This window comes from Herpailurus yagouaroundi, unplaced genomic scaffold (genome assembly GCF_014898765.1).
Source record: "Herpailurus yagouaroundi ecotype Mexico unplaced genomic scaffold, PumYag 209, whole genome shotgun sequence".
Lineage (NCBI taxonomy): Eukaryota > Metazoa > Chordata > Mammalia > Carnivora > Felidae > Herpailurus > Herpailurus yagouaroundi.
In genome coordinates this window covers 6,082,579-6,154,667 of record NW_024412440.1, presented here as the reverse complement: position 1 = coordinate 6,154,667, position 72,089 = coordinate 6,082,579, and the positions used below count along the sequence as shown (strand labels likewise).

At 34.4% G+C, this 72,089-nt stretch overlaps 1 long non-coding RNA gene across 1 annotated transcript; it reads left to right on the top strand.

The window, feature by feature from the left end:
* Window positions 1-13,319: 13,319 nt before the first annotated feature.
* On the top strand, window positions 13,320-64,948 carry LOC121016145 (uncharacterized). Its single transcript, XR_005784131.1, has 4 exons — window positions 13,320-13,595; window positions 15,584-15,710; window positions 53,333-53,417; window positions 63,809-64,948. It is a non-coding gene; the product is annotated as an uncharacterized LOC121016145 (long non-coding RNA).
* Window positions 64,949-72,089: the final 7,141 nt, after the last annotated feature.

Below are 72,089 nucleotides of genomic sequence, written 5' to 3'. Positions count from 1 at the left end.
ATTGAAGAAAGCTTAATATGCTTAAAAATGCAACTAAAGGAAAAAAAATTAACCATAAAGCTACTGGGCTCATATTTTAAAGATGTGATAAAAACAGCAGAAGTTTAGAATGAGAGATCTAAACACTGATAAATTTCAAAACAGCTTTTTGGTTGGTTGGTTTGTTACTTATGAATGATCATTTAAGCATACAACCATCTGATTTTGCTATGTAAGTTATTTCTGGGATTCTGCAATGTAATCAATACTTATTAAGATAAATTTGCAATTCTATTGAATTTTATTTTATTTATTTCATTTTATTTTATTTTATTTTTATATGTTTTATGTACATCATCCAAAGTGTTCAAATGAAGTAAATGAAGGCAAAAAAGTGATCATAGATCTTTATTAGGTAAAAAACAAAACAAAACAAAACAAAAAAAACCCCAAAAAAACTGAGAACAAAAATAACAAAACATAGAGATCATCCTATAAATGCAACCTAATCAATTTTTGAAATATCCTATACCTAAGTTTGTATTCTTTATTACAAATAAGTGTCTTTAAATTTGAAACCAGTTCATAGCAGTAGCCAGAGATCAGTTCTTAACATTGTGTGAGATTTTTACCTGAAAAAATCAAGGACAGGAATAAATTTTCACCATGCATGACGATAATGCCCGATAGCACACAGAAGACAAAATAATTTTATTAGTCAACATTTTTAATACTTTTTACTTTGGAAGTTTTTTAGTATTTATGTAGAGAATGTAATTACAAATTACTAAAATGTAATTACAAATTACTGATAATACTACCTTTGATGAAAACTCTTCATAATTTATAAAAGCTGTTCTGTCAAAATGGTAAATATCATATCCTCTAAATAATTACTCTCAGACACTAATATGCATAAAATATGTCATCAATGTTATGAACAGAGGCATTTAACAAATTAAAAACTTGAGAGAGTACAATTTGGTATTTTACTTTTAATTTCTTTATACTTATTTGGTACCTAATCATGCTCTCATTTCTTTTGAAGTTGATAATATGTATCTTATTTCTCTGGATTCCTTACAAAATTTGTAGGAGCTTGCATGAGGTGTCAGTCTTAGAAAAAGACAAAAATTAACTTAAAAAATTCCAGCATAAAAATTTAAAGGGCATGTTCTTTACGTCTAGGGAGCCCAAATGATAGAATCAAGCAACTTATATTTTACTTGAAAAATTTCTTATTTGCTTGAAATTTAATACATGTTATTTTACCCAATCTTTCAAAAGTATATCAGAGTCTAGATCCTGATAGGAGAACATGAGGTTTTGACTTGTTAACAAAAATTCAAGGTGCTATGTGTTTCTTTGCTTAAGATCTATAAATATTCATAAGCTATTGGACATAGATCCTTTAAACAAGAATGTTCACATTTGACTAGACTAGGAGAAGCTTGTTTCTTTGTACTCAAAATGTGAATGATCTTTTACACAAAGTAATTTTACATTAATAATATTAGAAAAAAGTGCTGGTCTCCAGGGTAAATTCTATTCTTTTATTTCAATTAAAATTTTGACTTGAGGAAAGGTTGCTTAACTCAGAGAAAATATTTTATAGTTTTGTGTACTTTAACAAATTATATTTATTCTAACTATACTACAGAGTTCATTTTCTTTTTTCTTTTTCTTTTTCTTCTTATTGGAGGGGAAAGAAATAAGCATTAAGAAGAAAATTCCTGGGGTACCTGGGTGGTTTAGTTGGTTAAGTGTCTGATTCTTGATTTCAGCTCAGGTCATGATCTCACGGTTTGTGAGTTCATGCCCCATGTTGGGCTCTGTGCTGACAGTAGGAAGCCTGCTTGGGATTCTCTCTCTCTGCCCCTCCCCTGTTTGTGATCTCTCTCAAAAATAAAGAAATAAACATTTAGACAAAATAAGAAGAAATTTCCCTCATGAAATTTCCTTCATGAAGAAGAATTTCCTTCATGAATTTCCTTCATGTATGACAAAAGTCATACAACTATAAATTTTCGCTCTTCTTTTTTAATAACATATTGTTTTGCTATAATATGCATTATTTAAAAATATGAGCAACTAAGATTTAATTTAATTTAAATTGTAGGAAAGATTTTAATTCACAGGACAGAACTGGTCTCTCATAACGTTATGGTGGTAAGTATATCCATGTCGCCATGGTCAGATTCCAGTAAATTTATAAAGAATGCACTAGAATGAAAGTTTTGACACATAAATTATAGGGGGAAAATACAAAATGTGACATAATACAACCTATTTTTATACAGAAATGAAATTATTACAATGTGTTTTATAATGTCTCACAGTAATATTTTCCTTCATGGAATATACTTATAACCTGCTCACAAAAAGTTTAGACTCAAATTACAGTGCACATTCTGGAATTCAGTTACTAGTAGAAATTCTGGAATTCAGATGTTGACAGAAAAGTTGTGTTTCTCATTTAAAAAAACATTTTACCTGGATATTTACTGTTGCACACAGATAGTACAACAGCATCATTACTTCCTATTGATCCAATTACCTGTAAGCCTCCATTTCCCAGACACAAATCTGTATGCATCATAAACAGTGGACTATTATATGAATGGATAGACACAGATTGATTTCTCAGAATGGATTTGGGTGTAATAAGTAAAGTTAACAAAATTTAAGTTAAACAAGTATTGCTTTTAAAGAAATGGTGATTGTAGTTACATTTTATTGTTAAGGCACTGTATTTTTGAGACTTATTTTTCTATAGAAATATTGATAGTTATATGTTTCCCATATAAACATAGTTATATGTTTATTCTCATTATTCATTCCCATATTCTTTACCAGAATCTCAGTGTTAGGAACTGCCTACGTGGGTATACAACCTAAAACTAGGGACTTGTTCAAACTAAAAAAGGTATTTCATGTTATCTTTCTCACACGTTGAAAAGACAAAATATAATTGTTACATTTGGCAATACAAGTTCTGCCATCTTAGCAGTATCTGAAGATAGTTTTGGAAACATTCCAACTTCATGTGCAGTGATTGAACAGCAATTTTGATGACCTTCATCAGACTTGATCTGGGATTCCCAGCCTTTGGTAGGTCACTGATGCCATTGACATAAGGACGTAAGGAATCTGGTTAGAAATTCAAGCAAAATATAAAGAAATTATATTGAAGCTAGCTATGAAATATCCTAGTAACTCACATCAATAAATGCAGGATGTTGTTGGAAGTTCTATTTCTCCCCAAGGACTGCTCAATTAGACTTTTTGCTCTTAAATGGTGACCTTAATAATTACTTAATATTTATTTAATAATTACTTAATTACTTAATAATTATTAGTTGCTTAATAATTGCTAGTTGCTATTTCCATGTAATTTAGTTCATAAATGACTTATTACATCGACTCTGTGACAGCTATCATTCATTGGCAGTATGTTATAGTCTAGTTTGTTCATTTTATATCTCTCCGACTAGAATATACCCCTCCCCAAGGCAATGATAATCACTAAGGTGATTATCCTTAGTGAATACAACATTGCCTGACATGTAATAGGTTTTCAGTATTGTAAGTCAGATAAATGAGTACATGAATGAATGAAGTAATGTGTAACACAAACCATGTCTCCCTTACTGTGATTTTCACAACCCCATATCTCTATCCTATACATAAAGAGTTAATTTTGGGGGCCCCTGGGTGGCTCAGTTGGTTAAGCATCCAACTTTGGCTTAGGTCATGATCTCGCTGTGTGTGGGTTCAAACCCCACATCAGGCTCTCTGACGACAGCTCAGGGCCTGCACCTTCCTGCTTATGCTCTGTCTCTCCCTCAAAAATAAACATTAAAAAAATAGCTAAATTCGATATTGCATTAATAAGGAATCCATGAGTATATGATGCATTTCTAAAAATATCTCCTGATAATAAACAGTAGTAGTAGCAGCAGTATTGTGCTAGTATTAATTTTAGAAGTATGACTGAAGGTGCGACAAATAAATGCTGACATTCTTATTAGTTGTTAGTGTTTCAGATAAAAAGTTATAGTGAAGTTACTTCCCAGTGCTCCTATGTGTTCCGATGCTACCAAAACCTAATTTATTGAGCTTTTTTTTTTTTTTGTAATGAGAATCTTCCAAACATACAAATTAAAATATAATTTTTAGCAGCCTTACAACTTTACCCAGGAGCCCCTCCCATTCAACAAGATAAGGACACCAAGGGGAATAAGAAATTAGGAGTCACAACAAGCCAAAAGTTCCACGTGTGTAATTTATCATTATTATTTTTTAACCGCTTTATTGAGGTTTAATTATATACTGAAAAATTACACATTTTTAATGTACGATTTTGTGATTTTGTGATTTGGGACACCTGCTTACACCCATGGTAACATCACCATAATCAAAGTAATAGAAATATTTACCACCTCCAAAAGTTTCCTTATGCCTCCCTTTTTTTGTGGTAAGAACACTTAATATGAGATCTACCCTCTTAACAAATGCAGGTTTTTTCCTATTTTTTATTATTTATTTATTTGTTTGGTATTTATTTTGGATCTTCTGTCCCCCTCTCTCTCTACCCCTTCCCTGCTTGTGCTCTCTCTCAAACACAAATAAATATATTTTCTTAAAATGGTAGAATATCTATACCTGTTTTAACAAATGTTTTTAAGTTCACGGTATAGTATTGTTAACTATAGGCACAATGTAATGCAGAAAACGTCTAGAATTTATTCATCTTGCATAACTAAAATTTCATGGATTAGAAGACTTGATATTGTTAAAATGTCCATACTACCCAGAGTGATTTATAGTTTCAAGGCAGTCCTTATCAAAATACTAGTGACACTTTTCAAAAAAGTTTCAAAAATCTTAAAATTCATATGGGACCAAGTATTTAAAATTGGTAATAAATACTAAAGATACTTTTAAGAAGTCCCAAAAGAGTCTACAGTTAAAACCATGTCAGCACAGAAAGAGAAGGTGCTAGGGGCACCTGGGTGGCTCAATTGGTTAAGTATCTGACTTCGGCTGAGGTCATGATCTCACGGTTTGTGAGTTCATGCCCCGTGTGGGCTCTGCGCTGACAGGTCAGAGCCTGGAGCCTGCTTCGGATTCTGCATTTTCCTCCTTCTCTGTCCCTCTCCCACTTGCACTATGTCTCTCATAAATGAATAAATAAATAAATAAATAAATAGATAGATAGATAAATAAATAAATAAATAAATAAATACTTAAAAATTTTTTTGAAAGAAAGAAAAGGTGCTATTTATGGCTCTTAGTTTCTAAGCAATGTTTTTTAATGATAGCATTGGAGTAAAAGAAATTTCCTAACTAATTTATTAACTAATTAGGTCCAAACAGTTTTATACATATTTATGTCCTAGGGGCACCTGAATGGCTCATCAAACTCTTGATTTCAGCTCAGGTCATGATCTCACTGTTCAAAAGATCGAGCCCAGCATTGGGCACTGCACTGACAGCACGGAGCCTGGTTGGAATTCTCTCTCTCCCTCTCTCTCTATCCCCCTCCCCTGCTTGGTTGTGCTCTCTCTCACTTGTACACACTCTCTCTCTCCCTCTCTCTCAAAATAAATAAATAAATATTTAAATATTTATGTCCTAATGATGTGGTATCTGTTTGAACATAGACTTAAAGACTTGAATTGAAATTAAAAGTAATTCCTAAATTACCAAAATTACTTACTACTTGGAAGTGTACATTGTTGAATATATCACAAACCTTAGAATCACACGGGACATGATTACCATCTTTTTTCATTCACAGTGATTTTTGCACAATTATTTTATTTTGTCACAGCAACTTCCAAAAACTCAACTTTTCGTTGGTATGAAATGATTGAAAATCATGGCTTAATCTCATAACGAAATTGTAAACTCTCTCAAGCTAGTACTTTGCATTGTGTCTGACAGATATCAAGTATCACTGTATTTATCTCAAATAGTTAAAATATCCCATAGCACCCTTTAATTTTCTGTGGCTTTGCCAGACACCTAAGCATAGAATTTTGAACCCACAGTATGGAAAAGTAAACACTGTGTAAGAGTAAGTCATCATATTGGTGAAATTTGAATTCAGGCTTTAAGGAGAATAGTTCAGGGAATCATGGAAAAAGGCATTCTAGGGAAAGAACCTGGTAACATGAGAAAAGACACAGAGCAGATACTTCCAGTAGTTATTAGTGGCTAGTCTTATGTGACTGGAGGTCTAGCCCAGTCTTCCGGTCTTGACCCACATAGTGTTTCTTTCAATCTTTGAATTAATTGCTAACATGAAGAGCTAGTAGATTTCACAGTATAATGGATTTCTGATTTCTCTTGAAAACGAAAATCTGGAAAGCCTTGATTCCCTATTGTACATGACAAATATCTGTGTGCGGAGCAACAGCCCCCGATATTGTTTGTTTCACTCCAACCAGTTACCCGCTTGGTCTCTGTAGGGACTCGCACCATCCTTAGACAGCAGTGTAAGTTAAGTGTAGAAGAATAGTAAACAAACGCAGAAAGGAATATTATGGTCTAATTTGATTTGAAGAGTTTTGTGTTTGGTTGGGTTTTTTTTGTTTTTTTTTTTTTGTTTTTTGGTTTTTTTTTTGCTTCATTGTGTTTTTCTTTTGCAATCCGGCCACAGGACTTATAAGTGTTTTGAAATGACAAGTGGCACAAAGTGATGCTTTGAAATGAAGATAAGGAGTATGTCCTTTAGAGAGAGTAGTGACAGAGCAAGGGACACATGGAAAGTCATAAGCTTTGGGTTTTGTCCTGCACAAGGGCACTTGGCCGAGAGGATAAGGGGGGCTTTTGCCAAGCTGAGGACTTTGGCAGGGCTGTGACCACACAAGTGGGATTCCTTTTCTAATTCACACAAAGTACTATGTGGACTGAGGCATCTCTAGGTATAGCAGACTAAGTAAGAGGAAAAATAGCTTTGAATTGAATGAGGGTTATAAAGTGAAGTGGATAAGATACATATCATGGTGCTCAACTAACAATGCTATGCAAAATATTTTATGTAAGAAGATAGTGGTAGGCGAATTAATTATGAGACAGGTTCCCCCCCCAAAAAAGCTAATATGCCTCTAAGGTAAATACAAAAGGTAGGAGCACAAGACATTGGCAGAAAGTGAGGCAGTAAGTTAGCTACAGGCTTTGAATTTCATCTATCGAACGCTTATTTTGAAGAAAGAATAAAGAAAATAAAGATTTTTTGACAAGAGTTAGTGTTCATGAGGAAAGAAGTAACACAATTTTATATGGTTTTTATGAGGTAATGGATCAGCAACGTATTTTAATTTAACAAAATAATTTTTTCTTAGAATTAATGCATATTATGTAATGCATCACAGAGAAATGAAGAAAAATAATTATTTTTTCTGCTAAATTAAATGTAAACCATTAGATCTTATTTAGATTTCTTTTCACCAAAAACTAGCATTTTTCATTAATCTTAAGGATTTTTGGCATCACAGTATCATTAATTTCTTTTAGTTTACCGACATACAGCTGACATTTTCATCACGAATTGAAATATTTTACTCTAAAATAAAGACAAATTGTTTGTCAATCATCTTAAATTTCTAAGCTTCATAGCATTCTCTGTAAAGGTATTTTTCAGAACATTCTTTAATTTTTGATTTTAGGTATTTGCTAGTCATATTTAGTATCTTTGAACATATGAATTAATATGTCTTCCTTATCCATCATATTTATCCTCTCCAAATGTAAGTACCTTTTATTAGATTATTGTTTACTTATATACTTTTTCTTATAATTAAATTCCTAAGGATTCCATAATCAATTTTTCTTCTCTGCTACTCTTCTAATCAAAAACTGAAAATAAATTTATATGAAAGACAGAATATGCATAACTTGATTCTCCAAGACTATTTAAATACTGTATGTTAAAGTTTTATTGAGAATTACTCAGAAATGTGTCTGGCTCCAATTATGAAATATATAATGATTTAGTTGGCAAAAAAATCACAGAGTTGTTCATTAATTCAGCAGTATACATGCATACGGACAAATTTTGTCAGAAAACATGGTTATTTCCAAAAACCAAATTTTTGAGTATATATTATTATTTTATTAAAAGATCATTCATCATATTTGTTTGATACAATGAAAGCTTTTTAATACATCCTATAAAGCAGGGAAGTTGTCAGAAAACACAAGGAAAAAGCAGTAAAACACTCAACTCTCCCAAATGGATTTTGCAGATAAACTTCTTCATTCTACAATTTATATTATCTCATGGAAAAAATTGTGAAAAGTTAATCATGTATTAAGGCAAAAAAATTCCTTTGTTAAAGAGGAAATGTGAAGACCTTAATAAACATATTGAAATGAAGCAAGATTTGGATAGCAAAAATATTAATAACCACACAAACAATAAAAATTCATCTGTGTGAAAATTATAATATGTATTCTTCTAAAGAACTTAAACCAAAGAGTAATCACATCTAAAATGATAAATTCATACTTGCTGAACATTCATACTGTGTGGGATCATCCCTGACTCCCAATATAAATATGCTGATTAATATCACACATTTATGTTCATATATATGTTTTTATATCTAAATACGTATTCAAAGATAAAGTTTAACACAGATGGAATGAATATATATATCCTCATACATACACAGCAGTGGGAATGTGAAATAGCATAACCAGTTTTTTGGTTTTTTTTTTTCAACGTTTTTTATTTATTTTTGGGACAGAGAGAGACAGAGCATGAACGGGGGAGGGGCAGAGAGAGAGGGAGACACAGAATCGGAAACAGGCTCCAGGCTCTGAGCCATCAGCCCAGACCCCGACGCGGGGCTCGAACTCCCGGACCGCGAGATCGTGACTTGGCTGAAGTCGGACGCTTAACCGACTGCGCCACCCAGGCGCCCCTAGCATAACCAGTTTTGAAAGCAGGTGATTTCCTAAAAATGTCAATATCTGTACCCCAAGTCACTCAGACAATCTACTCCGAGGCATTTATCCCACAGAAGTGAATGTATATTTCTATACAAATGCTTATACATGAAAGGTTCCTAGAAGTTTTATTTGCGATAGTCAAAAACTAGAAATAGCTCAATCATCGACAGATGCGTAGATAAACAAAATGTAGTATATTCACGCCATTGATTATTCCTGAGCAACAAAAAGCATTGAACTATTGATGTACACAACAACATGGGTGAATCTCAAAATAATTGTAGTTAGGAAAAGAAGTCAGAAGAAATGCAATGCATTCTATGCATATTCTATATGGTCACATATACATAGGACATAAAAATTTTTACAGAAAATACAAACTATTAATAAGAGGAAACAGGTAAACTTGGCTTGAAGCTACAGAAGTGATTGGGAAACAAAGGGCACTAGAAAACTTTTGGGGTGATTTGCACTGACTTAGTGCTATTACAGGGGCTTATACATATTTTACTTTTGATTAAATTATGCATTCTAAATACATGCAGGTATTATATGTCACTTATATATCAATAACAGTTTAAAAAGTAGTATATATTTTTAAGAAAATACACATGTCAACAACAAAATTTTATGTATAAATAACACTTTATGGACACCAATACTGAATTACCCATTCTAGTTTGTAATAATGAGTGGTGTTATATGTGCATAATTAAGTATAGAACATAATGCTGAAAGAGATGCTCTTCTGATTTTTGGTTTATTTTTGCTATATACTATGTCTCTCATATTTAAAAGAGAATTAGACATTATTGAAAACATTCAACTTCAGTAATATTTAGCTATTTATTTTAATAGTGTGGCAGTTTTTAAAAAGGCTCCCCATTTTTTTTAATCCTACATTTAAGAGGTGAGGGTCCACATCCCCTACTCTTGGGTCTGAGTGGACTTCTACATATTTCAACCATTAGTGTATGATGAACTGACACTGAGTGACTTCTGAATTTTGGTCATAAAAAGCAACGCAGTTTCTGTCTTATTCACAGAAATACTTGGACCCGAAGCCCTGAGACACCGTGCATGAATTTTGACCAGCTGAGTCTGCCATGCTGTGAGGGAGCCACGCCATTCACAGGGGCCAGTGTAGGTATTTCTGTTGGCAATCTTAACTGTCCAATCATTCAACCCAGGAGCTTGCTCTGCAAGTGAAGGAGCCAACCAATGATTCCAAACCCAGTTCTTAAGTCACTGACCACCTTCTCATTTTCTAAGTTGAGTTTCTGGACATCATGGTGCATAGAACAATCATTGCTATGTCTTGTCAGAATTCCTGATCCACAAAATTTGTGAGTGTAACAAAATGTTTTAAGTTGAGTTTTTTGGTAGCTTGCATTCAGTAACAGTAACTGGTTTCTAATGTAATGGCCATTTTAATAGCAACATTTCAAACGGGTTTTCTTTTCAAGATCTACAGTATTAAAAAAAAAAAGTCAATGGGGCTCCTGGGTGGTTCGGTCGGTTAAGGGTCCGACTTCAGCTCAGGTCATGGTCTTGTGGTTCATGGGTTCGAGCCTCGCTTCAGGCTCTGTGCTGACAGCTCAGAGCCTACAGTCTGCTTCCTGGCTTCTGTCTCCCTCTCTCTCTGCCCCTCCCCTGGCTCATACTGTGTCTGTCTCTCTCTCAAAGATAAATAAAACATTTTTAAAACTTTAAAAAATAGTCAACATTTAGATTTAACTATAGGCAGAAACCTTTGGATTCCCAGATGTTTGCAGCTCTCTAAGCATGTGGATAAGCCTGAATTAGAAATGGTAGGAATTATTTTTATAAAGTCTGGCAACAGTTTCACTATATGAGAACAGCTGCTGGCTCTAAAGAGTAAGGGTTGCCATATTTAATAGCAAAACTAATATTGGTTTATTAAAAGTGCATTACTGATTTGTTCATTCTGTCAAATGACAGGTGCAAAACACATATGTCTCTATTTAAAATTCAGAGAAAAAAGATATTGAACATACTGTCTTGAGCTGTTTTAGACAACTGTGCTACACATTCATGCACAACAAATAACAAAATAAAAATAGAAACTTCAAGGATGTATACAGGGCAAGATGCAATCCCACAAAATAGTTTTCTTTTTGTCTTCCTGTAGTCAAGAATGTACTTCAGGACATTTACTCCCAGAAGCTGAGGCAAAGCATCCTTGGCAGGCTATGTTCCTGGTTCCCATCAGTTATGGTGGCATAATGGTGGCTTCGTTAATGATTGATTATATTGCAAAATTGAATACATTTGGTACAATACGAATCCATTGGGTAGCATCTGCCATGCACTTTCATCAATAATCTTATAGGACATGGATAGATCAGACGATTCTTGGAACTAATAAAAACATGGCTCATAACTAATTCCTTTAATTCTGCTGGAGACCAAAATATGGAATTGCCTTCAGCTTCTGTTTACACAGCCACGAGAAAACATCTTTCTCTCCTTGTGCTATCATGTTTCATTTCTACTGAGGCTTGATTACTTATTTTGTTCATCAGAATTTTCCCCAAATATTTTTGACTCTTTACCAGAATTAGAATTCAATTTCAGCAGATAAGGCTTAAAAAAAAAACACTGACAACTATTGAACATAATTTTAAAACCATTTTATTTTTTAAATTTTAAATTTATCTTTAGCATTCACATGAACATTTACATAAGGAAATCTCAAAGAAACAATTTTGAAGAGGAAGAGTTACTGTACTTTATTTATTTTTTAAGAGTTACTGTACTTTTAAATAAAAGCAGTTATAATTTACACTAAAACCTTGTTCATAGTTTCTGTGTCCCAGTTTACATTTCTATATTGCAAACATTGAAAAAACTGAGGTAATGATCAAATGATGGTGACCTTTGCAATTTTCTTTGCTTTACCTTGATTTCAACAAAGATCAATGAGCTAAATCGCATCAAATATGGCACATGGCTCAGCCTTCCAGGAAGAGAATTAGGATTAATATATAGGACTATGCATGTGGGCAGAGGAGATGGCCCCTGCATCACTGCTGATAACTATAACAATCTCATCAATATCATTAGGTCGACAGCTATTTATCTTACCCAGGGCTCTCTACTGTACTAAGAGACATATAGTTTGCAATATTAGTAGGTGTCCAGAGAGGGAAGTTCATAAAGTCGTTTTTAAAATTTATGAGATTTTGATAGTAGAGTTGTTTTTTGAAGGCTTATCTTTTGAATTAAATGCAAAGAATATAAAAGAAGAGTTTGGCATCATTATGGCCATATTAATTGTATTTTTTATTTATATTTCTTTTTAGTACAAATCACAAAGGAATTTTCTAAAAGGAGTTTTTTTTTTCTTGCTATTACGTTTCAGAAAGCAATACAGACGGAGAAGGCAAATAATACCTTCAAACTGAGGTTTATTTGATGTTTCAATCCCTGAAACACCTTTAGAATTATACCTATAATAGTGGCTTGGTATTTAATGTTATTCTACTTCTCCTTTCTTTTCTCATCTGTTTTTATGTAGTTTGATAGACTAGAATTCAAAGCCAATTGAACAGGGAGATTAAAGCTTATAGAGATAGAGAAAGAAAGAAAAGCTTTGTTGATAGAAGTTATAGAAAAGAATAGATTGAAAGTAGTCAAACAGGACTAAAGGAAGGAGAAACAACTAATAGTTGAAGGGAAAGATAGCAATCTTGAGAAAATACTGGTACCACTATAAGGGCTCAAATTTTTTTTTTTTTTTTTACTGGAAAGTGTTTAAAATGAATTTAATATTGGCATGTTAGGAAGTTTTAGGACAGGAGAAAGAGGGTTTTTAAAAAATTGTTTTTGATAATATAGTGTATTCTCAAATATTCAGAGGGACAGGGCTCTCTCCTCTTTGCTCCTGCTGTTTGCCTTCAGGCTATTTCACTGCTCATTAGCACCTTCACCAGAGAGTGGGCAGGAGGGAAAAAGAGCTGAAACATGAGTCACTCAATTACAGTTCTCATTAGGGGCTCTGGCAAAAAATGTATGGGTGGGCGGAGTCTGAAACTGACAGCTAAAGAGAGATGTGGAATTATCCATGGTATTCTCTTGTCCAAATCATTCTGCTCCCTGAATATCAGAGATAATTGCATGTTGACTGTATTATAATACATTTCCATAGCAATTACTGACATGTTTGCAGAAGGGAAACAAAGCAAAAGGGTGAAGTAATTATCTAGGTCAGTGGTTCTCAAATTTGAGCTTGCATTAGAATTACCTGCAGTGCTTTTTTAAAAAAAGGCAGATTGTGGGGCTCTACCCGTAGAATTTCTGATTGAATAGATGTGTGGTAGTGCCCCAAAATATGAATTTCCAGCAAGTTCCTAAGTGATGCTGTTATTGCTGGTCCACAGATTATACTTCAAAGATCATTGACCTAGATAATTCAGAAAACATTGCATAGTTGCTAACAAGAAATATAATTGACAGATTTTAATTTTTCTCTTTTATAGGGCTTATGAATCATTATATGATTTCTTATAAGAATTCTGGCAGCCATGCCATCCTTTTTGGTCTTATCCTAATTTGATATACAAAAAAAAAAAAGAAGAAGAAGAAAAAAAAGAACACTGAGTTGCTATTCATCTTCTTCAATAACATCTGTAAGTATAATGGCAAAAATGTATTATTCAGATATTTTCTTTCAAGTTCATTTTTATTTCATTGACTTACAGTTTGTCCATCTCAAACTATTAATTTACCAATCAAATGTCTTGAAACTATAGTTTTTCTTTTTCTGTTTTTTTTTTTAAATTTTTTAACATTTATTCATTTTTGAGAGATAGAGAGAGACAGAGTATGAGCAGGGAAGGGGCAGAGAGAGGGAGACACAGAATCCGAAGCAGGCTCCAGGCTCCGAGCCGTCAGCACAGAGCACGAAGTGGGGCTCGAACGCACGAACTGTGAGATCATGACAGGAGCTAAAGTTGGACGCTCAACCAACTGAGCCACCCAGGCGCCCCTTTCTTTTTCTGTTTTAAACTGTGAAAGCAGCATGTGATCTTTGAAAAAGAAATGTAAGGAAGTCTGAAGTAAAAATGCAGAAATCTTCACTTTCTACTTCCACTCAACCCATAATCTAAGGGTAGAGACATGTGGATATGTACAGCTACCCATATGGATACACAAAAACTACAAACGTAATAGCATTTATCAATATTTTTAATATATCTTACATGATTATAAGATACGACCATTGTATATATAAAGGTGTAAAGATATATTACGTAAAGATATATATAAAAGTCGTAGAGAAGAACAGTTTGTTTATATATAGTTGTACTACTAGATACAATTGTTATATATTTCTCCTGTAACTTGTCTTACATTTTTTAAATTGAAAATCTATTGTGGACATAGCAGAAACTGTTCATTACTTCTTCTATTCAGTCTCCCTTTTTTCTATATTAATATAACTGTAAGACTTTGGCTTTTCTTATGGACACCTAGATTAGATTTTATTTGATACATCCTGATTTGCAGTTTGTTGTGATCAAATTGAATGACTAGAAAGTGGCATAAATGTTGTATAAAACTTCCCCGAATATCTTTAAAACATTGGAAAATAAGCTGTATCAGAATCACCTGGAAGCCTTGTTAAAATACTGGGTCCCAACCCTAGTTGCAGACACAATAAATCTGAGATTAGGCCTGAAAATTTGCATTTCAGATAAATATCTAGGTGATGCTGATGCTGCTGGTTCAAAGACCACACTTTGAGAACCAGTACCTTTGTATACTTCTCTTTCCCTTATTCTTCCTGCTGGCTTAATGTGAACAGATGTTCCTGCTCAATCACAGACAGCCGTTTTGACATTATGGTAAAAACCACACGTAAGATGGCAGAACAGTAAGATTAAAACTACAAGGACCTCTGATGATTTATGAGACTTCACTGCCATCTCTGTACTCCCTACCTTTAGGTGAGAGAAGTACATTTCTGCTTTTTTATTTTTTATGTTATTTGTTTTTAAATTTTGACTTTTTTAGACTATTTTTTGTGTTCTCTCTCATTTGCAGTCAAATTGACATGGATTTCATAGGCATATTTTCATGTAAAATACATATAAATTCAATGTAATGGTTTTAACTGCTGCATAATATATTGTTTTATAGATAAATGAGTTTTCTTTTGTTACAATTAAATACAAAATGAAGACCAGATTTGAGAATTCCCTGAGCAGACAAAACTATTTAAACCACATAAGCAAAACTAACTCCATCTTATTTCATGAGCATAAGGAAATTTCTTAGGTTATTTCTTGTAAATGCTTCTGACAACCACAAAAGAAACTTGTCATCTTCCTAAAACTGGCATGTGATGACCACTTTTAGCCAATCCTCTGCCATCTAGAAGCCCTCATTGTAATAACTAACAGTTGAAAAGGGTAAACACCTTCCTCATTTTTTTACTTTGTGAGCCATCCTCTAACTTCATGCTACGGTGCTTCCTATCAGTCTTTGAATTTGAAGGCTTCCAGCTTGTGAAATGTTCTTATAAATACTCTTTCTAATACTTTCTAAATACTCTTTCTAAATACTATTTATTGATTTGGTAGTTTTAATTGTGCTATTTCTGGATGTTTGACAGTTTCTGAAATAAGAAGTGAGAAGCAAAGAAGACCCCTCAATGATGCTGCAGCTGATCAGCAAGCCGGTGCTGGACCCACAGACCCATTAGGGTCTTTCTGCTTTCTCGCCCACCCTGGAATTTGGAGGTGAGTCTGTCCTGGAGCCAAGCTCTGCTATCATTGTGTTTTAAACTCTCCAACCTGATTGTACATATCTATGTTTGAGTTTGAAGCTTCTTGTTAAGTTACCCTATGTTGTTCAAAGTGGGTGGTGCATGTAATGCCTTGTGTTACAAACAGGGCCCCTCATTGTTAAGAGGCCTTCAAAAATCTACAGAAGTCTATAGGTTGAAAACTCTTTCCCCACCTCTCTTATAAACTTTTGCTTCCTGGGGCACCTGGGTGGCTCAGTTGGTTAAGCATCTGACTTCAGTTCAGGTCATGATCTTATGGTTGGTGAGTTCAAGCCCTGCAGGGTGCTCTGTGCTGACAGCTCGAGCCTGGAGCCTACTTTTGATTCTGTGTCTCCCTCTCTCTCTGCCTCTCCCATGTTTGTGCTCTCTCTCTCTTTCTCTCTGGAAAGTAAATAAACATTAAAAAACAAACAAAACTACTGCTTCCTAAATGTGTACCCTCTATGGAACAGGATCTTATATCTGCTTGGAAAATGAGCAAATTTTGGATAATTTGGAATTGTCATCGCCGCTTTGGGGGACCTTTAACTTAGAGAATATAATCCATTTTAGGGGGCATGATTGAAAGAAGAGGATCCCAAACTCCTCAGAAAAAAATGCAGTGCATTCTTTAGTATGCAGAAGCTTCTAAAAGCCAACATAACTCCAAAAACAGCTTCCCGAAAGAATGCTTATAGTATATAAATAATCTTTTATAATATCCTTCAGCCAACTGAGCAGGTAACTTAGTCCATCTGCCACAAACACAATTCGGATTGGGCTGTTCTTTTGAATTTTGTATTATTGTACCTGAGACATGGCTAAAATTTAAAAATGAAAGCTATAAGATTTCTGTGTGTGCATATGTATACACACACAGATATATACACATAATATGTATTTATGTATATTTATGTATGCATATATGTATACTATATGTAAGTAATAGTTTCAAAAGGGTTTTCCTATTTAATTGGCTTAAAGAAAAATGAGCACTTAAATAAATTAGGTATTCCTAAAACTCTCAAAATACAGAAACTAATTCAAATGATTTTCAAATTCACATGATCTAGAATTATCTCTGATATATAAAAGCTACTTTAAGTTTGTTGGTTTAATAAAGCAGACATGTCTTCAGAGTTGTTAATATTAAAAACAATGCAAACATACAACTTTTTCTACCTTGGTTTACTAGTCAAATAAGCTCATGCTATATCTATGTTACCAAATTTGTCAACAACACAAGAATAAAATGATGGTTAGCTGTTTGATATCTAATCTGAACATAATTGGTTAAAATAAGTAATTTAAGCAGATATAAATAAGCTAAACTAAATAATAGATATTTGTTGAACTATTTAAATTTATCTATATAATGAACTATTTAAACTATCTATAAAATGAGCTATTTAAAATTATCTATATAATTTCCAAATAAGATAATACACTGAGGTATTAATTCTTAAACATTCATTTATTTACTATTGGCTTTTTAATTTTTACAGAGAAAAAATATATTGGGGTTTATTAATAAAATATGACTTTTGTCACATTACAATATACTATTTAAAACATCTCTGAAAATTATAAATTTCATAATTATGTATTTAAAGATTGATTAACCTACTACAGAATGCTGTTGTATGATAGTTCACAAATGCCTGCTTCATGGTTTTCACTGGCTTCAGAAAATAATTTTTGAGCATTATTGAAAAAGTACATTGATATGGGGAATGAGTCTTACTCAGATATAAATCTGGAACTGCTCAGATTTAAATCTAGAAAATCATGGTGACTACATAAATGGTATCCTCCAAGGTCGAGATTTAAAATCTTTAACACGCTTTGATCCTGACATTGAGTTTACAGGTTGATATTATTGGATGGATATTGGTCATTGTGACTCAGTGAATAATAGTCACTGTGGTTGTAGAGCCAGTGTGGTTATAGAGTCATTGAAGAAACAAGTTGTTAACCTGACCAACTCTGACTTAAACTAAACCCTTTTCAGTAAGTTTGGCATGACAATATAAGAGTGAAGTTGGGCTGTGTGATTTCTTCTTTTGATGAAATGATCTTAAGTCACAGCAAACATGCATTCTATCTTATTCACAGCTGTTTCGCAGTGCTAAGCAGAATTTCTAATATATGATAAATGTTCAAAAATTACATATTTAGTGACTATATATGTAATTTTTATAAATCAACTGTTACTTAGGAAATGATATTTTATGTAAATACTGTTTGTCAGACTAAAATAGAACTTCCATTAAAAATTCTACCTGTAATACTGTTTAATATATCCAGTACTTGCCAACAGAAATTCGAATTTTGCTATCCCAAATTCTATTACTTCATTACTCTGATAAATAATTTTTGTCTCTGTTTTGTGCATTTTTAGATCCCCTAGTTTTTCCTTACTTTAGATTGGCTTTTAAAATTAATTGTAATTTATGGGGTACATGGGTGGCTCAGTCAGGTAAGTGTCTGACTCTAGATTTTGGCTCAGGTCATGATCTCACAGTTTATGAGTTAGAGCCCTACATCTGGTTCTGCACTGACAGTGAGGATCCCACTTGGGATTTCTGTCTCCCTTTCTCTCTCTGCTCTTCCTCTGTCCCACTCATGTTTTCTCTCTCTCTCTCTCTCTCTCTCTCTCTCTCTCTCTCTCTCAAAAATAAATAAATAAATAAATTTGATCCTACTTGTATGCCAATATTCTTGAGAGAATTTCTTTTTAATATATATTATAGGTAAAAAAATTTAAAAATGTGAATAGAATGGTCAAAATATAGTAAATAGTCACTGAACAATCAGAGCAATACCCCCCTTGAGAGAGAAGTGGATAATTTAAAAACAATTTATGGACAATTTCCAACTAATAGCCTGAACCATGTGAAATCACTGTTATTCAACTGTTTTTAAATTATAGAAATGAAAGTTTCATGTACCTAATCATTTACTTATCTTCCATAGAAATTTATGTCTAAATATTATTTTTATTAGTTTATTCCTTTCATTGATATTTCACATATTTATTTGTCTTTATCACTGTCATAACCTTTTTTAATTTTTGGGACAGTTACTTTACATATACTCTGAAAAAAAGATGTATAATGAAATAATTGTCTTAAAGGATTTTTCCTGAGTAGTATACTGAATGATATTAATAATTGCTTGTCCTATTTACTTTTAGGAATCTTAATAAAAAATTAAAAGCATGTAAATAAACTTTTTCAAGACCTGACTATAGTATCTTCAATTAATATTCTTTCTGTTATTCACATATACATTTCTCACCAGTAATTTTTTATTTATTTTTTTAATGTTTATTTACTTTTGAGAGACAGAGTGCAAGTGGGGAAGGGGCAGATTCAGAGGGAGACACAGAATCCGAAGCAGGTGCCAGGCTCCTAACTGTCAGCACAGAGCCTGATGACGGGCTCGAACTCACAAACGGTGAGATCATGACCTGAGCCAAAGTCAGATGCTCAACTGAGTCACCCAAGGCGCCCCTAGTAATTTTTAATTTTTTTAACTGTAATTTTATTTATGTTTTTTTAGAAAGAGAGAGTGAGAGCATGAATTGGGGAGAGGGACAGAAAGAGAGAAAGAGAGAGGGAGAAAAAATCTTAAGCAGGGTCCACACTCAGAGGGGAGCACTATTCAGGACTCAATCCCAAGACTCTGAGATCATGACCTGAGCCAAAATGAAGAGTCAGACTTTCAACCAGTTGAGCCAGCCAGGTGCTCCTCACCTGTGATTTTTTTTAAAACGTTGACTAGAACATCTTCAAATACTCTACTTTCAGGTCTCAAAAATTATTATCAACTGAAAATAAACTAAATTTCCAGCTTTATTCTCTATTTGCACAGACCTGCTAGATGCCAGCCACCAAGTTTAATTAGGAATTAAACAAACTTGAATTTACGTCTTTGCCCTATTATTGGCCTATGAATAACACTGTACAATTTATTTAAATCACCAAGTATTAATATCTTCATCTGTAAAATGAGGTCTTAACTCACTGAGTTGTTGTAAAACTTAAGTTCTGTATTCCTTCAGCCTGCAACACAATGCCAGGTGCATGTTAAGCCTCCTAGAAATACTAACATTTCAAATGTGTACCATTCACCAAATGTGAACCATTGGGTTCGTCGCCAATGTTTATATTGCTATACAGTGTTCTAAACTTTCTCAAATCTGTAATGAGCTTTACACAAAATGTAATATTTTAATTGAACAAGTTATAAGACAGCATATGTTCTTTGCAAAAATTCAAATGTTACTAATTGTTATTTGAAACAATTATTGTTCTTATTTTGTTGTATATCTTGCAGGTATTTTTCTGTACATTACATATTCTGTAAAGCTGTAGATATGCAGTTTCTTTCAGTGCTATTTGCCTTTTTATTCCCCAAGTAGTATAATGTTCAACTTCATGTTCTACAATTTGTTATTTCACTTGGTAAATATTAAAGATCTATGGGGCACCTGGGTGGTGCAGTCGGTTAAGCGTCCGACTTCAGCCAGGTCACGATCTGGCGGTCCGTGAGTTCGAGCCCCGCGTCAGGCTCTGAGCTGATGGCTCGGAGCCTGGAGCCTGTTTCCGATTCTGTGTCTCCCTCTCTCTCTGCCCCTCCCCCGTTCATGCTCTGTCTCTCTCTGCCCCAAAAATAAATAAAAACGTTGAAAAAAAAATTTAAGATCTATCTATGTCCAGTTATATGAAACTACCTCTATTTTCTAACTGAACCATAGACTGAATCATAGTGTATGCCACACTTCCTCAGTTTATGGACATTTAGGTTGATTTCAGGGTGGTCATTATTAGAAAATACAGTGCAATGAGCATCTTTATACAAATAGCAGGCAAATATGCAAGGTTTCTCTAGTGTAGATCCCACTAACAAAATTTCTCAGTCATAATATGTTCAGTCTTCTTAATTTTATAGCCATCACAAAATAGATCTCTAAAATACCTATACAAGGGAATCCTGGGTGGCTCAGTCGGTTAAGCATTCAACTCTTGATCTTGGCTGAGGTCATGATCTCATGGTTCGTGAGATTGAGCCCCGCATGGGGCTCTGTACTGTCAGGACAGAGTTTCTCTGTGTCCCTCTCTCTTTGACCCTCTCCCACACTCTCTCTCTCAACATAAATAAATATTTTTTAATTAACTTAAAAAAGTAAAATTAAATATCTGTAAATTAAATAAATAAACCCATTAGCTATATTTAAGATTTCCTCTTTTACCCATATATATGCTAATGGTCAATATTTTTTAACTATGTTTTGACAATTAGATGAGTAAAATTATGCTTTTTCATTGATGTTTTAATTTGATTTTCCAATAACTAATATAAACATCTTTTCATATCCTTAATGCTCATTTCTACTTATGCTTCTGTGAAATGACTATTTAGATTATTTGCTTATTTTTCTTTTGAAAACAATAGTATTATTATCATTATATTCTGGATATTATTTGGCTATTATACTGTTGCAAATATTTCTTCTTGAGGGCCAATAAGTTTTTAAAATTTTTTGTAGTCATTTTTTTCCCAAGAGGAAGTTTGTAATTTTGATATATTTTGATTCATTTTATTTTCCTCCATGATTTAGCTTATGTGTTCTTGGAAAAAACCATCCCTTAGCTCAAGGGCGTACATTTGTTCTCCTATATTTTCCTTTACATATTTATTTTTATTCCTTATAAAAATATTGATAATCTTTAATACATCAAGAATGAATCGGGGATAGTGTGAGGTAGGGATTTAATGGAATGTTTTTCTTTTTTTTTAATTTTTTTTTTCAACGTTTATTTATTTTTGGGACAGAGAGAGACAGAGCATGAACGGGGGAGGGGCAGAGAGAGAGGGAGACACAGAATCGGAAACAGGCTCCAGGCTCTGGGCCATCAGCCCAGAGCCCGACGCGGGGCTCGAACTCACCGACCGCGAGATGGTGACCTGGCTGAAGTCGGACGCTCAACCGACTGCGCCACCCAGGCTCCCCTGGAATGTTTTTCTAAACATTTTCTAACATCACTTATTGCACACTTTTATCTGATTTGAAATATGACTTCTGTATCATAATCAGTTCTCATACACACATATGGTCTATAGAGCAGTTTTTCTTTTTAACTTCAAGACCTTGCTTTTTTTTAAGGCCAGCTATCAGTTTTAAGGTTCAAGAAATTATTTATAATATTACATAAAACTTTGTGAGTTAAAATGTACATTTCCTTCTGAGTAACCTTAACTTTAATTAGACCCTTAATTAGTCTCTCACTCATACACACACACACACACACACACACACACACACACACACACACACACAAAGCAACACGCTGAAAGATGTTGCATTTAAAAGAAGGAACATTGGTGAACCTTTCACCAAAGTTGCTACTATAGAATCATGTTGAGCCTACTTAATAGGCAGAAATCAAAAAGCATCGGAGATTACATTGAAAGTTACCGTTTGCTGGGTAGGTAATAAAATGTTGTTTCATCATATGGAAAGAAAGATCTTTTAATGAGCGCACTTAAACTTTCCTTGGAAGTTTTATAGTTTGCTCTATAGCCATCTGGACTCAAAGTTTTATTTCTTTTGAATTACTTGATCGTCGCTTCTACTTCAAGCACCACAGGGGCAAGTAGGTTTTCTGGTTGAGCTCCTGAGAGCTGAGGAAAATCTGAATTAATCAAAAATTGGCATGTTCTCACTGCTAAATTTTCAAGGGAGTTTCTTCTATAGAGTGTCTGATAATATTGAAAACAGCATCTGTTACAGTTTTTGCTTTTGTTTGCCGCTTTGTTGTGATTGGATTGTTGGTTCTTTGTCAGTATATTGAAGCTCATGGTTTTCTTAATTGAAAGGCCGGCAGCTGGCTCTTTTCGTTACACTCTTTCCCCTACATGCTATTCAGATACACCTTGATTTAAAATGCAAAGGTGCTGTTATAAATACAAAAATCATCTCACATATATGTAACAGGAGGTTCTGATGCAAAATAGAACAAAAATAGACGTTAAATTTTGAATAACACCTAAGTATTGAACACAGATGCTGTTGTTTAACATTTCTCAATAGCATCTTTCACAATTAAAATTTATATACTATATAAAATGCTTTAACTCATATTACTCATTAACCTTATACCTTCTGAGACATATACCTGTTTACCTTCCATGGGAACTGTAAAAGACCCCCTAGAGACAGATCTTCCAATTCTTTGGTGATATGGAAATGGAGATGTGCCATGTTCTCAATCAGATATTGGAAAGCCACATGCAAACCAGATATAGATGGTGTAGAGAAAGTCTTACAAAAATGTAAACAAGCTCCAGCCAACACACTGCCTGAGTGGACTGAAGTGAATGGACCTTACCTATCCCTGTCTGAGAGAGGAAAGAGAGAACCCCTTCTCTGGAATTTCTGTGGTTCTTTTATTCATGATATCCATTATATCTTAAAATAAATAAATAGATAAATAAATCTGTATCTATATCATCTGTCTCTATGTTTATATCTATATAACATGCAAAGAGCCAATAAAATATGACCAACAATGAAGAGAAAAAGAAAACAGAAATAGACACATTGTGAAGTTTATATTATTAAACTGAATAATGTGTTTGTTTTTTCCTCTTTTGATTTTTCAGACTTTGGACAGTTATAAATGTGGCACATAATTATAATCCTGTCTATAGAGCATTTATTATGTACTTATTGCCTAAATCCTAATAGCCTCACTTAATTTCAGTTTGTAATGACAAACTCATTGTGTTAAATACAGATAATATGGAATATAAATTAGAAAAAAGTCAAATAGACAAATTAATAGATTACAGATATAAAAAGTTTAGTTCCCCTAATATATAAATGATTTTCATTTTCAAATACAAAATTTGTGTGAGCCATTTCAGTATATAAAAAACCATCCCATTTTTATACCTGAGAGCTTCTCTTAGGGAGAGGAAATTTAAGCTATGATTATCATTAATTAAGGGTGGTTCAGGTTAGATGATGGGTTGCTATTTTGACCTCCCCAAATGAAATATGATTGAGTGTAATCAAAAAGATAATAATTTACCAAATTCAGAGAGATCCTTTTTAATATTATATAGGTTAAGATTAATTGGAGCATTCCCCAAACCCCTCAAGTGTCTTACTTTTCACGGCTAAAGTGGGAGAGAAATTATATTCATGCAGCTGTCATCAGTAAAGGTGGTCTCTGTAATTCGTCATTCTTTGTTAATAACGTATTAAATTCAGAATATAATATGAGCATCATTTTTCTAATTTAAAACTTAAGGGAATTTTAGCTTATAGTTTACTTATTTTATCTTCTTCTATATCCCATTAAAAATAACAGCTAGGGGCACCTGGGTGGCTCAGTCGGTTGAGTGTCTAACTTCGGCTCAGGTCATGATCTCACAGTTCGTGGGGTGCTGACAGCTCAGAGCCTGGAGCCTGCTTCGGATTCTGTGTCTCCCTCTTTCTGCCCCTCTCCTGCTTGCACTCTGTCTCTCTCTCAAAAATAAACATTAAAAAATTGTTTTGAAAAAAATAACAGCTAATTGGGGGCGCCTGGATGGCTCAGTCGGTGAAGCGTCTGACCCTTGGTTTGGGCGCAGGTCCTGATCTCACAGGTTGTAGGATCGAGCCCTGTGCAGGGCTCTGCGCTGACAGCGAAGAGCAGGCTTGGAATTCTCTCTCTCCCTCTCTTTCTGCCCTGCCCCTGCTTAGATACTCTCTCACTCTCTCAATATAAATAAATAAACATTAAAAAAATAAAAAAAAATAAAACAACTGCTAATCAAAGCAAAGCATTTTGTAGACCCTCCAAAGAGTCAACAGTCACCTTTTATTATGTGTGTGTCTCCATATGCTTGTTTCTTAATCAACAGGTCTATTCCGAGATAGTGCTAGGTAATAATATCATTGCAGTACCTTCTACTACCCAGCTGTGGTAAAACCTGGCTTTTCTCTAATGTGGATCACTATCATTCAGTCACATAATAGAATCATAATTCTCAACAATTTTCATTCAGGCATGGTCTTGGGTTGACTTTAACCAGTGCAATGTGAATAAGCATCAATGTACATCTTGGCAGACATTTCAAGAACCAATTTGCTTCTCACTATATTCACTTTTCTTCTGTGTCTGCCCTCTTAACCTGGAAGCATACATCGAGATGGGGCCTACATTAGATTATGACTGAATAAAGACCGTGAACAGAGTTCCCATGATAACCCATGAGAGGTGTAGCATGAAGAATAAACTTAATTGTTTTATGCCACGAGGAACTTTGAGATTGATCATTTCCATAGCATAACCTGGCCTCTTCCCGATGACAGGTAAATTGGAACCAAAAGTGGTTTGCAAATAACCTTGAATATGTGGCATGGCCCTGGGAATCAATCAGAGAATGGCAAGGTAAGTGTTAGTGGATTTGGGAGTTAATGGAATTGGAAGCTGTCAGAGATATTCATGTTATGCAATGGCAAAAATGTAGTAAGCCACTTCTCTGTAATGAGCTTAGAGCTTTAGATCAGGGTTGGGAAACAGTATTTTTGTTTGTTTGTTTGTTTGTTTGTTTGTTTTGTAAAAGACTAGATAGTAAGTGCTTTAGGTTTTGTGGGCCAAGGGAGTTCTGTTGCAACTACTCAGCTCTGCCATCATTGCAGGAAAGTAGCCACAAACAATATGTAAATAGGTGAGTGTTGCTGTCATTTTCATAAAATATTATTTACCAAAGCAAGTGACCTGCTGGATGCAATAAAAGGTATAGCTGTCACACCCATGTTTAAAAGCTGTGACTGGATTAATGTGATACCCAGAAAATTTTTTTCAGTAAAACAAGTGTCTAAGGGAAAAGAAAATTGTGGCTTTCCCAGGAGACCGCATATGCTCAAGGTATATACAATTTATTTAGTTACATGTCCAGTGAATTGTGGGTGCAATTTTTGGCACATGTAACTGATTGAAGTCAAATAAATAATAAACCTAGCATGTTTCTAAGACTGTTGCACTATTACATGAAGAACACCATATTGGATTAACTGGGGCTCCTGGTGGCTCAGTTGGTTAAGCATCTGACTTCAGCTCAGGTCATGATGTCACAGTTTGTGGAACAGAGCTCCACATTGCGCTCTGTGCTGACAGCTCAGAACCTGGAGCCTGCTTTGCATTCCGAGTCTCCTTCTTTCTCTCTGCCCCTCCCCCACTTGTGTGCGTGCATGCGCTTGCTCTCTCTCTCTCTCTCTCTCTCTCTCTCTCTCGCTCTCTCTCAAAAATAAATAAACATTAAAAAATATATATAACTGTTCAGTACTTAAAACCCATCCTTGAGTTTCTTACCTTCTATATGCAGGGCAGATTGAAAAAGATGCTTAGCCCATAAAGGTGGAGCTGAAAAGAGAATTTAAAGGAAAGAACCATTCATGCTGACAGGTTGATTTACAAAATGAACTAGGAAGCTATTCTCTGGGATTAGAATCTGTCTAATCTAAAAACAGTCTCCTTTCTTGGAATATGAGAGTAAAGGCTTCACCCAGTCTTTGTCTTCTGAAATTTAAATATTGCTGTAAAAAGGAACTGATGTATAGTTCCTGTTCTTTCTTCCAAAAAGTGTTTATTATAATTATCCTTTCCCAAAACTCTCACCTTTTACTGGGTTTGTGGAGAGTTTATTACTTGTCTTCTTAGTTCATAAATCTCGGGATTTAGACCGGATGTAAGATTTTCTAAAGAGACTGAACATGGAGAATAATGAGTTGTGATTGATTTTGGGGGTTATTTCCCTTAAAGAGGGGTCAGTATATTATGCATGGGTGACTTTTTTTGTCATAGAAGGACAGATTATTCTACTCATTAGGATTACTCCCAAGTGTGTGGTGGTATCACTTGAGAAACATGGAACATCTCTACCCACTTTAAGGCGTTTCCACTTGATTTTATTTTACCAAGAAAGTTGTGAGCTGACATGATATGTATCATACCTATATGAACATTTTGTCATGTGACCAGCCACTTTTTTCTTTTTCTCTCTCCTTCCCCAAATCATATACCATTTATTAAGGTAGAGCTTCTGCCAGTTGACATTCATGAGTAACTACTAAGGCTTGAATCCCCTCACAGTTATCAATGGCCATATGGCATCAGTGAAAGATACATTTTCTTGTTTTATGCTTAAAATATAAGATGAATAAAAACTTGTTAAAATTGTGCACTTTCCAAACTATACTGGCAACTCTACTAGCAATGCTTTCTCTTCAGTTCTCTTCAATTAGCACTTGTCAGCTTTTAAAAATCCATTTAAAGTTCTTAAAAATAAGGAATGTCTTCAAACAAACAAAAGCGTCTGGGTGGGAATCATCCCAGGGCATGGAGCAAGACAGCCAGGAGACAGGGCAGCCAGGAAAGAAGATATCATAGGCTGGTAACGCAGGTTGAAGTAGTGAGGGTGCAGAAAGCTATAGGGAGCCTTCCAGAATTCATAAACAGCAAGGGAGGGTAGGGTTTGCTTCAGGAAACAGCAACTGGTTTGGGGCTACTAAACTTTGGAACAGCAATAAGGTAGAGAAACTGAACCTGATATAACCACTTACAAAGTCACCAGTAGGAACAAACACTCCCTGGGGAGAAGCTTCAATACAAAATCCCAGAACCCATACAGAATTACATAAAGCAATAGAATCATGTCCAAAGATGGCCAAGCACTCAAGAATCCTGGCAGCCATGAAAGAAGTTCTAAAAGAAACAATAAACAACTGATTTTACTCCAAGGATTACTTGTGTTTGGAAGGTCAATCACAGAATATAGGGTATCTAAGTATGAAATGCTTAGGGAACCAGATTATGCAGTTTCTTAAACATTCAACAGAGAAAATGTGAGAAAGACAGATTTGGAAATAAAACTGAAAAGGGAACCTGCAAAAATGAAAAAAAAAGTTACAATAAAGAATTAATAGATGGTTGAAATGATTATTAAATGACAGAAAAAGTATTTACGATCATCTCACAAAACTAAAAATAAAATAAAAGTTGGCACCTGCTCTTTTTATTTTTAATGCATAGACAAAAATATCTAGAATATTTGGCATACAGAGCAAATTATTTAACCTAATGAAATGGGAAAAAATGTTCACAATTAATGTAACTCTAAATGAGTATTGTGAGAGGCAATTCCTTTATAGTCAGGGACATTTTCACTACCTACATTCAACAGTGTAGGAGGTGATATAGCAAATGGTAAGAGAAACATAAAAGCACAAGGATTAGAAAGAGGAAAAGTAATCATTTGCAGTGAATGTGATTACTTACATGGGGAGGGGGAGAATATACAGACATATTATCAGTATTGACGATAATTGGATAGTAATAGCAAGGTGGCTCAAAATAAGAAAAATATGAAAAAAAATCAATGTTTATTAACAGCAATGAGAAATTTAAATAGCAAGACAAATTAAATTCTTAGATATTACTGTAACAAAAGATGTGCACATCTGTGACCTTTGCAGTAACTTATAAATCTACTGAACAACTATTAAAGCTCTCAAACAATAAGATATACCCCATGTCAATAGATATAATGAATGAATATCATAAAGATGTTATTTCTTCTCTACAGACTCAAACTGATCTACAGATTCAGTTATTATATAGAATAACAGTGAACTATAAATAGCTTAAACCTTTCTGAAAAAGAAGAATGTGGAAGAAGAAAGGCTTTTATGAAGTCCTGAGACTTGTTTTAAGTTATAAGAATTCAGACAGTGTAAAAAGTGAACAAGCATAGGCAAATGACATATATAACAGAATAGTGAACCCAGAAATAGATCCACACAAATATGCCACTTTGATTTAGTGCTGAAGTGGAAAAATGAGCAGCAAAAATTTGTTATCCATATGGAAAGAAAGTGAAATTGAATTTCTCCATCACAATGTTTTCATAATTCAAACCCAGATAGCTTAAAACTTGAAATACCATAACAAATCTTTATAGCATTTGAAGGAAAATATAAATGAATATATTTTTGATATTGGGAAGTGGAGGATTTCTTAAACAGTATGCAGAAGTGTTCATTATTAAAGAAACAAAATTTAAATGTGGCTACATTTAGTTGAAAAACTTCTGTCCATCCAAAAATACTTGAAAGGGGCGCCTGGGTGGCTCAGTCGGTTAAGCATCCCACTTTGGCTCAGGTCATGATCTCGCGGTCCGTGGGTTTGAGCCCCGCGTCGGGCTCTGTGCTGACAGCTCAGAGCCTGGAGCCTGTTTCAGATTCTGTGTCTCCCTCTTTCTCTGACCCTCCCCTGTTCATGCTCTCTCTCTGTCTCAAAAATAAATAAATGTTAAAAAAAAAATTAAAAAAAAACCTTGAAAAAGTAACAAGCTATAAACTTTGAAAAATATTTGCAACACACGTAACTTATGAAACATTAGTTTAAAAATATCAAGAATGTAATAAAAAATCTGTTTTAATAATCTTTTGATGCATAACAAACCACTCCAGAACTTAGTGGATCAAAACAAGAACCATGTGTTTTTCATGGTTCTACTCTTTAGACAGTGCTCCATTGGGATGACATGTCTTCGGGCTACACTGTGTTGACTTGGCAGAAAGACAAGAGCAAAAAAATTCCAGACGCCATGACTACATATATGCCACCTGCACTTGTGTGGTTGAATGCTTGGGACTTTCTCGTTTCAACCTCACATCTTACAGATCCTCTCTTCCTGTGGCTTCTCCCTTCAGCTTCATGGTCAGTCTTCTTTAACAGATAGCTCAGGACTCCATGAGAGTGAAAGGGAAATTACTAAGGGTGTTTTAAGGCTAGATCTAGAAGTAATACAGTATCACTTCTGTCTCATTCTACTTACCAAAGCTGTGAAAATTAGTAATGGGAAACCTCACTAAAATGAGGAGGTTTCAGCAAGGGGAGTTTTCACATTATACCACCTGTAGTCAATTGTGCACCCAAAAGGAAGAGATGGATTTGACTTTGCATAGAAAACTATTCTATTCCAGAGAAAGGGAAACTTTCCTTATCCCCACTGGCAACAATTCAGCCAATGAAAAGCCACTGTACTTCAAACTCAGTTTATTCTAATGGACTTTCAATTTATCATACCCTTCCCAACTTACCTCTCTTCTCCTTAAAAAAGCATACCTCTCCTTTCCCCCCTAGACTTGCCTACAGTTTTACTGCAGCTTATTTGTTCCACATTGGGATTCTCTTTTATTCCTGAATAAACCCATCCTGTGCAGGAAAACAAAGAAACAAACAAACAAACAAACATGGCAGTTATTATTTTTAAGGTTAACAAAGCAAATCACAAATTTGAGGGGAGGAAACAGACTCTAACTCTTGTTGGAAGAAGTGGCAAATTACCTTTAGTGTAAGAGAGACTGTTAGGACCATTTTTTAAACAACCTACCATGTAAGTCTATGGAAAAATGAGAAAACAACCGTAGACATTCCCCAGCAAAAAACAAAACAAACAAAACAAAATAAAAAAACGTGATCATGAAAAGAGGTGCTCTGTCTCATGAGCTTGATGATTAGTCAGAGCAAAGTAAGACCACAATGAGATTCCACTTCATACTCATTTAATTACCCAAAAAACCTGAAAATACCAAATACCAAATATTAGAAAGGTTTTTCCATTACTGAGCTCTCTTAATGTTTGGTAATGAGAGTGTTAATTGATACAATTTCTGGTAAATATTTCAGAATTATCTTGTAAAGTTGAGCACCCACATATTCTAGCCTAACTATTATAGTCTTGTATGAATGATGCAATCTTGCTGCAAAGAACCAGAAGATATATAGGAGAATGCTCATAATGGCTTCATTTGTAATAACAAAACCTCGGAACAGACTCAATGCCCACAAATGGAAAAGTGAATGAATAAAGGAAAGTTTGATATCTTCACACACTATGGAATATTACTTCACAGGGGGAATGACTATTTGATATGATAACATGAATGAATCATGGAAACATAATGCTGAGTGAAAAGAACAAATCCAAGTAGACTGCATAGAATATGATACTTTCTTAATATAGTTTCAGAGGAAACAAAAATAAACAATACATTAATATGAATGTATACATACATAAATATTTATCATTCTGTAAAGTGATAAAATTATGTGTAAATATAAAAGTATGTGCAGTTATAGGCAACATATGTGGACAGAATATGGGAGGATCACACAGGTATGTATGTATCATTCACAAATGTTTCAGGACTTGGGTAATAGATTCATAATTATTTATCATTATTATATTTTAAATTATACAATTCTCTCTAAATTGTACTGTTACTTAGGAAAGTTGGAATGTGAATGTGCATTCCCATGCAACAAGTTTTTATGTAATTATGCATTTCATTTTTTTCTCTTACCCTTTTTCTTCCTCATGTGACTAATTTACTTTTCTCCTTGTATTATCTCTTGCTGTATAAAAAAATTACTCCCAAATTCAGCTGCACAAAGCAACAAGCATTTATGTTATCGCATTGCTTGTTAGGGTTAGGAATCTGACAGAGCTTTAGTTAGATAATTCTGACTCGAGGTCTTATGAAGTTACACTTTGCTGTATGTAGGCTGATGCTGCCGTCATCTGAAGACTTGACTGGTAAGTCTGCTTCCACATTCACTCACATGGCTGTAGGCAGAGGCCTCAGTTCCTTGCTGGATGTTTGTTGTTCAGAAGAGCTCAGTTTTTCTCCATGTGGACTTTTCCACAGACATGCTCATGATGTGGCATCTGGCTTCTCCTAGAGCACACCTACTCCAAGAGAAAACTCAATCAAGATAATAAAATAATCTCAGGATGTAACATACCATCTCTTTTGCCATATTCTACTTGTCACACAGGCCAAAACTCATGTAATATGGGAAGGGACTCCAGGGCGTGAATACAATGAGGTAGGCATCATTGGGAGCCATCTTGCAGGCTGGCTATTACACTCAGAAGCTAAAAATAATAATACATCGACAGTACTACATAAAGACAAATGTGAATTCAATATTTCTCAATTTAAGTTAGCGTACTAAAACACATCCATCATCACATTTATTAACTTTTATAATTCTCATAAATTTCTTTACAATTTCTAAAATAGTTTCTCTACAGTTTTGATTTTCATCCTAATTAAATCCACATTTCACTAACCAGCTTATAAGAAAAATTCATTCACTATTTTAATTTATATTTCTTTTTTATAAGGAAAATTAAAACCATATTTGTAATTGCTATTACTTTCAGAGAAAAATATGTAATCTTTTACATTTGTTTTGAGTTAGTTTATATAAACTATGTGAGGAAATATCCCCATTCATTTTTCACATCTCTTCTATAGTTAAATCAATTTATGCCTTTACCTGTGAGTATTTAAATAACAATATTGGGGATTTTATTTACTGACTGAAATATTCACTGACAAAAACACATTTTCAAGTTATTCTCAAATTATCTTCTGTGAAAATATGTGGTATATCCCAATTTTACATATATGTTTTTAAATCATTTTTTCCTCTAAAATCTTATTGGGATATTGGGAATTTATAGTGTTCAGTGTATTGCATCAATGTTTTTGCAACAATGGGAGACAGACTCTGTGTTTCTTGCCATTATTCATCTGAAACACGTACTACCTGGGTGCTTGATCAAAGCACTTACTCATGCATTTGATATTTTATGGACAATTAATGACCATGGTTATGTTTATATAGTTCATCAATGTTTCAAAATTTCATATTTAAACACAGTAATTGTAATGTATAAATCACAGAATAAATGATAGATAAAGCTACATCTAATATTTTTCAATTTCTGTGTTTTCAAAATATCTGATGTATGTTATTACTGTTGTTTTATGTTATGGGTCTTTCTCTATTAAAGAGATTTTGCTAGTATTTTCACAGAATTATATTGATATTGGTTCATTTCATATATTTGCACTCTTTGATGCATTTGTATTTTATGATCTAAATTGTCATTAGGAATTATATTTTATAAGAAATGCTTTCTTGAGGTAGATAGTACTTCTCTAGTACCTTCTAGTCCTTTAAAGATACCCTGCATGTGACTATATAAGCTATTAGTACTAGTTTTGATGGTTTCTATTCTGTCTATAAATACCTACATTGTAGCCAGCATTTTGAAAATACAGTGTTCATATATTAACTGAAGGAATCTTTGTAAAAATGTTATAGAAATAACTCTGATAATTTTGATGTGATATTTTTTCACCAATTTTAGGAGTCATATATACATGACTATGTATATATGTCATATACATATATATATATGACATATATATATATATAACATATATATGTTGTGTGTCTGGTGGCTTTTCTAATCATTGATATATGGAAAACTTTTTGACAGATTCCTAGCTAATTTAATGTGGTTTCATAGTTTTTGTTTTTTTTTTTAATTTTTTTTTTCAACGTTTATTTATTTTTGGGACAGAGAGAGACAGAGCATGAACGGGGGAGGGGCAGAGAGAGGGAGACACAGAATCGGAAACAGGCTCCAGGTTCCGAGCCATCAGCCCAGAGCCTGACGCGGGGCTCGAACTCACGGACTGCGAGATCGTGACCTGGCTGAAGTCGGACGCTCAACCGACTGCGCCACCCAGGCGCCCCCATAGTTTTTTTAAAGTGGAGACTTTGAATCATTTTTCAGTTCTTATATTTAAATATTTAATCCCATTATTCCATCTTTTTTTTTGTAGTACATTTACAGGGAAAATGTAATGCATTGCGTAAAATGCTGAAAGCATTTGGATGGTTAAGCATTTTAATTATGAAGCTTCTCATTTCATGTCTTTGTTTGTCATAAAAGCAGATAGTTATTGAGGCAGTTATAGCTACCTGAACATAAAGAACCTAGACTATTTCGTATGCTCATGCCAACACCATGCATATATCTAAAATTCAGATGTAGTATTCCATCTGCAATTATGTTTGATTGGTTTTATTTGTCATTTGCAGGCAGTCCCAAATGAATCACTAAAAAATAGTCCATCAATTCCTCAATATAAAATGATCCATTATTATAGAATATGATAAGTCTAAGAACATAGTTTCCCAACAAATGATTACCTTGCAAAGTAAAAGTATCCTATCTCCTCTGAGAGCACAACAATTCAAGGCTAGAAATGTAGTTTTGTTCCATGGCTGACTGGATCGAGCACATTTTAGCATACTGTCTAAACACGTGAATAAAAGGACAGAAAAAAAATGCAATGAAAATTTATGAAGTACAGTGTGTTCTTATATTGTTAACCTAACTTTCCAATTGTAAAGAAATGTGACTATATTATAAGAATTATTCCTCCCCATAATCTCTACTGTTTAATTGATTGTATAATTGATACTGCTTAAAGAGCATCTAGCAGTCAGTAATCTTTTTAATAATGAATGACACAGAAATGTAATCTAAGGACATAAAAATAATGGATAAATTGACACAGATTTTAATGGGAATTTCTTGTAAAACCCTTTAGTGATTATTCTTTTGGAATTGAGGAGACTTTTTTTTTCTTTTAACAAGAGTCATTACTAAAGTAGAATGATGATACAAGATACAAGAAAAGAAACAGAACTTGAATACTGGAATGTATAAAACATCCTAAGAGTTGAAATTATGGAGTCAGTAACATGTGGTTGACTGAAATTTATGCAATCTACAAGCTTTATTATTTCTCAAAGTTCTTTGCAAGAGTATTTTACATAGACAAATACGCTTGGTATGCACTTAAACTCTATTGAAAGTAAGATTATGGACAAATAACTCTTTTAATCTGGAGCTGACACTTACTACCTGTGTAATTTTAGAATAGGTAATTACTTAACCTTTCTGTGCCTCAGTTTACTTACCTGCAAACCAGAATAATTAAAATACCAAACTATAGTGTTATTATTAAAATTACAGTTATAAATGTAAAGTAGCTTAGGAGAGTATAGACTAATAATGTGTACATAATAAATGTGAGCTATGCGTATTAGAATTCTAATGTCATACATTCCCTGAAGGTCTGTATATATCGATGTGAGAAACTTTTTTTTTTTTTTTTTTGGCTAGGAGAAAGGTGTTCATCCTAGAAAGTTCTTATTTAGGAAGTATAAAGAATGATATTGTTTTCACATCAATCTTCTTTTTCCAAAGGCATGATACCATCATAACATTCAAGGACAAACACTTTATTAAATGTTTTGCTGGTGGACCTGTTCTTTATTGACTGACATTGTCATCAATCCTTCACCCCAGTGGCTAGAACATACCTTAAGTATCAGTTCATCTCTGCTTACAAGAACAAAAGTCATTCCATTACAATGAGTTTTTAAAATATATATATATAGTGTATTGAAAAGAATATTTCACTGAAAATTGATTACATCATTCTCATGGCATTCCAATAAATCCATCTTACTATCCTGTGTAGTCTAAATATTCAGCATAGCAGTGAGTAAGGGTGCAAGCATGCGCGGTGTGCCTTTGGATTCTAGTTCCACTGCTCACCTGCTGTGTGAACTTGACAAGTACTTGCTCAAAGGTTTAGGTTTCTCATCTGTGAAATGGAAATAAAAATAGTATTGGCTTCAGAGAATACTTCTGAGCACTAAATGAAACAATCCATTTAAAAATGTTTAACACTGTGCCAGGTACAAGAACAGTTAGCACAGAATGTTGTCTTCATTGATGTTTTGTCATTGGTGGTGGCAGTGATGCTGTTACTAAATTTGGCAATTTTCTTTTGCCCTAATAAAAGTTTTGAGTCTATATTCATATGTATATAAATTTTATATGAATATATATACACATATACACCCATATATATATGTATGCTATGTGTGTATATATGTATGTATGTGTGTGTATGTAGACATTATTTCTCTCTTTTCCACTACTTTAAACTACTGTATACATGGTATTTTGTTTCTTTACATCTGGCTGTAGTATAGGCATTTCTACACATATTAACATAATGTAATTAGTCCATGTTATGAACAGGACAAGGTCTTTAATAGAGGTGGATGTGGTTTTATATATACAATTAATTGAAAACCTGATTCATTGACAAAAAAAAAATAAAACAATAAGTGGTAGGTTTCCTCAGAAACTAAAGTTAAAATTAATAAACTCCCTCATGCAAACTTCCTGGCATTATTGATGCAGAATATGCAATAGACGGTAGGGAAAAAGATTTTCTGTAGATTATGAGAAAAGTAGGAATCTTAAAAAGTAGAAAGATTAAACAGAAAAGTATATGCCTAAGAATAGGAAATCCCTTTATCTCACCTCCATTTTCAGATGATGATTTTACATTACTCTTCAATGAGAAAATTTAAGTAATTGGAAAAAAAATTCAGAAACTCCTACTTCTATGTCTATGCACCTGTCCACATATGCTCTGCTTTCTTTCCTACTGCTACTAAAGAGCTCCACCAGATTCAATATTGGTCAAATCTGCCTTCGTATAAGAGATCCTGGGCATGTACCTGCACTCTTCCCCCAAAGCAGTCCTTATCGACACCTCCAGTACTTAGTGCTAAATCCAGTGGCAAATTATCAGTCTTCCTGGTATTTGGCCTAAGTAGTACTTGAGCAGGTATTTTACCTCCTGCTCTTTGATAAACTTTATCACTTCCTTTTCAAAACAATAGTTTCTTCCTTTTTCTCCATTCTTGTTCCTACCATTTATAGCTTCTGTGAATTCCACCTCTTTTAATATTGGAATGTTTGGGATTCAATCTGTGGAACTCTTTTGTTATCTTTGTATAAAATTATTCTTCACACTCCATCCAATCATGTGACTTTAAAAACCACCTACATAGTGAAAATTTCAAATTTATACCTCCATCTCAGATTAGCCTCTGAAAATTCGGATTCCTACATAAAACTAATAACGCAGTATTCCCACTTAAAACTCTTAACATACGGGTCAATATTCACGTAAACTCATATTGCTCACAAACTTGCTCCTTATGCATTCATTTGCGTCTCATTAATGACACTCCATTCTTTACTTTGTGGGGTACCTTTCTGAATGTTTACTTCATGACCACAGCTAATATTTCAGGAAAATATGTTGACTCTCTATTTTTTAAGAAGCAAAAATCTTGAATCAGAGCACTTCTCATCAACTTTAACTGTTTTATTTTTCAAAATATGTCAGTAGTTTTATTCATTTTTTAAGGCTATTTTATTTATTTTGCGAGAGAGAGAGAAAGAGAGAGAGAGAGAGAGAAATAGAGCGCTTGGGAGGGGCAGAGAGACAGAGAGAGACACACGCAGAGAGAGAAAATCCCAAGCAGGCTCCGTGCCATCAGAGCAGAGCCCAATGCGGGGCTCAATCTCACGAACCATGAGATGATGACCTGAGCCAAAATCGAGAGTGAGACACTCAGACCAGCTGACCCACTCATATACATTTTAAATCTGTATATACTATATATACTATAATTCCACAAGATATAACATAATTGTTTTGTGCAATTACTGTTCAGGTAATTTTCAAGTGAATTTCAGTTTTCAGTTGTCTTTATCCTTGTAATTTCCTTTGTTCTTTGTTACTGTCTTCCATTCTACGGTTCGCTCTTGGGCCATTTTGATCCTGCCTCTTTGGTATTCTTCTCTGGAACATTAGTCTTTCCAATTCTGCGTCCTTAGTAGCTCTCAGGTGCCTTCACATCAGTCATTTCTCTATTTGTTTCTTTTTTCCTAGTTGTTACTAAACTATGTATGGCTGGTCTGCCTTCCACTATTCCATTCCTCCTTGGAATTTTATGTACATTATTTTTCATGTGTTTTTGATAGCAGTACATCAAGGAAGGTAATATCAATATTTCAGTTTTACAATCAGGAAACTAATATCCTCTGAATCTAATCAAGATTCCTAAGATCTCTTAGTTCATAAGTTATGCAGTCAAAACTCAAATGCAGGCCTGTATTAATCCAATTCTCACACATTTTTTACTTAGTAAAGATATAGTCAAAGACTACATGAAGTTCTTAGTTACTAATACGAATTTAAAGAAAACTTACTGTGTTCCAGGCATCATACTACCTTTTGATGTGATCAGTGGAGATACGATGTATAGAGGGTGTGAGGATCACTACACTTCCTATAATTTCAAGGAGCAGAGAAAATACACAAATAAAGAATTGTCAAGAGGGGCTCCTGGATGGTTCAGCTGGTTAAGCGTCCGACTTTTCATTTTGGCTTGTCATGGTTTCACAGTTCTTGAGATCAAGCCCAGCGTCAGGCTCTGTGCTGTCAGTCTTGGGATTCTCTTTCTCTTTTCTCTGCCTGCCCCTCCCCACCTCAAAATAAATAATTAAAACATTTTTTTTTTTTTTTAAAAAGGGATTATAGGGGCGCCTGGGTGGCGCAGTCGGTTGAGCGTCCGACTTCAGCCAGGTCACGATCTCGCGGTGCGTGAGTTCGAGCCCCGCGTCGGGCTCTGGGCTGATGGCTCAGAGCCTGGAGCCTGTTTCCGATTCTGTGTCTCCCTCTCTCTCTGCCCCTCCCCCGTTCATGCTCTGTCTCTCTCTGTCCCAAAAATAAATAAACGTTGAAAAAAAAATTTTTTTAAAGGAATTATCAAAAAATACATGTGCTCTCTTGTGGGTATTATGGGGACCCACTCAGAATCCCAGACTTTCTATAATATTTATTTTAAGCTGAGAACATTTGAGATTTAATAGATGCAGGAAAATAAAGCCTTCTTGGAGCTTTTTCTGTCTCCCTAACATGTGAGGAGTGGGTTTGGGACTTTATATTTCATAGGAGAAATTAAAAGATGAGAAGGGGTTGCCAAGGTAAGGAATGGACAGCAGATCTTGAAAATAGTGTTGCCTTTATCCTGTACTTGGTGGGTAACTGCTGCTTATTTGCAATATAGAAAATGTAGGGCTTGCATCATGTTAGAAAGGAAATGGTTAACAGGAAAACCTGAACTTCTCTGGGGTGGGGGTATAAAGGGACACAGATAGAGATCTTTAACAGTTTAAGCCTTTGAATACTGTGTTTCTGCCTAATGAGGGATGCTTTTCCAAAAAAAAAAAAAAAAAAAAAAACGAGGCAGAATATAATTCTCCCTATTACTGCAAATTGACAGCATTATAGGCAAAAGGCAGAAAGTTCTCAAATTAGAGAAAGAACAAAATGTAAACCCAGGTCAGTCATTCCCAGGTTAAAAAGCAGAAGCAATATTCAAAGAGTATCTTGGAAGAAACAACTCTCATTAACAACAAAGTGGTCCCACTATATTTAAAGTCAACTTTAAACAACTGCCCACAGATTATGAATACTTTGCAAATAGTACTAAAACCCTGACAAAAATCACAACTACATCATAACACAAATTACTCCATCTTTCTCTCTACCCTCCCTCACTCTCGCTACATTGTAACTCCCAGAGCAGAAATTATATTATTATTTATTTCTCTCCTTCTGTGAAACGTTTAAAGTTTTAGTAATTTTTTGTTGAATAATTTACCAACTGAAATACAGAAAAGGAAAGGAAAACAATGGTATAGAAAATTAAATTAAAACTTGGAAGTAGAAGATTCCAAGACTATGCCAGAAAGGAAACTCATTCTGTGTTAAAATTAGCTAAAGAGTTTCTCTAGCTCTTTGTAAAGAGAAACTAGAGATGGATATTTGAACCCAACTGGAAATTCTTTATATATATATAAAATCTCATTAAGTGGATACTAAAATACAGCTAGTTTTCATTCCAGTTTGTTCATTCTGTTATGCTCATTATTTTCTCTCTTTATCTCCAAGTCCGGAGACAGAGACCTCCCAGCATTTTTTACATAGCTCTCTAGGCTGATATTATGCATGCTATTATAATCAAACACTGATGCCAAATGGTAGATTCCACTAGAAAAGAAATACCACCTGCTGAATGGGGTTCTAATAAGACTAATTTCTCTCTGTACATGTTACAAGTTGTTGCTGCAATAGCATTTAAAAATTAATAAAAATAATCACAGATGAAGTATTTAAAATGTTTAGTCTGTCGATTCAATTCCATATTATTTCAAATATCAAAAGAGTTCTTTATTTAAAGTTTTAATTGATTGTGTCTATTTTAAATTCAGACTGATTTATACAACAGTTGTATTCATTTCTAGTGTTCCTTGGGACATGGGATAAAATTATGCTTTCAATTCAATGATAAAATCAAATTCTCATCTGTATCAATTCAGTTGAGTAGTAACATCCTCATTTAGACCTTCATAACTTTTTAAAATATAATCTCAAAGAAAACATAACAATTTGCCACAATATGTCAACGAACTCCTATGGAATCTTTATGCAGTTCAACCAAGTATTTCTATTTAGCTCTATTTGCCTATTTATTACCCATAAGTACCCACATGCACATAAATATAAATATATTTAGCATATAAATATATTAATTTCTCTGAATCAGTTGAAAGTTGTAAAATTATGTTTCTTAGATCTAAACATTTCATTATATGCTTCCTAAAGGAAAGAGTATACTCTACTACAATTTTCAAAATCAGAATATTTAATATAGATCCAATACTATTATCAAGTCCACAGTTCCTACTCAGATTCCATCATTTGTTCCAATAATGGCCTTTATAACTATTTTTCCTGGTTTGGGATCCAGTCCAGTATCATAAATTATATTCCATGTCTTGTGTATTTTGATCCAGATCATTACTTAAACTTTCATTGTCCCCTTGGACTTTGGCATTTAAAAATTTTTTTTTTTTAATTTTTTTTTCAATGTTTATTTTTGGGACAGAGAGAGACAGAGCATGAACGGGGGAGGGGCAGAGAGAGAGGGAGACACAGAATCGGAAACAGGCTCCAGGCTCCGAGCCATCAGCCCAGAGCCTGACGCGGGCTCGAACTCACGGACCGCGAGATCGTGACCTGGCTGAAGTCGGACGCTTAACCGACTGCGCCACCCAGGCGCCCCTAAAAATATTTTTTAATGTTTATTTGTTTTTGAAAGAGAGACAGAGTGTGAACAGGGGAGTGGCAAAAAGAGAGGGAGACACAGAATCCCAAGCAGGCTCCAGGCTCTGAGCTGTCAGCACAGAGTCCGACACCGAGCTCGAACTCAAGAACTGTGAGATCTCTACCTGAGCTGAAGTCCGATGCTCAACCAACTGAGCCACACAGGTGCCCCTTCTTTTATTTTTAAAATTTTACTTATTTGCTATTTCTCTCTATGTCTCAAAAAATCATTAAAATAAAAGAAAATGTTGAACAGAAATTTCATATTTTTTTAATTTATAGTATATAAAAAGTAAGGTCATGAACAATTAAGATAACCAAAGGTAAGTTTTCTTTCTGTTAGATATAAGTAAGATATAATTTTAATAATCCCAAATTCTGCTGAAAGTAATGTTTTGAAAATATAAGTTAATTTCTTCAATATAAAAGGGCTCAACTCTAATAATTATACACTCTCTTTGTACTAAGCATGTGCTATTTTAGATAAGACTGTTAGACTTTCTAGGCACAACTTAGATTTGGTTCTCCAGGTAAGCAAACCTAGAGGAAGGATCTTCAGTTTCCTTTACACGTTTTTCAATTAACACTTACCCTTTGGATCAGCTTACTTCTCCCCAAGGCAACGCCACTGGCGGCTAAATGATGAACTTGTTTTCCCAGACTCCCTCAAAGGCACTGAACTATTTTAATTGTTGATCCATATGGAGAGATGATTGATGTGAAAAAGAAGCCAGAGCTGCTCACTATCACACTTTATAAATTTCCCTTCCATTTATCATTCACTATACAAAAGCCCTCAAGATTAGTTTTGTTTAAAGATTATTTGCATTTAAATTGTGAGGATATAGTAGAGTACTTGTATTTATGACTGAGGTTAAAAGCTAAAGTCATCAGTGGTTTAATCTTTTTTAAAACTGTATTCCCTAGAGCGACCCAAAACATTGAACATGTTACAATATTGAGAGGAAATTTCTTCAACTGAGGGGATACTGGGGAGTCAACAACATAAAAGAGAAAAAAGTATCTTTATTTTCTGCTAGGTTGGAGCCAAAAATATATTCCAGTAGAATAATAGTCCTTGATGTGAACTACTCTTTACAAACAAAAATGAAGCTTTTTATTTTTCTGAAATTACAATTGTATAAGCCAATTTTTTCTCAAGTATCATGCAGAGTTAATTGACTTCCAGTAACCTAAATTATGTTGTTACCTTACAGTTCAATTTAAAATTGTTAAGCAGAGAAATTTGGAAATGCTAGAATGAAAACATTAGACATAAAATAGACTGTAATGTAACATTATAGCAATTCTAAGTAGATTGTACGCACTGAGGGTTATAGCTGTGAGTGTAAAACGCAATTATCTATACTCTTCCATTCATTTCAAAGAGTTCATGGGGTCATTCATATCAAATAAACAATCACACTTTACAGTTTTTACCAGTTAAGATACCTTATTGGAATAAATCTTGAAAGCATTTCACTTAAAAGTTTTAAGCTAACTATTAAATAGCCTGTACAGAGTTCTTCAAAAATGACCATTTCTATGTTAATAGTTTTTTTTTAACCTGGTAAGTGAAGCAATCTTGTTTTATATTTTTAAAATATTTAACAAACAAAACTATTTGGTTAAGGCCTAAATTGGCCTGAAGGATAAGACTGTGTATATCTAAAGTGGATTTGCTAAAGGAGGAGGATGATATTTCCTTTGCCCACTTCACACTGACTTATTCATCTTTATGTGAAACTTCTGTTTCTAACATCTAATAATTTTCTGTTAGAATCATGTATTTGGTCTATCATGTTTTATAGATTCTACAGAATAATTATGTATTATATTACATTATGTATACTAATTATTAAGGGTGTGCCTGAAAGTTCTATTCTCCTTTATACCTTAAGGGAGAAGACCTATGGAAAGGATCCAAGTGAGTCAAGCAAACTATTGTCTCAGCATCTGTGTATTTGTTAAATATAATCAAAATATTAAGAAAATTAACCATTCCTCCACATCACTTTATGTTCATGAACATATATTTATTAAAATTCTTATCAAGTACTCATAGCCTGAAGATATATATACATAATCAAAACAAAATGACAAATGATGATATATAAAATTCTCAAACAGATATTTGTAGTTTGTACATCACATATATTCTTATCTTCCCTGAGGATGTGGTATAAAGCAAATTAAGTAAAATACATGAAATACATTTTATAAAATACAAAAGGAGGTCAAAATGACGCATACAAGTTAATGTTATTCTTCTTTGGATTCAGCAAAGCATTCATCACCTCCTTGATGATCCTAGATGTAAGCAAAGAAGTTTAAAGGACTAAGGTACACTTAGACCTTTGGACAACCCCTTTCCTTAATTCAAATATATGCATTGTGTATTTAATCCTCTAACATTAATCAAAGAAAAGTTATTTTGGAAAAAAAGAAAGCTTCTAAATACTGGGTAAATTAACTCTTTGTGACTATGTCTTCTCTACTTTCATAGTGTTGAGCCAGAATATATTATTGAAACAAAATTATAATTGTTACCAGAGCTTGATCTTAAAAGCCAAATATTGTAAGAGGAGTGAAATGTTGAAATTCAATATCACAGCAGATGGTGGGGGGTCTGTTAGTATTGTTCTCTACTGCTGCTTCATCTCAAAAGTAGAAACTCTCATCCCTTTCTCTGTGTTATCCTGGCTTTGGTGAATTTTTCCAGTGGTGGTATTTTCCTGGTTCTTGGTATAACAAGTTATTTCTTTTGCACCCTGGACATTTTGAATATCGTGTTATCAGACCCTGTATTTCATTTAAATCTTCTGCTTTATCAAGTCTCCTACAACACCATGCCTGTAGGGGGAGAGGCAATGTCTCATTACTACATGTTGGGGTAGAAGTTGAGGTTCCTTACTTCGCTCCTTGACATCCCAGCGGATGCCAGGCAGGGTGAAATTCAGGTTCTCCATTAGACCTCTGCTGACATTATTATTAGAATTTTTATGAGAAACAATAAGGATCTAAATTTGGGGAGTGGCTTTGGGAATGATAATCAAGGGGTGGCTGTAAAAATACTAGGATTCCAGGAACCCTGGAGAGGACAAGGGAAGAGGACTCAGAGATGCCATCCAGATTTATGTTTTGTGAGTCAGAGATTAGTGATATTATATCAAAGAACACAGGTTTTGTCATATTTACAACTTAGCAATACTATTATATACAATAATACTTATTTTTAATAATGTTTAACTACCTACTGTTAAAGCACATGGAGGTTTTTATTTATTCAAATTATTCATATGTTTTTCATTTGGTCTGACAAACACAGGTACACCTGCATTGATCTTTTGGATTGCATGTTCTATACATGTTCCAAAATGGTCTTACAAACCTGGAAAAATGATTTACCTAAAACAGCTTGGAATATATCACATTCAGTTTCAAATACCTTCAGTAACTCATTATCTTATATTTATTGGATTATACATTTTGATATTTAATACAACACATAAAAATAATACAATATAGGATGTGACTAATTTTATTTATTTATTTTTGTCTACAAAAACAATAGCCTTTATGGCTAATAGCCTTTATGGAATCTTTATATAGTCAGTCATATTACATCATTATTGGTCAGAACATTTTCTCAGATCAAGATTTTTAATTGGGTTGTATTTATGTCTGAAATCTTTAGTCTGTTATCTATTCTTTTTTTTTTAAAGTTTACTTTTATTTATTCTGAGGGGGAGATAGAGAGCAAGCAGGGTAGGGGCAGAGAGAGAGGGAGATAGAATCCTAAGCAGGCTCTGTAATGCCATCACAGAGCCCGGTGTAGGCTCAAACTCACGAACTGCGAGATCATGACCTGAACAGAAGTCAAGAGTAGGATGCTTAACTGACTGAGCCATCCAGGTGCCCCCATATCTATTCTTTTTGATATTCTACTTGTTGAAACTGATTTGGGAGAGTAAATAATTCAATTTCTCACACGCCCCATTCATCAAAATAAATTTCAGATTTAATAATTAATTAAAATTAATTATTGTGTTTAATTAAAATATAGTAAAAAGTATCCTGAGGCATAAAACTTAAATGTAGAGAGGTAAATTTGAATATACAAAATCTAAAATATAAGATACATCTATAAAATAATAAGCACAGTAAAAGGACAAAAATAAAATATGTAAAGTTTTGCTTCAAATATAGCAACAAGAGCTAACATTTAAAAAAACAATTGCCAATAAATAAAAAATAACCTAATTAAAATTGGGAAGGAAATATAAATAAAGAATTTCTAAGAATTTAACTTAGAGCTAATACACTTATTGAAAAAAAAATCTTTCAAAGTGTGTTGAATTCCTTTATTTGGAATTGTCTTTAGATCCATCGAAACGATTTTATAAATATCATAATGGTAGTATACAGTTATCCTTTGGTACTGGGCTTGGTTTTCTGAAACCACACAAGATAGGCCTGGAAATAAGTGGATAAAGGAAGCTGTTAAGGAATTAAGGAATTAAAGGTTATTGAGAAAATAGAGAAGAATATCATCTATTTTCAGGAATGATGTGTAGTTGGTGAGATATTCATATGCTGTTAAGTTAGTAGAGAGGGAAAACCTTTGTCAAGTACATTTAGCTCATCCTGAATTGCTTCCTGGCCTTTTGGCTAAGATCAAGTGTAACTCATCCTGTGGATGGAGTGCTGGAGAAGTAATTACCCAAAAGCAGCAAAATTTGAGCTGAATCTGGAACAATTAGTTTGAAGTAGTTGACTAGACAAAAGTTGAAGTAAGGTTCTTGGCAGAAGAAGTAACATGGCAAAACATGGAAGGCTTCAAAGTTGATGCACTTTCGAAGGAACTGTACGTAGCTAATTCTGGCTGAAAAGGTAGTAAAACCTTGTGAGTATAATTTGTGAAGTATAATTTGTTCTGGAAACATGCTGGTAGTCCAAAGCACTTGTATATAAAAGCAAATTTCAAGAACCATTGGCTCAGTTGTGGTCATGTAACATTCAGTGTCATGTTGCAAGATATTGCTCATTTATCAAGTTAAAATTTAGAAATGCTTGCTCAGGGGCTCCTGGGTGGCTCAGTCGGTTAAGCATCCAACTTTGGCTCAGGTTGTGATCTCACAGTCCGTGAGTTCGAGCCCTGCATCAGGCTCTGTGCTGAGAGCTCAGAGCCTGGAGCCTGTTTCAGATTATGTGTCTCCCTCTCTCTGCCCCTTCCCAGCTCGTGCCCTGTCTCTGTCTCTCAAAAATGAATAAACGTTAAAAAAATTAAAAAAAAAAAAAAGAAATGTTTGCTCATCTTCTGGAACACTTACTCAAACAAATCCATGGCTTTGGAAACATTTTTGGAAGGAAAGCATATATGTTGTTAAAGTTAATCCATTAGGAAGCTGATACAGTAAGCTGAGAGAGAAACATTTAACATATTTCCCACCTCAAAAATTTGTGTCACATACATACTATTTTGTATTTTCTTTTGTTTTTTTTTTCAATGTTTATTTATTTTTGAGAGACAAAGTGTGAACAGGGAAGGGTCAGAGAGAGAGGGGGACACGGAATCTGAAGTGGGTTCTAGGCTCTGAGTTGTCAGCCCAGAGACCTACGTGGGGCTCGGACTCTTGAACTGTGAGATCATGACCTGAGCCAAAGTCGGACGCTTAACCAACTGAGCCACCCGGGCGCTCCTGTATTTTCTTTTAATCACATTTAACCCTGTATTTGATTGACAGTTTCTGAAATAGTCAAGGGTAAAGGAAAAATACAAACTATCCCAACTTCACATTTTTTCCCTCAGAAATACCCAAGTAAAATTATCTTGACGTCCTTCTGGATATTTTTCTTTTTAGATTTCCAGCTGTAGCTGATTCTAGGCTTCACTTTTTTCCTCCTAAGTTTACTTAACCAGAATCACAACTCCGTTGGTTCCTAAAACACTGAGGCAGATACTGAAATGTTATAAAATATTGAAAAGTATAGTTATATATATTTTAAAATGTGGTTGTCAGAAATGGACTTTCAGAAGAAAACTGGAAGAGACACTCCTCACCATTTGCGTTGCTTGGATTCTCACCAGATGCAGAACTCTGATACAAATGGACAAGGTGGGCAGGGCAATGAAGTCCTCTACCTTCCTCAGGCTCTGGCACCTGGTTGGGACAATCAATACACAAATCATGTACAATATTTTCTGAAGCAATCTTACCCAACCTAGGCTTATAACCTTGACCTGTGTATTCAACTTTCTTTTCCATTTTCTGAAAACGTTTTCTTTTGGTGATAATTTAGGATCATCCATTTTATTAGATATCATTCATTTAGTATACTAAGTGGAAGGGAATAGGATTCAATTTTTTCTCAATATTTTTCTGATATTAGAATAATTCCCCTTTGTATTGGATTTGTTGTCTTAAAGACTTTTTTAATCATAAAATTTTGATGCAACTAATGGTGTGTAAATTAGAAAACAGAATGTTACAAAAATTTCTTTCTTAACTCATTCTTAAGGCTGCCTAAATTATGAAGTATTCATAATTCTTATGCCCCAATCAAAAGTAAGTGCTCTGCCTCAATTTACCCTCACCCCTCCAGCAGCTCTTATCTGGAATATTGTATTTACCATTTCTTGATTTTATTTATGATTTTATCACTAACCCCCTATGTTATAAAGTTTTGCTTGTTTTTAAACTTTACATGCTCAGATCCACATATCTAAGATTAAAAATGTTAGATATTGGAAGGAGTGTCTGGGTGGATCACTAGATTAAACATCGGGCTCTTGATTTCAGCCCAGGTCAAGATCTCACGGTTCATGAGTTCAAGCCCTGCATTGGGCTCTGTGCTGACAGTGCAGAGCCTGCTTGGGATTCTGTATCCCTCTCTCTCTCTCTCTCTCTCTGGTATACACTGGTAGGTGACTTATTTTCTATGTTGAATGTTAATATATGAAATATACCACTGTTTAGTTTACATTCTCCATGAGCATTTGGGGTACTTTTATTTTTTTATATCATAAATTATATTACCATAAATGTTTGTTAAAATATCTGCTAACATACATGTCTACATAGTATAGAACCATTTATAGAAATTTCAAGCCAAATGACATTAGATATCTTTACTATACAAAGCCAATCTAATTTCTTTTTTTAAACTTATTTTTATTTATTTTGAGAGAGAGAGAGAGAGAGAGAGAGAGAGCGCGCGCAGGGAGGAAGGAGCAGGACAGAGAGAGAGGGATACAGAATCCCAAGCAGGCTCTGCTCTGTCAGCACAGAGCCCAATGCAGGGCTTGAACTCATGAACTGTGAGATCTTGACCTGGACTGAAATCAAGAGTCTGATGCTTAATCTAGTGATCCACCCAGATGCCCCTTCCAACCTAATTTCTAAAATATTTTGCCAGTATATACTCTGACTTTGTAGTTTTCAATTTATGCTTTTGAATCTGATGTGTGCAAAATGTATCACTTATTGGTTTGGGTACATTTCCCTGATTAACTGTTTCTGTATTAGATATTATTTTTAAAACCCAGTTTAATATTCTTCATTAACCATTTAACTAAACCTTGGTTATCCTGTTTATCATCATTGAACTTTTCTAGCTGGTGAAAGGAAACTGTAGGTAACTTACCTGGGTAATTCACAGCCTGGTTGTTTGTCCCCTACCTTACACTTGCTCCTGGTTTCAGTTAATAATGGCTTTTCTTTCTGTTTGTGGGTCAGGGAGGCTTAAAGCATCATTTCCCTTTATCTTCCCCGCTGAATAGTTTCCTGCCATGCTTTACCCCTGTGTCTGTAATACAAAAAACATCCGTCCTACCTAAATTACCATTCAAGTGTAATACCTTTTTTATTTAACCCTGAGTGCATGACTGCTCCCTTTAATCCTACTCAATCTACCCTGAACAGGGAAATATCTAAAGGAGAATTTATGGTCCCAAGCTTCAAATGCTATTTCTCAGTGTACTTGGAAATGGTTTCAAAATTGATGTTCACTGAAGTTTTAGATCAAAAATTGAGCATAGATAAAACCAAGGTCATGACTAGTCAGCTCACAATTATTTTTGTAAAAGCTTACCTAGGGAGAGTAACCCTGCTGTGCTTTGTATCTCAAATGTTGAATTAGCATGAGAAATCGAATTAAAGTATTATGGAATATGGACCCATGATCTGGCCAAAAAAGTATTCAGGCATGACCTCACAAATTAAGCCACTAAAGTGATATGACAGACAGGTCAGACAGGTTTAAAGAGTGTCTAGAACTCAGATGGTAACTGGGTTCAGGCGAACATGTACAGAGCAAAGGGACGAGTACAGCAATAATTTACGTATTTTAAAATCAAAAGTCAAAACTGTTTTCATGGGTTCTCTAGAAAGTTCTCAACAATTATGCTCCCTGATACTACAATATTTTCCTCTTGTGTAGACAGTCGATAAGCATTCAGTACTCATTTTCCTCCCAAGTCCATACTTTCCAATGCTTGCAAGGCAGATGTGGTAATGTACTCATTTACATACCTTCTGTGGTTGGAAAGGTGGTGCTAAGCTCTAACCCCTTGTCTAATATGTAAAGAACCAACAAATGATCTCTAGACCTTACCTTTTTTTCTATATGGTATATTTCTTGTGTTTTAATGAACTTATATTAATGCCTACATAAACATATATACAAAGCCCAAATTTATCTTAAAATTTTAATGACAATCGTATGTCCCAGGATGTCAAATAAATATAATTTGTGGTTATAGAAAAGGGAAATGAGGACCCTAGTATCAATTCCTTTCTAATGTTTGAATTATTTCATATTCTAACATCCTCATTGCAGAGAAAAAAAAACATTTTTTTAATAGCACATTGTATCAGTTTTCTTTATTCTTTACCATATTTTTTTGCTCAGAGACTATCTGACAGCTTCCTAAGATGTGTGTTCCTTGACTCATTGTGAAAACTTATCAAGCACATATTTGTCTGACCCGTGAACTGTAAAAAATCATTTCTGACTTTTTTAACCCAGGTTTGAGATATGGATCAAGCAGGGACAAGATATAGGCAAGCCCATAAATATAGCAGTGCAAAGTGCTAAGAGTCGAATGAAACTGAGAAAATGATCAAATCAAAGCCAGCTCTCATTGTGTTCTATATCAAATGTACTCACATTAAATTGAGGGAAAATATGAATGTCAAATACTAACAAAGCAAGCCTAAGTTTGATGTTATTGAAGTGAGCTAATTACCGTTACAGAATGTGCTTACCATGTTCTGGGGGTTGAAAAAATAATGTAATTTTGTAGTTTTTGCTATAAACCCACACTTTCCCCACTCTGTAGAAGTAAATGAAACATTGAAAAGGCTGGATTCTAGCCCTCACATTAAGTCAGTCTATAAATGAGGTGACAAGCCTAGAGCCACTTTGAAAAGTATAAAAATGACTGTGAAATATTTACAGGTTTTAGGTGGTTTCATAAATTGCAAAATAAATGTATTAACCAATATAGCAAAGCTTTGATGAGTTAACTATGGCTTTTCCTAAAAGTGAACCCAATCAAGGCCTGGTCATCTCCAGCTTGTGTATAAACAAAGACCACCCCCCCCCACCCCCATTGGCTGTGGGACACCTTCCAGACTCTGCAACATTTCTACCAGTATCCTTGATGGGGTGACCCTCAGGCTCATCACCCACCACCTTGCAACTGCTTTAGACTTTCCCTCATAACCTTTGAGCTATTCACTCAAAGATGCTAGAAGACGTTGGAAGATCTCGGTGCCTTTGGCAAATAAGTCTAGTCATAACAAGAGTGTGTATGTCCCTTTTATGCTCAGCTCACACACTACCTTTCTGATGAAACTTTCCTGACCATGCAGATAGCACTTATTTTTTCCTCATGTGAGCCTTTACTTCTCTTTGTACGTATTATTACATTAAATATATGATGTTTTAGCTTTGATTTGCTACTGTGTCTGCATCTTTTCATTAGGCAAAAAACACTTAAGGGCAGAGTACATTTCAGAAGATTTTCCTATTCCCATTCCCCATGGTAGCCTAGCCACAATCATATTTTATGGACTGGACTATCTGTCATCATGAATAGTACTCTCTTTTCTTTCATAAAATAGTATTATGGCTAATCTTAAATATAGTAAACAATAGAGAAAGTTACTATGCAAATAAAACTCACTGGCAAATAAATAAAAATGTCCTGTTGGAATTAAATAAAAATTTAGAGTGCCTGATACCTCCAAAAATATCGCTAAAAAATATGTTATTTTCACATCTACTTTGACTTCGAGGAGCTTAAAATCTAGCCAATTAGATACTTATGAGATTCTCTATAAGCCAAAACAGAATAATCCATCAGGTATGAGCTCTTTGAAAGTTAACAATGATGAGAATATTATCAATTTAGAGACTTCAGATTAAAATTATTATTATCCCGAGTGACATTCAAGATGAGATTTAAAAACCAAACTGATTTGGGTGCATAGAGTACATTTCATGATTGCTGGGATATACTGAGAATATAGCTTGTATCAATGCCTATAAGATTTCAAAAGTCAAAGTAGCATTTTGTACATAAGTTATTAAATAATGTCAAGCTAGTGAAATTTTAGGACTAGAAGAATCGGATCATCAGGAATACACATTTTGGAAAAATTAAAATAAGTTGCTGCATACAGAGGATTGTAAAAACATGAGTAAAATGCCAAAGGACAAATAAACAATGACAACAATACTGAACTATGACTTGAAACAAAGTAGTGACAGTGCATTGGGAGATGAAAAAGATAAGCGAGCTAACATGGATGGATGTAGACTTAAATGATTTATCAGCCAACTCATTCATAGAGAGCAAGGGAGGAATTAAAGATGAATCTAAAAAATTGAGCCTGGATAACTGGAAGGATTTTGGGCAAAAAACAGACTAAGAAATGAGTGAGAAAGATGTTTTTGAAAGAGAATGATGAGGACATAGTAAGCAGTTACATAATGATTATAGCATAACACATACTACAGTATAAATCACAATAGTAGTACTTTCTCTTTGCATTATTTAATCTTTTCTGCAATACTGAAAAACAAAACGATGTTACTCATTTGTAGCTCAAAGATCTGTGTAACTCACTCAAAATTACACTGCCATTAGGCAGTCAACATTCAAATCCATCAAACTTTAAACTTCCTAAAGGACTCCCCGACTCCTCCCCCAAAATGATCTGCCATTTAGTTTACATGTTTAACTGGTGGCGTATTTACAATAGTGTTGGGCAGCTGCCATTTAGAATAGGCCAATAATTAAAATATTAATTCTTCTAAAACCGTAAACTTATTTTTATGTTAGATAATAAACAAATCCAATAGTATAGCATTTTCAGTAAGAGGAGCAAGTGAAACAAACAAAATAGGTATTTTTCTCTGTTCTCTTATACTTTACTTGATGGGTAGCATAGAGCCACTTTCGTGAAAAATAAAAGCATTAAAACTAAAAAAAATTAGTCATCCCAGTCACTACTATCTTTTGTGTATAGAATAGCAATGAATCTAACAGACTTTTTGCAGTAAATTTACTGAGTTGATGATTATCCTGTAACTGAAAAGGATGCTCAAGTGATTACTTTTGTTAAAGCTTATCCCTGCCTTGATATTGTTTGATGTAAGTCAAGTAAGTAATAAGTAAAAATAGAAAATTGGTCTGTACTTATTTATTGTTTATTTTCTATTTAAAATGCAATCCAATGATGAAATACTGGCTATATTCGAGAAGAAATAAAATTTTATTTTGGAAAAAAAATCATTGTGTCATAGAGAGTTCCTAAAAGTAATTCTTTTCATGGGAAAAAAACGTTTCAAGATTTAAAACCTAAATAATTATTCTTTCACTTAAGACATTGCTTCTAAAATCTAAATGGTTATTTCACCTATGTTTTTAAGTGACTTACTAAAAACAAATTTACAGGGTAAAAGAAACTTAACTGGATGACAATAAAGAGTTAATTTCCAATTACCATAATCTCTTATTGGTTTTTTCTGATGAGATTTATATTAAACCTATATATATATATATATATATATATATATATATATATATGCCATTGATTTATACTATATCAAGTTAGTATAAATGTTTTAAAATAAATATTTGTTAGTTTAGAACACTTGAATAGTTTTGTATTGTTAAGTTATAGATACAAAATGATATTTATTATATCAAACATGTATTTATGGCCTCTTGGCCTGTTATTATGTGCTATTATGTGCAATGGGACTACTTTGACACAATTTAGTGTTAGAAATTTTTCAACTTCACTTGTGTCAGGACCTGCTGAATTCTGCAGTCTGTAAATACCTCTCTACACTCCTTTATTTAGCAATTCAACATTAAGCACATATTTATTGAGTTCTTATTCTAAGCCAAACACTATCTGAGAGAGAGAGAGAGATACAGCAGTGAATAAAACAGTAAAAATCACTGCCTTTACCATGCTTGATATCACTTTCCCTAGAATAATGCCTGTGTTAATTTACACCCTCAGGAGCTTCATGGGTGAAATCTGAAACTGGCTGCGATACACAGAAGGCAAAGAGAGACTGAAGAAAGAGACAGAGCACTCCAAATCGGTAAGTGGCTTGATAAGCAAGTGAACTTACAGGCAAAGGCTTGTCTTGGGCAGGCACAAGGTGTTCTCTGCACCCACCCAGCAGAATCTCAAAGTTTATATAGAGGCCTTAAGTGAGTTTAGTCACCTCCATAGGAGGCCTTAACCATACAAAGTCTAGACTGTCTCAGCACCACATCGTTCTCTCAAGGCTGTATCCTTGGGGCAGCTTCTGGGAATGAAGTCAAGTAGAACACACATTCTAAGGACAGGGGAGCACGTGAGGAGCTGCCTGGGTCCAGCTTATTTGTCAAACCAGAGGTCTTATCTTCTGGTTGACTTCCTCCATAACTGGCATCAGCCAGAGAAACAAGGAATTCTAACTTGGGCCCTCTCTCTGGCCTTTAGTATTAATTCACCCCTTAATTCTTGTCTGAGACCAAACATGTACATACCTACATTAGCTGAGCTTTTGCCTTAAACCTGAGACCAAATCGCTTACAGGTGGCCAATTTCTCATAACTAGCTCACACTACTAGAGCTTCGGCTTCTGAATCCTGGTTGGGACAAAATACCTAGCAATTCAGATCCTCCAGTACTAATGTTCTTTTCCATCATCTTCTTAGGAATAGGAATCCCATCTGTAATCACACAGTGGAGAACAGGCTTAAACCCCTTGCAGACAGACCCTGCTAACATGTGTTTACTTGCCTTGATAGAGGCAGGTTTCTCCTGCTACCGAAATCATCTCTGGTAACCCTCCACTATTGGAACACCCATTCCTTCATGATGTAACTGCTTTGTACTTTCGCCAAGACCAATGATTGCCTGCTAGCCTTCATGTCTTACCACCCCTGGCCATGCTCCAACTTAATAGTCAATATAGTTCCAGAGTACTATCTTTTTCATTCAACCCCTCATAGAATGATAAGTTATCTGTGCCCGTGTCAAAATCTATAACAGCTTAAAATGAATGGTGGAAGATATCAACCGAGACATTGAATAGGCAAGGGAAAAGTGGAATAACAAATATGAAAATCTAAGCCCATCTTTCTAATTTGTTGACAGGTTTCCAAAGCAAATGAGTTTAGAAACTAGACCAAAAATTTGCAATCAGTTCAATAGGAGTAGAATAGAGGAGATGTAATTACATTAATCAAGTTTCACAATGAGTTTCAATAATTAAGGCATTTTTCTCTAAGCAGATCTGAAAGATTATTACAGGGTCAGTCAGACAAGTCAACATGAAAAGGAACCTAGGAGCAAGACACAACCACTGTTGAACTGGTAACTTACCAGCATCTATCAGGCCGGCTTCTTATGTGTGATGGACAAGCACTAGCAGATACAGGACCAATGATACGAGACACCAAGTTTGGAGGGATAAAGGGGTACTCAGATACATAAGTACAAGCATAATAGCATTGTTGTAGTTTGGAAAGACAAATAGCATGTGATTTCACTCACACGAGGAATTTAAGAAAGACAACAAATGAACAAAGGAGACGAACCAAAAAATAGACTGTTAATTATAGAGAACAAAGTCCTCTGGTTACCAGAGAGGAGGTGGTTGGGGGGATGGATGAAACAGGTGAAGGGGATTAAGAGTGCACCTGTCTTCATGAGCGCTGAATAATGTGTGGAACTATTGAATCACTATATTGTATACCTGAAACTAACACAACATTCTATGTTAACTACACTGGAATTAAAATTAAAAAAAATTATTTCTATCTTCAGATAGAAATTATATCTTCAGATAGAAATCTCCCTCTTTAAAGAAGGGAGATATGAAGGTCTTCCTTTCTTTTTCTTTTCTTCTCTCCGTCTTCTTCCCTCTTATTCTTCCAGCCTCTTCCCCTTCATTCTTTCTTTTTTGATTTCAGAGATATTTAAGAGAGTTTATCATACTCCTCAATGCATCCACATCATCACCAATGGCTTTTCAAGGTCTTTGCTTCATATAAATTATTATTATTATTATTATTATTATTATTATTATTACCTTACTTATAATACTTACCCAGCTCCTCTAATCCTCTCAGTATATATATGCATATATATATATGTGTGTGTGTGTGTATGTATATATATATGTGTGTGTATGTCTGTTTATATGTGCACATATGTGTATATGAATATATGTGTGTATATTTACATATACACACACATACATGTATCTTAATAAACTAATAAATGTTTTTGTTTTTGTAACCATACGAAAACCTGTGTATTTATATGAAAATGACATTGTGTTATGACAATAACATTCTTTCTTAACACTTAAAGACAAAATTTTGAGTGTGAGAGTGATCTGGCTCCGACATCTGTCAGCCCATTGATTGCCCGGATTAATGCGGTTGATCTGGCTGCCTAGGAAGGTATCCCCTTCCTCCTTCACCGTTTCATGTGTGTCTCTCTGAAATCTACATGCTCAGTAGAAGGGGACGATCTTCCCAGACAGAGGAGTACTGGTCTTCAGCCAGGAGTGAATGTGTAAGCTGGGATTCTGTGCTAGCAGCTCAATACAAGCTCTCAAGGTCCATATGTTAGAGGACATAGAGTAGTCACACTTCCAGAGTCTAGACATATCCAAGCACTGTATATGGCAATATGCCTTTCTTAAAAAAAAATTAGTTGTATATGAGTACATATTTTACTGTTTCGAGATGTTCGATAACATTGTACTGCAGGCTCCCTCCACATTTTGCCGCCTGTTTCCTACAGATAGACATCTAAGTTGCCTTCATAGGTAAGTGCTAACAATAATGTTCCTGCAAAGATCATTTTGTGTACATGTTCCTCATGGAACTGTACAAGCATTTCTGGGCCTCATTCAGGATTTGTATTGTAGGTCACAAGTTATACTCGTAATTAATTTCACCATTTCCAGCTATCTTCACAGTGGCCTTACCAATTACACTACTTCCAATACTGTATATGTGTTTTCATTTCCCTCCATCTACATCAAAGAATTTATACAAACCAATTTGTTTTTCTAGTCATATCAGTACAAAATGGTATATCATTTTTAAATTTCAGTTTATGACTACTGGTAAAATTGTCAGTCATTCATGTGTCCCATACATAAGCTGCCTATTTATATACTTTGTTCCTGTTTCTCCTATTGGATTTTGTGTCTTTCATTTTATTTCTGTGAGGGAACTTTTTTCTTATGGATTAAACTTCATTACTTTACTATTTCAAATATATTCCCACAGCGTATCACCTACTAACTTATCGATATAAGTTCTGTGTTAATTAAAATTATTAATTTTAATACAATAAAAAAGGTATTTTATCCCATTTGGGGGGGTTGGTTTCAGAAAACTTGTCATGGATAACTTTTTCATCTTAATGGTTTTTACTTAGTGTATGTCTGGGTTCACTTTTATATACTGTGAGTCAATTATTCTTTATTTTTCTCCATTTAATGCACCTGTTCATGAACAACATCCACTAAACAATGCAACTATCCCCTACTAATATTTGGTTTCATCTATAAAATATCAATATGGGTCTGTTTCTGAGCACTGTATTTTATTCCATTTCTCTGGGGACAGAATAACACAAAGTTAATTGTTATGGTCTAGTTGCATTTTTAAAAATCTGTCCTAATAAGCCCTTCTTTAAATAAAACGTACTTGGGTATTTCACCTTTAATCTTTCACGAAATCTTTATTTTTCGAACGACCTTGCTGAAATTTGCATTGACAGTGCAGTGATTTTATAAATCATTTGGATAAAAAGACAATTTTACGGGGACGAATTTTGTCTCTGTATTTATTATACTTTAGATTTTTATTCTTTTGCATTCGGGGTAGGTTATTTCCTAGAAACATGGTTTTTGTTGCTGTAAGTCTTACTATGTTTTTTAGTTGACAAACACCATTCTAGAAAGGCATTGTTAATTGCGTAAGTTGATAGTGTACTTCATCACCTTCCTAACCTTTTGTTACTGCTGCTGCTAATACAGGAGCCCCAAATTCCTGCACCCCATTGGCCCTCTGGAGTATTGAAACTAATTTTTAATGAAGGCCATGAAAAAGAATTGGTAGCTTATCTGAACAGCACAAACTCAGCGGATGCAAGCTTCCACCTGTGTCTTTCAACCCCTTTACAAATTTTTGCTGTCATATATGTTTAATGCATCCCTAACTCCCTGTGCTTCAAGATGGGCTTCTTAGAATGTGGCAAAAGGGAAATTAAAACCTCATCGTGTCACTATGCCAGGGCTGGCGTTTCCTCCAGCTCAGTGTCCTCTTACTCATCATTTAACCTCTACTCTGTGTAGCATTTATCCAATGGACAACTCTTCACCCCAGTCCATAATTAATTGACTTGTTAGCCTTAATAAAATGGCAGTCTTTAATTAACCATGATTTACAATGTACTTTTTAAAAATGCTGATGAAAAACAAGCATTTTTGAATGCACACTATGGTCACACATTTTGCTGAGTACATTAAATGCAGTGGTTTCAGTTCACCTTATAAAAAGCTTAAATATTGTTGTAGACTCCTGCTTAAAAATCAAATAGACTGATTTTTGAGCTCTTAATAGACTTTAAGTGGCAACCTTCCATTTTCTTAGCAATCAGTAATTTGTATCCATCACCAAATTAAATTTATTTATTCTCTCTTAGTAGCTTGCTTTACTGTAATGGAGATAGTTTTTTTTCTCAGTAAGTCTTCTTTTAGTATCAATGGTCAGTAGTTTCTTTGTAGCATAATAAGTACATCGATATTTTCAAATTACGCAGCCTTTAGAAATGCACTAGATTGTTGAGATACGCATAGGCCATGTCAACTGATTGAACTCATTAAGAGGAAAGAAATCTGAAGCATTGAATAGTCTTTAGAACAGAATATGATCATTATATTAAATTTCAAGATATGAGTTTACTTATTATTTAATTTTATCTGCACTATTAAATCTTGTTGAACATGAAAAAAATGAATCAGTTATTTAAATTGGAAAGAGAAAGTGCACAAATATTCCTGAGGAAGCCTGAGTTCGAGCCCCGTGTTGGGCTCTGGGCTGGCAGCTCAGAGACCGGAGCCTGCTTTAGAATCTGTGTCTCCCTCTCTCTCTCTGCCCCTCCCTGCTCATGCTCTCTCTGTCTCAAAAATAAATGAACATTAAAAATAAGTAAATAAATAAATAAATCACCAGAAATACCAACTAAATTAAAGAACAATATGAAGTATTGTATGATTATTTAGATTATTGATTCACTGTAAAACTATAGTCTTACAATAATTCAGATTGCAACCAAATGGAAAGATTTCAAAGGAGTCTAAATAATAAACTTGGACAGTATGACCAAAAAAGTTAATTTTCATTTGTGTTTTCATTCACAACTTTTCTACTAGCTTCTCCACCATATTCATTTTTAATGAAGGGATCAATTATTTTTAATGAAGAGATTGGTTATTTATTTAAGTCTTTGTATATATTCAGTCTCTATCAATACTTTTGATTAGATTCTTCACTTGATCTAGCCAAAAGGCCGAGAAGCGATAAAACTTCTGATTAGATTCTTGACATTTGAGAGTCTTGTGAGCATAGAGAGGGATATTTACTATTACTTATACATCCTATATTTCTTTATAAGTATTATAAATATGTTAACAAGTGTTTTGCATATTTAAACTTTAGTTATGCAACAATGGATAAAAATCAGTAAAACTAAAACAAACTGAAAAAAATAATAATTGCTGACTAAAAATAATTAAAAGCCATCTGGAGCTTTAATATATAATTACAAAGTTAACATAGCTTTAAAAAATTTTTTTTAATGTTTATTTATTTTTGAAGGAGAGAGAAACAGAGTGTGATTGGGGGAGGGACAGAGAGAGAGGGAGACAGAATCGGAAGCAGGCTCCATGCTCCAAGCTGTCAGCACAGAGCCCGACGCGTGGCTCGAACTCACGGACTGTGAGATCATGACCTGAATTGAAGTCGGACGCTCAACCGACTGAGCCACCCGGGCACCCCTACATGGCTTTTTAGAAGAATAGTTCACACATATTAAGTAGCAGATAAAGGATAAAAAATATCATAGTATTCATTATAACACATTTGTGTGAAAATAATATCAAAGATCTAACTTCTTCACTATCTCCATATGTTCTAATAGGCTCTCAGAATTCAGTATATTAACACATATTTATTTCTCTATTTTCTGGATGATATTAGCATTATCAGTCCCGAGAAAACAAAACAAAACAAAACAAACAAAACGAAACAAAGTGAAATAAAACAAAACGCAACTACTCCCACTCCATCCCATGTTTTAAGTTATGGGTTACTAACTGATTCCTGGGGAAGATGTGACACTTGCTAGCAAACATAAGCCTATCCTAGTCAGCAGACCAGCTTGCTGGAGTTAAATGCTCTGGGGGCCCTGGGTGGCTCAGTCAGTTAAGCAGCTGACTTTGGCTCAGGTCATGATCTCACAGTTCATGAATTTCTAAACCAGGCATCAGGCTCCCGGCTGTTAGCACAGAGCCCACTCTGTCCCTCCCCTGCTCACTCTCTCAGAAATGAAAAAAACATTAAATATATGTATTTTTATACCAATGGGGTTTTTTTTTCAAGCTCATAGCTTCTACAAAAGTGTAATTCTCTGGAAACTTGTTCTTTTTTATTGTCTCCTTTTAGCTTTGCTTTCCAGACATCACCTGGTCAATTGGCCTGTCACTTTTTTCATATTGACCCGGTAGTTAGTACTATTGATAAACTATACTGATTTAGGTAAAGCACATTCTAATTGACAGCATAATTATGAAATTTTATTTCCTAGGTCACAATACATTATGTCGACAGAGCCAGCTTCCCCATTTAGAACATTCTGCTAATCCATAATTTCTGGAAATCACGGTTTGACCCCCTTCCCTTTTTTTTATTTTTGTTACAGTGTTTAAAGCTCACAGATTAAAAAAAAAATGTCCGCAAATTATTTACTACCTTTGTCTCTAACAGATGGGCCCTAATTCTCCTCCTCTTAAGTGTAGCAAAACTTACAGGCTTGTTCCTAACTTGAATAAAGTGAAAGTGGTGATGTGTGCCTTTGGAGACGAGGTTATAACGAGGCCCTGCGGCTACCATGCTGATTGCTTTATCTCTTGCTCTCTTTGGAGGAAGCTCACTTTGGGGAAAACCAAGAATCAGAAGCAACTGAGAAGGTCTCCAGTCTAACAACCCTCAGGAATGGAGGCCTGCCAACACCCATGTGGATTAGCTCAGAAGCAGATCTTCAGTGAGACAAACCTTGAGGCGACTACAAACTAGGTATGAACAGAACTACCCTCATAAGCCACACCTAGATTCTGGCTCCTTTGAAACTGAAATAATAAATGTCATTGTTCAACTGTTGAATTTGGGGGTAATTTTCACACGGCAAGAGATAACAATTACAATGACATTGATATTGATGAATACGTAAGACTGTTATGACCATGGATATACCTGCTACTTCTTCCTGTTTGGGTGCTATTTCCCACTTTTGCTAGAGTTCACCTTGAAAAGAAAATATAAAAAATATTGTATATCATGTATTTTATCTAGTGTGTGATATTACATACTTTTATATATTATACAATTTTAGTGTATATATTATATTTTATAAATATGAATTATGTTTTGTCCTTTCCATGTATTTGCATTATGAGGTAGTCGTGCCTTTAGATGGATTCAACATATTATTATTTTTTTTTTTCTGATGCCCAAATTACTACAATTTTGCCAAAAGAAATCTGAATTATTTTTGGTCTTTTAGCAATAACCCAAATGTTGATAATTTTATTCTTCTGACTTGAAATCACTAAAAACTTCTAGCAACAGGTGTTTCAAACACATCCTATCTTTTTATTATTATTATTATTATTATTATTATTATTATTATTCTTTTTGAGGAGGGGGGCTATGTATATGAAAAGGTATATATGCTTCAAAGCTGTATTGCTTTGTTTCCTCTCAGGCCATAGTCCAGACACCTGCCTGTCTCTTTCCTTCTCCTCAGTCCAAGCTGCAAAATTTGGCCTCCATTGAAAGACTGTCATGGCTTTCCTATCTTTAAAGACCACTCTCATCAGCAATTTCAATTCTCTTTTCTTACAGTGCTTACCCATATGTGAGATTAATTATATAAATTACTTGTACCTTTTTGTATCTTGGAGTTTGAAAATACATGTTTTAAAATTTTGATCTTTGAAAAAATGTATTATATTTTTTCCCAATAGGTAAATCAATTTAAACTAGGAAGCAAATGTTTTTTACTGTCTCTCTAAAGTTGTCTAACAACAAAGTGGATGATTATTTCATCCCTGAGACTAGTTGCAATTCTAGCTATTATTAACATTAAGAAAATTCCCTAAATCATTTCCTAATTTCCTGGCCTAAGCTGAAAATAACAATAGCTAAGCTTTATTGAGGACAAACGATGTGCCCTGTACAGCACCGTATGCCTTTTGTGTAGTCTTATTTAATCCTCAAGATTACCCTATGAGGCTGCCACCAGGCTTAGCCTCACTTTAGACTGAAGGGAGTAAATCAGAGGGAGATGGAGTTTCTGGCCCAAGGTCACAGAGTCAGGGCACAGTCAGACTTTGAAGTTAAACAGTTGGAATTCTTAAATTCATGACCTTGACTACAATGCTATAATAGTTGTCTACCACCAGATTTCTGGAAAAATCTATTTCATGAATGTAACATAAAATTTGTGACACACTTTGACAGGCACATTTTTAATTTATTATTCCTGTAGAAATCTAATTCATCTAGAAATAAAGTACTTACAGAAATTTCAAGTAAAGAGAAAGTTTTTGTAATTCAACTATGCAGAAAAAAATCTTCAAACTTGGACTACACTTATACTATACTAAATGCTTATGAGGGAAAAATTAATATGCTTCTTAGTAATAGGATAATGCCAGGAAAAGAGGTCCCAATTGACTGACTGCGTCAACATGAAGACAACATGGTTGGGGGATTTTTATTCTTATTTTTATCTGTAGCTTCTTAAAATTAAACTTATCTATGTATTTGCCTTGTTTATTATTCATATTTTGTATAAAGTAACAGCTGTATAAGTATAAAGTGTGTGTGTGTAAATATGTGTAACGTGTTTCAAAAAGTATCAGTATTGCAGCCTAGAAAATACGAATTAGTTTAACCAAAAGATCACTGTGATTCGAGTATATAGGTTTCTAAGAACAATCTTAATTCAAATTGTGGAATGATCTCTTGGCTGATACTTGTTTAGCCCACATGAAAGAATACATTAAACTTGAAAGCACAAGATATTTTGTTTGCCCTCACATAATATTACTCTAAATTTTAAGAGGTTTATAAATTATGTTGCCCTTTCAATATTATTATTTCCAAAATACATTAGACTGTCAGTTCTACAAAGTTGGGTTACAAGTGTTAGAAGTAAATTTTTTCTGTTTAATTAACTTCTCTGTTTATCTTATCTTTCTGTCTTTTTACTCTTTTTCCTGAACTAAAAAGAGCCTTCATCAGGAGTTTGATAGGAAGAATATAGGGCTTAATACATTTCAATTTTATCTTTGAAATGCAAAACATAAAGGTAAAAATGAATAATTCAGTGAATTATCTACTTGTCTTGAAGATATCTAGTTATTTACATTCACTGGGCCTTAGTTTAGTCATCCACTAGAAACTTCCAGAAAAGGGACTTGGAAACAGAAAAGATAATTTCTTTCTTCTCTCTCTGTCTTTCTTTTTCTCTTCCCTCCCTCCATTCTCTTTCTCTAGTCCTTACTATCATTTCCCTGTCCTCTCTATAGTTTGGTAAAGATATTGCTTTCCACTTATGTAAGGAGTTAATCATCTCTTTTTGATAATTTTAATCAAAAGAGACTTGCTTGGGATGCCTGGGTGGCTCATTTCGTAGAGCCGACTTTGGCTCAGGTCATGATCTCACGGTTTGTGAGTTTGAGCCCCACATCGGGGTCTGTGCTGATGGCTCAGATCCTGGAGCCTGCTTTGGATTCTGTGTCTCCCTCTCTCCCTACCCCTTCCCTGCTAGTGCTCTGTCTCTCTCTCTCTCAAAAATAAATAAACATTAAAAGAGAAAGAGAGAGACATGCTTAACAGAAGGAAATAAAAGAGCTGGTGGACAAAGTCCCATGGCATTTGCATATTTTAAAAATTATTATATATTTTTTAATATTGTATTAGATTTTCAAAACCTACAATACTTCTGTATCCAAAGGCAAGTCATAGAATCCAAAGACAAAGGCATCTGGATACTGTTTTTTAAATTGTCTTATTCATGACCATCCTGTTATGGTTTAATAAACTGAAGCAAATTTTGCATCAATCCCACATGCACATTAGAAATGACTAATGAGGGCATTTTTTGTTTGTTTGTTTGAATTTATAGAAACCACACTTAAGGCAAAAAGACCTCATCATCTCCAATCTCAAGAGCAGCAAAAGAAAATCTTTAAAAACATTTCCTTGTGAACCTGCTGCATCTACTTTCTCCACCAGTCTTGGCTCACCTGTGGTGGGATGATTTCATTCTACCTGGAGGAGGTGTTCTGATTAGCCATCCATGGTTTGAGAAAGCTTCATCCTCCTGCTGGATATGAAGGTTCTCCTCTTATGCACATCCACCTTCACACTGAAAATTCCTTGTAAGGTATCCATTTTACCTTTTTCATATTATACATGAATCCTACTATAATTTTCTTTTGAGTTTCTTTTTTTGATGTAAACCAAGACTTACTAATGTGCAAAATGTATATCAGCCAACTCTTCTATATAAAGATGTGTTATTTCATGTATTGTACCCATATTTATGACAACATAGTCATAGAAATTAATATTATAACAAAGACAATTATCTCTGGAATCTGGCCCCCTTCTGTTCATTTCTATTGTAAGCTCTTAGTTCACTTTTTTTCTTGTCTAAATAATCATAAAAAGTGATTTTAACTATTTTCTGTATTGTGTATATTTCCTTACTGTAATGCCTAGGGAACTTCTTGAAAGTCTGCTCAAATAATGGTAAGTTTCCACCATACTTTAGAGGGAGACAAAACCCTTTGGCCTAATAGGTGCATGATATTTGTCTACATTTGATATAACAAGCTTCTCTACATTTATGAAGCAACCTAAATTGCTTAATAACCTGGGGTCATGCTACTAATTGCTTCCACCATCATGCCTTTCTTCATGCTTTTCTGCAAAGAAATCATTGATGTCACATATAGTCATTTCCTTACCTCCACCTTTTCAAATACTGTATATTCTAAAAAGATAACGACACCCCCCCTCTATGAAGTTTCCCTAAGTAACTAGAATTGCTCTCTTCATCAGTGCTCTGATAGTACTTAATTTATAGCTCTCTAAAGCCCCTCATCACTCTTTACTGTCTTTGAGTTATTTGTGTTCATGTTTTACTTCTCCCAATAGACACATATTTGAGAACCAGAATAATTTATTTATGATTGAATCACCCACAGAGCACAGTGCAACATCTTATACAGAGTGAGATCTTTGTAACCTTTTTTTTTTCTTTGAGGGGAGGTGGCATTAATGGATTATGCTTAATATATCCAGCCTAAAGTAAGATCATTAAAGTAGAGAAGTAAAGAAGAAGAAAAGTAGTTCAAGAAAAAACTGTTCAACATTTCAAAAATAGCTTAAAGGCCATATAAGATAATAACTGATGAACATTTCATTTAGCAATTTTTAGTTCACTTATTGATATATCTAGAAGTCTAAATACAGTGGACAGGACATCAGAAGGGCTGACATTATACTGAACATTTATTATGTACCAGGTCCTTTCAAGAACTCTAATTAGATTAATTCTCACTAGAAGCATGTGAGCTTGGCATTACTCCCCCCCCCCCTTTTTTTTTTTTTGATAAGTATACTGAGGCATGGTGAATTGGAATAATTTATTTAAGGTTACATAGCCATTATGAGAAGGAACCAAATCCAGGTATTTTTTTTCAGGCTCTAGAACATATCCTTATAGGTAATGCAGCCAATGTCTGCCTGAGTATAAAAATATGTTTTCCCACAACAACTTTTCATGATACAGACAATAATTAGGTTGACTTGGAAAAATTATAACAATAACTATTCATAGGAGCATAAAAACAATTTTAAGAAAAGTGGCAGGAAAGATATGAAAAGTAAAAATTCACAAACGAAGCAATAACATTGACACTGAAGTATATTTGCTGACAAATTAAAGAGGATAATGAAAATATATATGAAATAATTATTGAGGAATCTGTTTGTGTATGCAGTTTTCTAAAGACAAACAGAGACTAAGTGGGCTCTTCTCAGGTGGACTCAAAAGTCTTCAACCTGTGGAAAGTTGAATGAGCTTGCTTTCTTGATGAAACTGGAATCAGAGTCTCCAAATAATCAGACATAGATTCATTTCACCAGATTAAAGTTTTTTATAAAGAAAATTATATTTTTGTGCACCTTGCCCCACCATTGACACACACAAAACAAAAAAGCTCTGTCTTAGTCCACTCAGACTGTCATAACTGTAACAGAAGTACCATAGACTGGGTGGCTTGAAAAATTAATTTCTCATAATTCTAAAGGTTGGAAAGTCCAAGATTCAGCCATCCACAGATATGGTGCCTGGTGAAGAACTACTTCCTGGTTGACGAATAGTAATCTTGTCAGTGTGTACCCACGTGGCAGAATGAGTGAGAGAGCTCTCGTGGATCTTTTTTTATAAAGGTGTTAATTCCATCCATGAGGGAGCCACCCTCATGACCTAATAGCCTCCCAAAGGTCCCACATCCTAATACTGACACTTTGAGAATTGGGATTCAACATATGGATATTGGGAGGATACAAACTTTCAGGTGATAACATCTTGCAAAATAAATCTCTGTTTGCTTTCTGTCTACCTGATTGACAATTGATAAATAAAGAAAAGAGATGGAAATGCAAGATGTCTAAAGAAAATCTTGAAATTTTATAAAATATACATACACACACACACACACACACACACAGAGATACATACATACTACTTAGGGTATCTATCCAAACTACTCATTTCCAATGGGTTATTGTTAGTATGAATTTCTGCTGTAGGAAGGTTGTTGAAGTATTTGTGTGTAACTTTTTGATGAATAAATCCACTAAAGAGTACAGGAGAAGCAATTTTCATTGGCCGTAGGCATTAAGAAGAATAAGACTTTGTAGAAAAATTTAAAAAAACTAATAAAACTGCCTAAAATCAGTCATTTCTTTCATTATCTCCATGCACTGGAAATTGTAAATAATGTCAATGACACAGCATTTCCCTGTGAAGTTTTTTTTTTTTATAAAATCAAGATAATCATGCAGTTATCATTGTTTTAATAATGTGATAACAATTCTAATTCCTAATTTGCTCAATTTTATTACTCCCTTAAATAATCTATGTATTCTACATAAAAGTTAATTCTGAGAATTCTCAGTTACATGGTCAAACTCTACTCAAGCAGTTCAGCTAAGAATTAAGTTTCAAAAGTTTAGTGATAGTGGTTCAGAATAAATCAAACTGATTTTGAGTGCCAGTCTTGCCTACAGCTACCATATAATTATATATTCCTCCCTTTAATAGTAGATTTACAATAAACCATGAAAGCACAGTGATTGTAAACAGGCAGAAACAAAATTAGTTACATCTATTGTCACTCTATGTGCAAATTTTTGCCTAAACTTGGCAGAAGAATTTCACCAGGAGCTTTTCCTCTGGTGCATTTTCCCTTTTTTCAAAAATTACGTGAATGCAAAACACAACTGATAAAGAACCGCTATTTAAAATTACAAAGAACTCATAAGGTTAACAACATGAAAATAAACTCAATTAAAAAATGGCCAGACATCTTAACAGACACCTCACCAAGAAGATATGCAGATGGCAAATAAACACATGGAAAGATGCTCCACATCACATGTCATCAGGGAAATGCAAATTAGAACAATGAGATGCCCTTGCACACTTATTGGAATGTCCAAAATCCAGAGCATTCATAACACCCAATGCTGGAAAGGGTGTTGAGGAACAGGAAGTCTTATCCTGCTTATAGGAATGCACAATGGGGCAGCCACATTGAAAGACAGTTTAGCAGTTTCTTACAAAACTAAACACACTTTTACTGTATGATCCAGCTATCATGCTCCTTGGTACTTACCCAGAGGAGTTAAAAACATAGCAACACAAAATCTGCACATGGATGTTTATTGCAACCATATTCATAATTGCCCAAGCAATTGCCAAAGCAACCAAGATGTACATCCGTAGCTGAATGGGTAATGCGCTTCTAGTACATCAAACAATGGAACATTGTCCAGTTCTTAAAAAATAATGAACTATAAGTCATGAAAATATATGGAGGAAACCTAAATGCATATTACAAAGTGGAAAAAAAAACAATTTGAAAAGGCTACAACTGCATAATTCCAACTATATGACATTCTGGAAAAGACAAAACTATGGAGATAGTAAAAGGATGTAAAATAGGCCGAGCACAGAGGATTTTAAGGGTAGTGAAAACGCTCTGCATGATCCAAAATGATGGACACATGTGTTTATGTTGGTCTGAGTCTATTTATCGTGATGGTATTGCTAGGAATGTATGAAGCACTCTCCTAGACCTGTACTCCTTACTTGCAATGAACCACCTTAGACATTTCCCCAACCCAAGTCAATGTTGTGGATGGACCGACACATGTAGTATAGATGTACCTCAACAACAATCATCAGGAACTTTGAAAGAACAAGAATTTTACTGGCAAGTCCTAAAGAATACAGAGAAAGGTCAGAAAGATGGAATGAACCTGGGGTTCTGCCTTTAGTGGGGTCAAGTGTAGGGTGCCTAGGGTATCGGGTTCATTCTTTTTGGTCAATTTAAAACATAAGAGAAAAAAATAAAACATGAGGAAGAATTAAAACATGGGAAGGGAAAAGCGGGGTCATTCAAGTGGTCAGGTCACCGAGGGTTTTCTAAAAGAGGAAAATCATGGGTGAGTCGGCCTGGCCTTTAATCCAGTTGTGTGGCTGGCAATAGTTTATCTGAGATACATGTGTTTTGAAAAGAATGCCTTGGCAATCAAAAGCTTAATGTTAGGCAGTTACATTGTAATCAGAAAATCTAGTTGTCAGGCACTTACACTATATGTATGTCATTGAATAACTGTCCTAACCTATAGAATGTATAACACAGAGAATAAACCTTTGGACTTTGGACTTTGGGTGACGATGATGTGTCAGTGCAAGTTTTATCACTTTTAACAAATGTATCATTCCAGTCTGGGATGTTGACAGTGAAGGAGGCTGTGGCTACTTGAAGCAGAGCCAGGGGAATATGGGAATTCTCTGAACTTTCTGCTCAATTTTGCTGTGACTGTAAACAGCTCTAAAAAGTAAATTCTATTTTAAAAAAGGAAAAAATTACATTCATGTAACTAAAAAAATGTTTGTTTTTTATTGACTTGTTTATACATACAAATTTTTATAAAATTTTTACTATGTCTTTTATAGCTATTATTAGTATTCATTTCATGAATAATAAATTTCAAAATCTTACAGTATAGAGAAGAACATATTTAAAAATGATCTGTTGCAGGTGTTAAATTTTATATCAGAATACAACCGTTGGTACTTTGCCCCAAGGCGGCCTTCTTTTTTTTTTTTTTTTTTTTTATTTTTTTTTTCAACGTTTTTATTTATTTATGGGACAGACAGAGACAGAGCATGAACGGGGGAGGGGCAGAGAGAGAGGGAGACACAGAATCGGAAACAGGCTCCAGGCTCCGAGCCATCAGCCCAGAGCCTGACGCGGGGCTCGAACTCATGGACCGTGAGATCGTGACCTGGCTGAAGTCGGACGCTCAACCGACTGCGCCACCCAGCCACCCCAAGGCGGCCTTCTTAAAGTCATCCATTCCTCAAAAGCTAACCCCTTGCTTTGAATCAAATGAATATACCTGAAATTTATGTCCATTTAAGGTAATTTTTTTTGCTGCTCCCACCAGTCTACCAGAAATATTTATGCTACTTTAAAGAAATTTTAGAGGCTGTGTCTCGAATATTTTAAAGAAATAGTTTAAGAACAACAATCTAGTAAATTTACACATGAAAACATTTTTCCCCTTAGATTTTTAGTTTGTCAGGGTTACTTAAAAGTATTGATGCAGATTATAATTGTATGGGTGCTCCCCAAAGCTGTTCTGTGGCATCCTGCTGAAGTTCGGGCTCTTTATCTCAATGTCCCCCAATATTAAACAGCTTTCTTGTTATAACTGAAAACAGAAATGTATGAAATACTTTAGCTCATTGCACAAGGTAATAACATAGTAATGGCATTTATTTTTCACAAGGAGCTTTTTGATCCCAATTATTAGAGAAATCTGATTTTATGGTATCAAGGCAAGAGCGTTTTCTTCTAAGTGCGTACGAGACTGAAATATGCAACCATCTGTCTGCCGAGCAATGTAGAGGCAGTGAATCCAAAGGTGCATAGGCCGTTTATTAATGAATCTGAAAGGGAAGTAAGAGAAAGAAGAAATTTAAATAACTTTTACCTGATTTCCTACTCTCTATATTTATACACTTTTTCAAACCTCGTTTTGGCTAGATTATTTGCTACTGATTTTGTATTTATGTATTTCTGCTGGTGAGTGCATGAAAATAAAACATTTCATTTATTCACAGAAAGGACTCAGAATCTGTATCAAGTGTATGTTACAGCATCCCCTGCAGGGACTCATTAAGGATAAAAAACTCTCTGTCAAGGAGCATTCAATCTTTCCTTGCATAGATATGACTTATATATATAATTGTAGCTGCTATTGTAGGCATTTATCATTCACCTTTTTTCCCATTTTGTTTGATAAATAAAACTTCCAAAATATTTTAATTGGTTCTGAGAATAATTGTGTTTAAATATCAATAAAGAAATAGATATCCAAAAATACTGCATGCATTTGCAAATGTGTTTTTCTAAATATATCACTAGAACCCAGGAAGAAGAGAGAAATGTAGTTTATAACTGCTACTAAAATAAAGTCAATTTTATCTTTGTTTTTGTTACTATTTAATTTGGCTAGTTTTCTTCTTTTTTTCTCCTTAATGTTTCTAAGGTTTTCTTACCACTTAGACTGTGAATTTGTAGGTTATTCTGAAGGGGATTTAATTATTATGTTTTCCAACAGAGAAGAGTGGAGTTCTTTCTTACTGGTATTCTTTTTGCAACTCAAAGAATTTAACACATCTGTTATGTGAATATGGAATTGTGTATCTGATTAGAGGCACCTGGGTGGCCAGTCGGTTAAGTGTCCAACTCTGGATTTCGGTTCAGGACATGATCTCACAGTTCACAGGTTCAAGCCCCATGTCAGGCTCTGCACTGACAGTATGGAACCTGCACAGGATTCTCTCTCTCTCTCTCTCTCTCTCTCTCTCTCTCTCTCTGCCCCTCCCTCGCTGGCATGCTCTCTCTCAAAATAAATAAATTAAAACAAAATTGTGTATCTGATTTAAAATACTTGATTATTGGCGTGTTTGGGTGGCTTAGATGGTTAAGCATCTGATTCATGGTTTTGTCTCAGGTAATAACCTCATGGTTCGTTAGTTCAAGCCCCACATCTGGCTCTGCACTGACAGGATGGAGCCTGTTGAGATTCTCTGTCTCCCTCTTTCTGTGCCCTTCCCCCTCTCACTCTCTGTCTCTCAAAATAAAACCTTAAAAAAATACCTAATTATCATTCATACAGAGTAAAAATATAATGTTTTTAGAATTGATTTGCCATTATGCTTATTTTTGTGTTGTGCATTAGTTCTAAATTCATCATTACAAAATTGTTGAAATGGAAGAATTTTTGCAAGCAAAAATGGAAATGTAGAAAAATGGAAATTGTAGAAAAATAGTTTATTAAAGACAGAATTGGGATATTCTTGGGGTATGTAGTGCTGAAAAAGAGAAATATAGGGGCATCTGGGTGGCTCAGTTGGCTGAGATCCTGACTTCAGCTCAGGTCATGATCTTTTCCTTTGTGAGTTAGAGCTCCATATCGCGCTGGCTGCTGTCAGCACAGAGCCGGCTTCAGATCCTCTGCCCCCTCTCTCTGCCACTTCCCCGCTTGCACTCACTCAAAAATAAATAAAACATTTTTTAAAAAGAAAATAAAAAGGGAAATATACAATAATATATACACACACATTTTATATCGTTCCTACAAAAACACATCATGTGTGTGCAGCAGGGAGGGTGTCTGTCTTTCAACAAGCATTGACCTACATTCTATAAGCAAGACAGTTTGAAGCAAATAAACATTTTGTAAATGAATCATGCTGTTTAGTGAACTCATTTGCTATAGTACATTTTACAAATCTGCTGTGGATCTTATTTATTGGATATGATTCTGTTACTAAAATTTAATTTAAAAAGTATGAGACTTTTTGAAAAATTTTAGCCAGACTAGTTTCACACATTAGAATAAATATCTCCTTAATTTTCATTTCCTATGATATAATCCCAGGGCGTAGGCGCACATAGAACACACCATACCAAAATGGTAAAATTTATTCAAAATGGAATGGATTAGTCAAGAATCATGTATCTTCACTGAAATGGCAAATGTACTCCTGATACGGCTAAACTCCATAAGTTGACATACTAACTCCT